At 37.0% G+C, this 58,416-nt stretch overlaps 1 protein-coding gene across 1 annotated transcript; it reads left to right on the top strand.

Annotated features, from left to right (window-relative positions):
- The first annotated feature begins 24,047 nt into the window (after nt 1-24,047).
- st8sia4 (ST8 alpha-N-acetyl-neuraminide alpha-2,8-sialyltransferase 4) lies at nt 24,048-55,001 on the top strand. Its single transcript, XM_041233192.1, has 5 exons — nt 24,048-24,273; nt 34,534-34,665; nt 47,095-47,352; nt 47,760-48,053; nt 52,946-55,001. Exons 1-5 carry the CDS (start codon nt 24,158-24,160, stop codon nt 53,226-53,228), a joined length of 1,083 nt encoding a protein of 360 aa, XP_041089126.1. The 5' UTR covers nt 24,048-24,157; the 3' UTR covers nt 53,229-55,001.
- The last annotated feature ends 3,415 nt before the right edge of the window (nt 55,002-58,416 follow it).

Here is a 58,416-nt window from a genome sequence, read left to right as displayed (position 1 = left end):
TTAGTCAAAACAGGTCACATGGGGTGTTGATATTACACCATATGGGTTGGCACTTCTTTTCAAAAAGGGACAAATCACTGATAAATATCCACACAGCAGTAAAATTTTGAAAAAAAAAATGGAATTTATAGCAACATGACTGATGAGATTTATGTAGATGTTGACTTTCTGGGAAACCGACGTGTACATGAGATATTGAAGGAGTCTGAATTGGACACCAATGATTACTTAAAGTAGTGGAAAAAGGCAAAAAATATTCAAATCAATTCAAAACTCGCCTTTCTGATCGCTGTGCTGCTTCTCCCTGAACAACAGAGACTTTGGTGGTTAAATGGATGTTTTTTTGCCGTTGCCCCCATCTATGTCCGTTCTTCTCTGGTCAGTTGCATCTCCTGTCCACTGCGACACACGGTGTGACCAGGTGGGGGATGCATCGATGTGTGACTGATGCAGTTAGTTAACCCAATTTATAAGTGCAGTAAGGCACTTCAGGGTGTGTGATGTACTTTAATATCACTACGCCCTGGGCGGTTGAAGCATGCATCTGGTCCGTGGTGATATTACAGTATATCACACACCATATTGTGCCTTATTGCTTAGATAGATAGCTAGATAGACAGATAGATAGATAGATAGATAGATAGATAGATAGATAGATAGATAGATAGACCTGCTGAAGCTTCACATATATATATATATATAATATATATAGATAATATAATATATATATATATATATATATATATATATATATACGTTCTATATATTAATAGCAAAATCTAAGATACAGGTTTCAGTTTACCTTACAAAGCATTACAAATAAAGTGGGATCCCTTCACTTACTGTTATGGGTATGGTAAATACAGCAAGACTTTTTTGTACTCTTTACTGTACACACAGGTTTGTTTATCACTTCTTATTTATTGTTTATTAATTTTCGAATTTCAAAAGGTGTTTGTTCCTATCAGAGAAAAATAGTGCTTATGGTAGTTGGAGTAATAGCACTGAAATCCCCCCACACACAAAGGGAACAGCATACAAACAATATGTCTTTCTATATAGTACAGTAATGTCAATTCATGAATCAATTAAGCCTTTTTCTATTTTAAAATATCCATTTATGTTCGGTTGTTCCATGAAAATGCCTGATATTTAACAACAGTTGTAGCAGAATGACTGCAATACTGACTATTGCACTGAATGTGAAGTCGAATCAGGTAAAAAAAGGTGGCTTGGAACAAAGAACTTTACAGGTCACTGGCTAGCTACATCTTTGTCAAGTCTTAACTCGGTGCAGCATATTTCACATGAACTGAACTCAACGTGAACACACTATTAGAACACATTCTCTCTGTAATCAAAATGAGTCCCATTTTGCATTTGAAATGCATAAAATGGGATACAAGAACCATCTGTGTGAGATCCTAAGTGGATGCACAAGTTGTGCTACCAAGAAAACAGCGGTGTATGTCACCTTTTTTTTCTGTTTTAGAGAGAGAGCTATTTGTAACCAAGACGCATTTCCCTGATTGATGGGAGCTTCGGTTCTATTTTATTGATCTGAGCAGCATCAGATCCTTAATACTGCAGCTCCTTATCTCTAATTTTAAATTACTTACTGTAATATTTGCTGAAGCCTGAACCTTAAAATGAGGCAGACACAAAAGAATATAAAAGTGTTCACCAAGGATGCAGTTACTGCTGAATTCAGAAGACCAAGTCATTAAAAATGAACAGAATGATTATAGCACATTATATTAGAGAAGCAGATGAAACACCTTTCTTAAATAAGATATTAAAGATAAATGCAATTTGCAGGGTGGCAAGAATCCCTTTAATAAATGCAGCAGACCAAAGCGTGAACATTTAGGGATGGGAGAATGCTTTGTTTACTGCAAATTATAAACTGTTGGCTACCTTGGTAATTGCTGGTTATTATTAAGTGCTCCTTGTGACTCAAGTAATTAACTTTTTATTAACAGGATTTAACCTAATGAATGAACATGATGAGGAAGGCAGAGGCGTATTGTTTCAAAAACACATGAAAGCTTCAAAGCCAATAAACTGATTGACCAATTTTATGCTTAACCATCTGTGAATGGAGGAGTAGTGGAAATGATTAGGTCACTGTGCTGAAGCAGTCAGGTCTTATTAGAGCATAGTTATTTCCTACTATAAATATAAAGCAGAATGTTTCTATGGCAATATAAAACAAATTTGCCAAAGGATGAGTGGCAGACAGTTGTTTGTTTTTTTACCATATATGAAAATTACATAAACATCAGTTGTATTTGCCTAATCAGCTTACCACCACACACATTTCAATAGAAATTAAACAACTGCCAACCAAGGGTTTTAAATCAATTTTCCTGGCTTCACTGGCAATATAACACTTAATGCAATCAGATAATTTCACCTACCACACAGGATATAATTAGGTATCAGTATATCCTTACAGTATAAAAAAAGAAAAGATAAATAGAAGATTTTAATACAAAAAAGGGTTCATGCTAATGAGGTATGAAAACTGATTTTAAACCTGATTAGGACTCCTTTATCGAACAAACAAACAAATAAAAATAAACAAATTCATGAACCTAGACCTGAATCATATAACCAGGAATGTGAGTCTCTTCAGTGCATTTCTGCCTGTAAAAATGTGTAAAACCTGAGGATGGGTCCTATTTTAAAGGAGGGTGATATCTGCCACTGTTAAGATTTGTTGGATTTACCCCAAGGTGGGACACCAATGGTGTTTGTTGAGCTGCATAGTAACAATTTCAACACGGCATAACAAGAAATTCCATATTTAAGTTTAAATAGAAATGTAAGCAGTAAGGCTGGTTGGTTGTGCTGATCAATTTCTATTTCAAAGCTGATAGTGAGGAGGAAAAAAGTTTTTCATATATACAGTACCAGTCAAAAGTTTGAGTACACCTGCTTGAAACCAGGTTTTCATGATTATCTATGCCTTTAACTGTATAAACTTGTCTATAAACACTTAATATTACATGATATGTGTACTTATATAAGTTGATAATCATTAGTGAATTGCATTCAAAAATTTTATTTTTAAATGAAAATATAAATCTTGTCAATTTCAATGAAATGGTCACCCAAAGCAAGGGGATTTCAGTCAGAAGCCTAAGTCAGTTACAAGTCTGAAATGTGTATAACACGGTGTTAGAACACTGGCCTAAGTATAAAAGTGACTTTGTTAGATGTTCTCTGAGTTAACTAGCATGTTACCTAATTAACCTTTTGTCACCAATTATTGTTAACAGGTGAGGGTCCGTGATTACTATAAATACTGGTAGCATAGGCACAAGTTTGTCATTCCTGAATGTAAGGGAGCAGAAAATGGCAAAATACGCTCAGTTAAGCAAAGAAAAAAGTCTGTAATTACTTTAAAAAATGAAGGTCAATCTTTAAGACAAATCGCAAGAACTTTGCAAGTGTCTGTAACTGCTGTGGCCAAGACCATCATACGATTTGAAGAAACTGGCACTCTTGAGGACCGAACAAGGTCAGACAGGCCAAGGGTGACCTCAGAATGAGAGAACACGTTCATTTGAGTCACAATTCTGAGAAACCGGCAATTAAATGCCCCTGAAATACAAGCTCAGCTAAATGCTACTAGAAGTGCAGATGTTTCAAAATCAACTGTTCAGAGGAGATTGCATGAAGCTGGCCTAACTGGAAGAATTGCTGCAAAGAAACCATTGTTAAGAGTGCAGAATAAGAGGAAGAGACTTGCCTGGGCCAAAAAACACAGAAACTGGAAGTTTGAGGAGTGGAAGTCGTTCTTATGGACCTGTGACAAAAACTTTGAAATATTTGGTCCAATCGTTGAGTATTTGTAAGATGCAGAGAGGGTGAGAGCATGAGTTCTGCATGTGTGGTTCCCACTGTAAAGCATGGAGGAGGCAGTGTCATGGTCTGGGGTTGCTTTGCTGGTGACAGAGTTGGTGATCTTTACCAAGTCCATGGCAAGCTCAACTAGCATGGCTATCATAGCACACTTCAGTGGCATGCCATTCCATCAGGATTACCCGAAACATAATGACCCAAAACATACCTCAAAGTTGTGCAAGAACTATCTGGCGAAGAAGGAAAGTGAAGGACAACTCAATCTAATGACCTGGCCTCCCCAGTCTCCAGACCTCAATCCCATAGAACTTGTATGGGACAAACTGGACAGAAGAATCAAAGCAAAACTACCCACAAGTGCCCTACATCTCTGGGAATTGCTGCAGAAGAGCTGGGAAGACATGTCGGATGATTTCCTGCTGAAACTTGTTAACCGAATGCCTTGTGTTTGTGAGGCTGTTATTAAGGCAAAGGGTGGCTATTTTGAGGAATCCAAGATTTAGAGACAATTTTCAACTTTCTTGAACATTATTTCGATACTCCTTATGTTTTGTTTTGTATATTGTAACATGTGTTTTCATTTTCAAGTATTTACAGAAATGTATATGACGTAAAACTTTGTCAGTTATGAAAAAAAACTAGTTTTCAGCAAGTATACGGGTAATTGGTACAGTGTGTATATATACAATACTGTGCAAAAGTTTTAGGCAGGTGTGAAAAAATGCTGTAAAGTAAGAATTCTTTCACAAATAGACATGTTAATAGATTAGATTTATCAATTAACTAAATGCAAAGTGACTGAACAGAAGAAAAATCTAAATCAAATCAATATTTGGTGTGACCACCCTTTGCCTTCAAAACAGCATCAATTCTTCTAGGTACACCTGCACAAAGTCAGGGATTTTGTAGGCATATAGTCAGGTCTATGATTAAACAATTATACCAAACAGGTACTAATGATCATCAATTCAATATGTAGGTTGAAACACAATCATTAACTGAAACAGAAACAGCTATGTAGGAGGAATAAAACTGGGCGAGGAACAGCCAAACTCAGCTAACAAGGTGAGGTTGCTGAAGACAGTTTACTGTCAAAAGTCATACACAATGGCAAGACTGAGCACAGCAACAAGACACAAGGTAGTTATACTGCATCAGCAAGGTCTCTCCCAGGCAGAAATTTCAAGGCAGACAGGGGTTTCCAGATGTGCTGTCCAAGCTCTTCTGAAGAAGCACAAAGAAACGGGAAACTTACTGCAGCAGATGAAAGACACATCATGTTTACTTCCCTTCGCAATCGGAAGATGTCCAGCAATGCCATCAGCTCAGAATTGGCAGAAAACAGTGGGACCACGGTACACCTATCTACTGTCCGGAGAAGTCTAGTCAGAAGTGGCCTTCATGGAAGACTTGCAGCCAAAAAGCCATACCTCCGACGTGGAAACAAGGCCAAGCGACTTAACTATGCACGAAAACACAGGAACTGGGGTAAGGAAAAATGGCAGTAGGTGCTCTGGACTGATGAGTCAAAATTTGAAATATTTGGCTGTAACAGAAGGCAGTTTGTTCACCGAAGGGCAGGACGGCAGTACACGAATGAGTGTCTGCAGGCAACAGTGAAGCATGGTGGAGGTTCCTTGCAAGTTTGGGGCTGCATTTCTGCAAATGGAGTTGGGGATTTGGTCAGAATTAATGGTCTCCTCAATGCTGAGAAGTACAGGCAGATACTTATCCATCATGAAATACCATCAGGGAGGCATCTGATTGGCCCCAAATTTATTCTGCAGCATGACAACGACCCCAAACTTACAGCGAAAGTCATTAAGAACTATCTTCAGCGTAAAGAAAAACAAGGAGTCCTGGAAGTGATGGTATGGCCCCCACAGAGCCCTGATCTCAACATCATCGAGTCTGTCTGGGATTACATGAAGAGAGAGAAGCAAGATGTTCTCCAAGATGTTTGGGCCAACCTACCTGCCGAGTTCCTTCATAAACTGTGTGCAAGTCTACCTAGAAGAACTGATACTGTTTTGAAGGCAAAGGGTGGTCACACCAAATATTGATTTGATTTAAATTTTTCTTCTGTTCACTCACTTTGCATTTTGTTAATTGATAAATATAAACTATTAACATATCTATGTTTGAAAGCATTCTTATTTTACAGCATTTTTTCACACCTGCCTAAAACTTTTGCACAGTACTGTGTGTGTGTATATATATATATATATATATACTAAATTATATATATATATATTATATATTTATATATATATATATATTATAATATATAATATTTGCACACACAACTTTCTAATCATAGAAACTGTAAATTTATAAATGTATGTGGTTCAAAGGCAGTACAAAACATTACAAGACCACCAAATGATTTAAACCCATTTAAATAACAGTGATTGTCTTTTATATCTTTCAGAGAGGATGCTGTTCCCCATGACAACATATGAATGGATTTAAACCAATTCATCTGATAGAGTGAATGAGCCATTCAGATGACAATCACTGCCAGCACCACTCAGTGACTGACAGACATTAAGCACATTTTACAGACCAGCTAAAAAACATCTGACAGGTCTAAGCACAATGTTCCTTTATTATACAGGCGGTCTAAATACAACTGTCATATCCTATTATTATCAAGACGGTGTGACAGCTTTGTACAGGTATAAAATCAATTACCAGTTTGTTAACCTTCCATCGGCAGAAAAATAACATTATACATACTGTAATGGGTGTATCTGCGATACTGCAGCTATGTGGTGTTAGGACCATGGTGAGTGGCTGCTGGTTGCCATTTTGGATCCATATGAGAGGTCGGGAGCCACAATGGACACCAGTTTCCAAACAATTGGACAGGTGCAGCTGGTTAAGCTGCTAGCACAGGTGTTTATAAACTGAGGGTGTGAAAGGTGATAAGGAGGAGAGTGGAGAGAGACTACCAGGAAAAGGACACAGAATAAAGAGTCTGTTTAAAGTCTGCTAAAAAAAGGAAAGCCCTGCTATTTTAAAGTGTGTTTATAGTTGGAGGATGAGCGTGGTGTCGTCCGCCACATTAATGTTTTGTTTTTATTTTGTATTTGTTTATTTTTAGAACAGGGTCTCCCCCTCTACCCCTGTGTTATTTTATGTGTGTTTATTTATTATTTATTGTATTTGTATATGTGACTGTGAACCACCGTGTGTTTTGTTTATTGTTTTTGTCTGTGTAAATATGATGGGGAATCATGCGGTTTTGTTTTGTTTTTGTGTTTTGTAGCGTGGATGGGAAGTCCCATCCACAATTAAAAACCTTGTGCAGAAGGTGGCCATCTCCCTATTAATTAATTGTTTAATTTATTGCTAATTGGCAGATGGCCACCTGTATTTAAACCCACAGCCCTCTGCACTTCATGAGAGAGAGAGAGAGAGAGAGAGAGAGAGAGAGAGAAAAAAAAAAAAAAAAAAAAAAAAATTAAATGTAACAGATCAGTGAAGGCTATTGCCCAGCATGATTGTATTATTTTGTATTCGTGTTTTTGTTTAAATATTTTATTTTGCTCTGTGAGCAGTGTTTGTTTTGTTAAAATATTTTATTTAATTTAATTTAATAAACAGCGTGCAGCGCGTTCTTTTGAACTGCAGTTACCTGTGCGTGCTTCCTCATTCTGGCCTGATGTCACCACCTGTAAAGTCATCCTGCCACAAACCCTTTTTGTAGATGCCAAGTAAACCAGGAATGACATTTTCTGAAAAAAAAAAAAAAAAAAAAAACATCAATTTGCCAGCTAATTTTCTTTACACAAAATGTCAGAAAACAAAATCCCGGTTCACGTAGGCCTAGTTCAGAGGAAAACTTTGAAAAAACAGCCCCTGGAGGTGCCTCCACGACCCATCTCTGTAGAGACGAACACGTTATATAATATATATATATATATATATATATATATATATATATATATATATATATATATATATAAAATTATTCAATGTGTAGACTACATACAACACTGTAGCAGGGTGGTAGGAAAGCTCTGCTTAAATATATTGTGTGTGGTTATTTTTAAAACGGGGTCTCCCCCTCCACCCCTGTATCGTGTTATTTTGTGTTTGATTATTATGATTTATTTATTGTATTTATTTATAAATGACGGCAAAGCATTAAGTTTTGTTATTGTTTTTGTTTAAGTGTGTTCTGGCAGAGGTGAGGGACCAGCTAGTCCTCTGCCAGGCGTAATTAAATAAACGCGTGCAGATTGTGGCCGAGGAGTAATAGAATAATTACGAACTAGTTAAACCGCTCAGCCATGGTATAAAAAGCCTGCTATGCTCTCGGTTCCGTGTGGGTGTTTGGAACTGGAAAACGCGAGAGCGAGAGCGAGAGCGAGAGCGAGAGCAGATTGATTGATTGATTGATTGATTGATTGATTGATTGATTGATTGATTGATTAATAATAGTATAGGATCAGTGAAGGCGATTGCCCAGCCTGACCTGTGTTTGTGATTTTGTTTTTATTTACATCTTTTGTTTCGCTCTGTGAGCAGTGTTTGTTTGTTTAAATATTGTGTTTATTTTTTGTTCCTGAAAATAAACAGTGCACCAAGAATCTCTTTTTCAACTGTAGTACTTGCCTTTGTTTTGCATCCTGCATTCTGGCTTGACGTAAACGCTTAGCCGTTTCCTGTCACAAACAACAAACAAGTTTGTCGGTGTTGCGGGGGGGGGGGGAGAGGTCTCATTTTGATTTTAAAAAAATAAGACGCAAGGGAATTATTGTTGGCGCATGTATTTGTTGTGCGTAAATATACCCGTCAAGTTTAAAACTTAATAATGAATAAATCTAAATAATAAAATAATTAAGATGTTTACGTTTCGTAAAAAAAAAAAAAAAAAAAAAAAAAACCTTTATGAAAAACCACACTTTAAAAATATAATTTGTACCGATCGCTCACATTTTGAGCTCCGGCCCTCTTCAGTTTCTGTTTGGAAGCACACTAAAACAAACCATAATCCTTAGTACCGTACTAAAGCTGGGGATCAGCTAGTTCCCAACTTTGTTCCGCTTTTTTTTTTTTTGTAATTGGTATTAAATTAGTAAGCAGCTAGGGATGATCCTGAGATAGTACTGTACTAGCTGATATGCAACTTAATACCCAGCTCCATACTAACTCTGCAAGTTCATTGCTATTGACCCAATAAGAACAAATACAAAACGCAGTATGATTTGATATCAGGGCAGTTCAAGAACAGATAACAGTGTTGATAGTTACATCAGGGTTAGATACCAGTGCACGTGAAATACAAAATACTACAGATTGGGTTAAATGCAGGATTAAATACAGTAAAACAGGGAGCAGTTAAAGTGCATTTAAATGTATCTAACCCAAACTCGGCCGACCCGCGGGTTGACCCGCACTTCACTAGTCTGCAATCATTGGGTGCTTTGTCCTGTGAAATAGCAGTGTCTGTAATACTCTTGGAGAGAATAAAATGTTTTCTGTGAACTTCTATATATGTAAACCGATTATATATTGTTATTTCCTCCACAGTTTTCACATAAGGCTTTACCAACCACAGTGACTGAGTTTCCCAGACGTGATGCAGCTGTGCCATCCACCTTCTCTAAATGCATTTCCAAATTGCAGAAGAACCAACTCTCACAATCCACCAGACGCCAGAGTTTGATACCTTATCTTGCTGGTTTCTTTGTCATGTATTGATGGAAACTGCACCTGCCACGCAAAGGGTACAGCTTCATTCACTGTAAGATGACACCCAGGCTCGTAGGCTGTGCAACATTTCTCTCTCACCCTTTCAAATACCTCTTGCATTTTTAAAAACTTGGGGTCAAAGGCATATCTTTCCAAGGTGCTGAATGACAGCAGATTGAAGCACACACTGTCGTGACATCCCCACAGTAGCCCAATTTACTGTGATCAGCACTGATTTCTTCTGACCAAATTTCTTTTACACAGAACTCCTAAAATCTGTAATATGCATAAACCTCATCCTCACTGATATATCTGAGACAAGAGAGCATCTCTGTCAAGCTGCTTGTTGGTACCATCAGCAGTGTCAATGAGAAATAACAAAAAAAAATGAAACAAAATAAGAGGTGTCTGCGAGTACTTGGGACCTGGACACTATTCAGAAACCTGCAAGCTGCTCCAAGTAGAGGATCAAAAAACATTCCAATCCACTGTTGGCTCACAGATCAGCAATCAGTTTTCCAAAAAATACTCAAATCCACTCCTGGCTCACAGATCAGCGATCAGAGACTTCCAAAAAACACTCCAATCTATTCTTGGATCACAAATCAGCAATCAAAAACTTACATTTTACTTCAAAGGAAAAGAATCTCGTAAACAGGTTTCATATCCATTTTTGATCATTTTAGGGGGAAAAATTAAATGAGGATTAACTTGTTTCCCAAAACTGTGTTTTTTATTAAAGTCATAACATTTACAACTGTACAGGAAATGTAGGAGTCTATTTTAATAATCTAAACAGAGGCAGGAATCTGACATAAAAACATGTTCCTTACTTCAGGGAAGCAAAGGAAGAGAATATTCTCCCTGACATAGGGTATTTGTGGGACAATGCGGATATCCCTCGTTTGCAAAGTGAGGATCAAAGTAAAACCAACCAATGAGGCATGTGTTTGGAAGCAATGAAGGGGATTTTTACATCTAGGAAAAACAGATTAACCGATAAAGAAAATGCATTTTTTTTGTCAACAGGAGGCAGTAATATACTGTACCAACAACTTTGATAAACCCTTGCATCACAGGCATTAGTTATGCTAATTTTAGCTGTACCAACTTTTTAAAGTAGACAGAACTTCAGTCAGCAAAAATTAAAGTATCGACTATGTTTTACATAGGTGCTTTTTTGATTACATGGTATCTTTTGTAGTGTTAATCAATAGCTTCCATATTATTTGTATATTCTTGCACTATATTTGCACTTTTGTGTCTGCAACATTCCAAATGTATTCAACACTATTAAATATATTATGGTAGGCCATTGACTAGACAGTTATAAACATTTGTACCAAACCACTTAAGCAAGCAAAGTGTATCAATTAAAATATTTGAAGTGCTATGACTAAGCTTGTTATACAAAGCACTTTTATGGTTGACTCGTATATTATCATTAAAAATACACAATAAAAAAAACTACTAGAAAAAAAAAAAAAAATGTGACCATGGCTTCAACCTGAACCCAAATCGTCAACCAAATCCTATTTCATGGTCATAAGAACATAAGAACATAAGAAAGTTTACAAACGAGAGGAGGCCATTCGGTCCATCTTGCTCGTTTGGTTGTTAGTAGCTTACTGATCCCAAAAATCTCATCAAGCAGCTTCTTGAAGGATCCCAGGGTGTCAGCTTCAACAACATTACTGGGGAGTTGATTACAGACCCTCACAATTCTCTGTGTACAAAAGTGCCTCCTATTTTCTGTTCTGAATGCCCCTTTGTCTAATCTCCATTTGTGACCCCTGGTCCTTGTTTCTTTTTTCAGGCTGAAAAAGTCCCTTGGTTCGACACTGTCAGTACCTTTTACCTTTTAGTGGCCACCACTATCCTGTTGTGATAACAGCATTTACTAAAATTAATGCCTTCTAATTAATCAGTGCAAGTGCAGAAGCAAGACTGCTGATCAGGAAATCAGAAATAGAGGCTTAGTCACCCAGAGCTGGCAAATCTCCAATATTCTGTAAATCAAACACAACACTGTCTCGTGCCTGATGCAAGCATGTCTGTTCCTGTAATTGTGAGCAGCAAACCCAAGGAAATCCTGTTACTGTGTCATTAAATGTATCCCACTGCCAAAGCAACTGTGACAGCCTAAAATAAACTACAATAATTTGCATTTTATGATGTTATGTTTCGGCTTCATTTTTAAGTGCTTATGCCTGCATTGTTACTCAGTTGAAAGCTATGTGCACTTACCCTTGACTGTATACAGTAAAATTTCACAAAAGTCACTTTACCAGTTCACATGGCAAGTAGCAACTTTACACATGTTAGTAACAACATTAGAAGTAAGGAGGTATGATTGATTGCTTGAAGTGTTGTCATAGCACAATTTGCATAGAAAATCCAAATTGTCATTCATGCTGTCAATCAAATAGTATTTGCACTTATCCATCCTTATATAAATGCTGAGGCCACTCCTAAGGCTGGTAACCCCCCTACAGGTGCAGAGTTTTCTGCATGATCCCCTGATAAGACCACATGCAAATTACTTATGGTTCTTTAAGGTAAGCATCGAATAACAAAGCTGATAGATGCCAGTCACCATGAGGTGCTTGTGTTCTGGGTAATTTTATCATAATGATGCAAACTACTGTGGAAACAAAATACAGTCACCTTGATGCAGGATATATCTATTGGAACATTTTCATGATTTGTATTTATCAATTTCCTATATTGGTAACATTCAATGTCCATAAATAGCCAATTTAGGCATTAACATGCTGGTAAATATATTGAAATACTTTGATAATGTGAAAAGGAATCAACACTGTCCTGGTGTAACATATAAGAAGGGTCTGTGGAGTCATGTGGGTTATAAGATCTCATAAACTGGTTTCAAATCCACTTTGATCATTTTGGGGAAACAAACCAAGATGAGGATTAACTTGTTTAACTTTAGGGTTGTGCAATTAAGGTTGCCACTATATAAATCATTAAACGAGACCCCATCAGCTTAAAAGATAACCGCATTTCGATTAAAAAAAAATAACCTATTTATGTTTAGGCACTATGCTAGTATGACCAGTGATTATTCTCATCTGGAGCATTGGTATGGTTCAGGATGCAGATGAATAAAGTAGCTCACCTATTTTTAAACCCTGTGCTGAGTCATACCTTTGGCTTGTGTTTCTTTCCTTCACCTTCCCTCTGCCACCTGTGCCACAGTGTCTTCCCTTTGGGGCCAGTGACTCTCACCACCTCCTTAGAGGTGTTGCTTTACACTTTATTATTCTTCACTCAGCATTAACACAAATTACAGTGCCATACTGTGAACTGAAAGTCTCAGCACAGAGTTCCCACCCACACATTTACCCACTTACTGTGTTTTTCTTACTCTTAGACCCTAATGTAATGAAGCCAAATACAAACTGATAAATTACAAATCAGTGCAATTTGGCAACCAGCTGGGAGATAGAGTGACTGTCTATAGAGCTCTAGTGTAAAATGAAAGTGTCAACATTTTAACATGTTTTTCTTTCTCAGTTTTACCTTACATTTTTTCCCAGATTTAAACAAAAAATGTCTATCTTTTTTTCAGATATCTTGTGAAAAACATTTAAATAATTGTTTAAATGTGTACTTTCAGATATAATTTATGAATCTGAAACTATTTAGCAAAGTTTCAAGATTTAAATCCAGGATGTGAAATAAACCAGAGAAAAAAGCTCCAATTTTTTAATTGTTTTTTTACAGTCGAGATTTACCTGACAAATGAAATCTTTGCCCTTCGCAAATAAATTTGTTTTTTGTTAAATAAATGTTTAGTTTCAAATAAATATATAAATTGACTGCTAAATCCAGACATACAGTTTTTCAGATTTATAACTCTCACTTTACAGCTGTAAAGTGTGACATACAGATAATAAGAGCCAACAGGCTTTTTGTTACATTAAAAACATAAAGGAACTTACCATATTCACTCCTTCATGGGTTACAGTGGAATTAATGTCAAATCAAAATGGCACAGTGGCCAAAACAAACAGACAAAATAATCAACAAACAAGTACCATGCTGGAGATAATTCGGCACAGGTAGCAACTGTATTTTATATACTTTGAGTTCTTTGTACGTTCCTCCTCTGAACAACCCAACTCCGGTCAACAAAAGCTGCTGGTTTTTATATCGTGGTCGAGGATTAACCTGCTATTAATTACCTTGTTTATCCCACTGCCATATGCTACACAGTATTTCTCATACACATGGTCGACAGCCAATTTGTCAATAAATCATTAGCTGCCAACCACGTATTCTCACGACTTTAGCTGGATTGGGAATTATTTATTTTTATTTTTATTTTTATTCAGTAGTTGCCAATTTTTTTATTTTATTCGTTTCTCCCAATTTATTATGATTTAGACTCAGCACACCGCTACCACCCCTGCACTGACTCGGAGGCGGTGAAGATGAACACACGCTGTCCTCCAAAGTGTCTGCCGTCAGCCGACCGCTTCTTTACATACTGCAGCGTTGCAGGACAATGCAGCTCTGGGCAGCTTACAAGCAAGCCCACAGACACCCGGTAGACTACAGAGGTCACTGGTGCTTGGTGAGCCGAGGACACCCTGGCCAACCTAAGCTCCCCCCCCCCACCCCCCCCCCCCCCCCCCCCCCCCCCGGGCTGCATAAAACGCATCTGCACCGAGAATCAATTGCTAATCAGTCATTCACTTGAATCTTGGCACTTGAACGAATTGTGCACTCCCTGTTCCCCCATACAAATACCAACTTTAATCTGCATGTGAAGTGATTGTGCAATCACCGTGCCTAAATACAAAAATACATTTAACAGCACCTGTGCTACAAAACCCACACTCCGTGCACCACAACAATAATACATATAACAGACAACATAAAATATGCACAGGAGCGGAGTATCCCGCCACACCTTATAGTTAGACTTCACATTTGTGCGAGACATTTTTTTTTTGTTGTTGTTTAACATTTTTTTATTTTTATTTTTCGTCTATTGTCTGAAGGATGCATTTTTTCATAATATCACTCTGTTCCTTGAACAGCACAATTCCTGTTAGCTCAGTCAACACCAACTTGCTCTGATGGGAGGGTTGGCTTTGAAGAAGATTGGCAGTTGATATAATGGCTTCCACAGATTCCTTACAGATGGATGACTTAGACCAGCCCTGAGAAATAAACAAATGCTTAAGATAAAAATAACTGAGTTATGTTTATTCCATGGTGAAATAGCCAAAAGAAAAAAGGCTAGCAGCTGGCATTTCTGCTGCACATCTTTCTTTAAGAAGTAAGAGTGTTAGAATTCAATATTCAATGGTGGAAAAAAAAACATCTCACCCAATCCAGTTTTTTGTAACTACATCATCCTGCAGATGATATCGGCATCATTTTCCATTACATTCATTTTAGGTCTGTGAATGACATCCTTCAAAATTACTTTCCTACAAGGTTCCTACAAGATGGAAAACCAATAAGGGGCAAAATATTATATAGGGAGGAGCTGAGAAAAAAATGGTGTAAAAAGTTTTGTTTTTACAGTAATTTGTATTGTTTTACAAATGCTGTATTCATAATAGATGCAAAAGTCAGTCATGACAATGGCTCTTTGCATCTTTTCCTTGAACTTATCTCAGTGCTTAAAGGAAAGCGTTATGAAGACTGGTTTAACAAACTGAATTTATTTAGCTTAGAACAAAGAATAATTGGGGGGGGCTTGACTGAAGTCTTTTAAATCTTTAAAGTTTGTTAAGGGGTTATTAAAAGGAGTCAAAAGTACATTTTCTAATTTTTATAATTTTCTAAACTGAGTAAATTTATACAGTACTTTAGTCAATTTGAGTACATTTAAAGTTACTAACTGATTTTCCGAGATTTAAGTAACTTTAATGAGTAAAGGTTAGCTTCTCCACTTGTTTCCCTTGATCTTCCTTACTGAGCACCGACTAACTGATTCACTGATACATTTAAGCACCTAACTGAATAGCCTGTGTTTTTACAAATGGGGTGGCCATCCTGGGGTTTGTGTTTTGCCTGTCTGTCTGTCTGTCTGTCTGTCGGCCTGTCTGTGCAGGAGTGGGAACTTGGAGCTTGGAACGATGAGGAAAACAGAGTGAAACAGAACAGTAAATGGAGTTTCCCGACAATAAGTATTGGGCTGATTGTGTGCCAGTGTTGGATAATGAATGTGAGAGGCTTAAGACATAGGCTATATTGTGATGCTGGTTTCTCTCTCTCTTTCTGTGTTCCCACCCCTGTATGGGCATGGTGTGTGTATTAGATTTTTAGACTGCTGTATTTTATTTTTATTACTGTTTCTACTATTTTATGAACATGTATATTCCCTCTATTCACTGGGTAACAGCGCTATTGCACTTACACTTTGTTAAATTCATGACTTGAATTAATATGAATCTTGTTGTTACCCATTCACAGTCTCACTACCTACTTACAGGTGAATAGATATCTTAAGTACCTTTAAAACAATGTGTTGCTGCTATTGGATTTCTTACAATAAACAAACTTTTACTGAATTTATGTGATTTTCTTGGCGACCTTGTTGCTGCAAATTTAGATCTGTTCTCTGAATTAAAAGAACCTGAAGGTATCCTAATTTGTTCTGTGCCTTATCACACTGAACTGGCACAGTCGCGCTGTGATCATTTATAATTTAAGTGTGCTATTTCTTACGCCCCCATTCTGGGGAGGCGTTACAAAGGCATAGCTTCAAATTTAAACATTTAGAACCGAATTTTAAGGAAATGTGTTAAAATGCAAATAGAATGGCAAAGTGCTTCCCGTTTGCACTGGATTGTGCCATCCGCATTATGTTGTGATTTTGAAGGTAGATGGAGCTGACCAATTAAGAAAAGAGTGGTGCTGCAGGATCACATTACCTGTGAGAGAGATGGCAGCCTAGAATTTTTTCTCCTCGACTCCCCTTCCACTTTTAGCTCTATGAGAAGGGTTTAATCCCTTGTTATATCTTTCTTTTATATACATATTGACACCTGAACTGTCTAAGAATGTCGACTCTAGGTTAGGGTTAGGGTTTAAAAAAGATGAAAAAAAGACTTCTGAATCTTCTCCCTCTAAGGGGGGGATAAAATAAGATTGATCCGGTCCTGTCCGCCATTAGTGAGGCCTGCAAGTCGTACACTCGCCAATATGTGAAACATGTGTTATCTCGGATTGAAAAAACGTCATCTGAGACTGTTGCTGTAATGGCCGCTTTGCGTACTGATTTCTCAGTTTTTCTCAGAAATTTAAGTCCCTTCAATCTGATTTTGCTACTCTTCGCAACCAAGTAGATAGAAACAAGAGGGCTAAAGTGATTCATGAGACCAAGATCGACTGGTTTGAAGCTAAGATGGAGGATCTGAAAGAAAGAAATTGACGCAATAACCTTCACCTGATTGGTTTGAAAGAGGGACCTGAGGGCACTGACCAGATCACTTCCATTGAGGTTCCCAACCCTGACTAGGATGGGCATTCAAATAATGCAGGCTCACTGTATTTACTCTGACCACGCCAAAACAAAAGACAGGCCCTGCACACTTCTATTCAATCTTTTAAGATACTCAGACCACCAAGCTATCCTTCAAGCAGCCAAGAAGGACACCTCTCATTCTGCGGCTAAGGAAGTCACGGCTCAGTGCCGCAAGGCTTTCTCTCGGTCTATCACTTTTGCCCATTCCCGTGTCCTACAGACGTTTCTAACCACAACTCTGAGGTTTACCGATTCCAGTACTCCAGTAGATTCCAGTAGATGATGCCAAAGCCTTCCTGGATTCTATCGGTCTCCTGGAACCATCTCAGGCCTCCGGTTTTCTCCCTCTCCTGCTGGTGATTTACAACCTGATGCGATGAAAAAGGTTGGCTATGCTGCGTAACGTCTCGGTCTCGGCTGATCATCCCACTGGTCCTCGGATCCTTTCACTCGGCTGAAATCTGCTGACAACATCGGAGGGCATCTATTGCTGTTATCAGATCGTCACTACTAATTTGGACAGTTCTGGACTTCAATCATTATTATTTTGATTATTTTTTATTTCTTATTTTTATTTTTGATTATTAAATGAAGAGGAAAGGAAAAAGTTACATTGGCTGTGCTTTATTGAGCTCATAAACGTGGACGTTTAATTTTCACGACACAACGCTGGGGTAAATATATTGTTTCTTTGAATATTTTGCTCTAAATTATATGGGCTACTTGTTCCATGGGATTTCTACAGTTTGTTTTGTGAAGGGAGGACGGGAACAGAGCTTTGTTTGCTCTGTCTACCAGAGTCACGGATAGATACTGTTTGAGATGCGGAGTTCTGGGTTTTTTATTTTCCAGTGCTATATATTTGTTTTTGTGGAGTGGTTCTTTTCTGTGGGAGGAGAATGTTGCTACTGGGAGCTACCTTATTGGGTGGGAAGGGAATGACCTCGAGAGGGTTAACACTGTACCAATTGTTTATATTCTTAAAGCCTTTTCTGTAACTGTTTTTTCACACGGTATTGTGTTCGTATTTTTCCGATTGTCAAGATTGTGTTCGATTCCCATGACTAGTATATCTGTCCTGTCCTGGAATGTGCAAGGCTTAAATTCTCCTATCAAACATTCAGCCTGTTTGGATATATTACTTAGAAAGAAAATAGATGTCGCCATGATACAGGAGTCTCACCTTAAGCAACAAGACGTCCCCAGATTTGCTAATAAGTATTTTTATGCAGTGGCCTCCTCTTCCTCTGATAATAAGACCAAGGGTACACTGGTAGTTTTGCATGGTAATCTGGTAAATCACAGCTCTAGGTTCTGGGGGGGATGAGACTGGGAGGATATCTTACCTGAAAGCTATTATTTTGTGGCAAAAAGGTGGCTTCTGTTTCAGTATACACCCCTACTATTTTTGACTCAGGCTTTTTTAATGCGCTGACCAATTAGTTATCTGAATTTTCTTTGGTTCTTGGTGCGGATGTGAATGCTGTCATGAACCACAGTTTAGATAGATCGACTACACAGCAAGGTAGCTCGCAGCGACTAGCATCATCTACACTACAGAAGTTTATCTCGGATTTGGGTATTGTTGATATTTGACATGTGATTAACCCATCAGCTAGAGGATACACATTTTTTCATCAATATATTTTCTAGGATTGACTTTCTTTTTTGCAATGAATTCTCTCTTTTCTATAGTATATAATGCTGAGATACTGCCCATGTCTCTGTCTGATGATAATGCAAATTATTGCAAATTTGTGCACTATATAATAATTTTCAAATAGCAGGGACAATACAAGCAGGCAAACAGTTTAACACCTACATTCATTACATAAATATTTAAAGTTACAGCTGTTATTATAAAAATAGCTTTGCTTATGACCGGTTGTTATAAGAACCACAAAGGGCATGTTAATGTCTTTCTCAAATGTGTTGTGATAATACTTTAATTCTTGTTTTTTTCTTTTCTTTTTTTTAAGCAGGGATACCAAGGAAGAGGAAAGATAGCATTGTGAATTATCTTCAAGAAAGTGAGCCCACATTTTGCATTCAGAGAATGAATGTGAACGAGGTGAAAAGAGAGGAAAAGGACAGAGACGCTAATTTGCAGTGCAAGCAAATGCTGTGCGGTGTTATGCAGGAAATTGCTTCTGCAATGTCCAGACAAACCACTCAGAAATTTTAATGTACCAAAGAACAGGATTTTTTTTTTATATTTATTTGTTTGTACTATTAAAAGCTTTGCTTTTATTGTACAATACTACATAAAATGCACAATGGTTTTGAAGAGTCAACCATTGCTTCGCATCAAATTATTTCCTTTTCAACATCAATTGCACTTTTTTGTTGAGATTTTCACCCCTGCCTTTTTGTATATTCATATACACATGTATATATGTCCTTCCACACTAGGGATACCATTGTTGGTACCCATGGTAATGGCAGCCACCAACCACTGCAACTGCCTGCGTGATTTAATTAAAAATGGACGCCTGAGTGGCGTTTTTAACCCACACAGTAACAAAACACCTCTGTTACAAGCATAACAAATATCTCCTTTTTTACAGATGACCAGTGAGATTTTGCCAGATATTTTTTTTATCAACAGGAATCAACCAGTGTCTTGAAATATAAGCACCCAGACTTAAAGCCCTAATTTATGTAATTATTTTCAACAAGAACACATAGTATTTAATTAATAGAGGGTTATCTGTGTACTAATCTCTGCTCCTTTTTACTATGAAAGTGTTACAAATTACAACAATGTTAGTATTTCACCTGTGTCACAAATGAGGTTTCCCTAGATCAATCAGGAGTTTAATTGAACATACAGACTTGTATAATACATTGAAACCTTGTTTTCATCGATTAAACATCGGAGAGCTGGAATGTTATTGTGAGGTTAGGATGAGTGCCCTCGCCAGGCTACCAGGCAGAGAAAGAAAACAGCAACCCAGTGCAAAATCAATAAGCACTTTATTCTTCCCACGATGGACATATCTGCAAGTGCTTACAAACAACAGAGAAAACTTGCTTCAGTGCAGCAGTTTCCACACAGAATGGATGCCCAATCGTGACTACCCTTATCCCACTGAAACTGCCACCCTCACTAAATGCAAAGTAAAAGCACAAACAATGAAAACACACTTTTGGCAACGTGCCATTTATCCCCCATGCTGATCTACATATCACTGGCATGCATAATTAATAAGAAACTAATAACTGATCCTCCGCACAAACCTGCAGTGTCTTTTTTCAACAGCAGAGGCTTCTAAGAGCATCCCCTGTTGGGTCAATGGGACAATTCCTGTATACTCCAGCATTTTCTGTTTTAAAAATGAATTGAAAGGGTGTTGATATAAAGAGTCACACCAGAAAGTGATGGGCAGAATGTCTACCTGCTTTTCAAACACAAGGAAGCTTACACTTCAGTAATTTGAGATAATAGGCCATATATAACATATGAATACACAAGATTCTGGTACTGTCATTTGTAGTTGCTGTCATAGAGGAGTGAATGGGTTGACCACCAACTGGGCAGAAAAGCTCAGTGGTAGAACAATTGCAGGGATTGCATTTGTGGCAAGGCGCTATGCTATATTTTCTATACGCATTTTCTAATTTTGAAACGGCTCTAAGGATCCAAGGGTAAAGTGTTTTCCTTACTTCCCAGCTACATTTCTTGTTTACTAAGTAACACACTTTGAAAAATACAGCAGCTGCGACTGAACTGGATATTAATATACAAAATGAGTACAGCAGTAAGATAAAATACATACATGAATATTTACGTAAAGTTTGACAGATGAATCTACTGTATTTTTGTCCTTGTCATTGTGCACTAAAAATGTTTTTCAATCTTACCACAAAAACACTGTGTGTTATATCCACATGCTATGGCTTGTCTAGATGATGTAGAGTGATCCATTTTCTGAACAAGTGAAAAACAAGCATGGATATGAATAAACCAGCTGAGGCCTCAAACAAAGCTTTGTATCTGCTCATAGTTAATTAACCATGCAATATGGGTTTCTAAAGCCAAGCCTTATTGCTTCATTGTGTTCCCCGTGTTCTATTCGTGGACTAGCATGTGTGGTTATACCTCAAGCCAAGCAACTAGTACGGCCTAATAACACAAGTGTGTGTGGGCCTGTGATTTTCCAGTTTGCATGCCACTGACAGGGAAAGGGAAGTACCAGCTGCTGCTACAGATAATGACAAATGCATGAAAAAATATAAGCATTTCATTTTTATGAACAGCAGATTCTCAAAATGTTATGCTCTGGTGATGAAATGAGAAATGAGTCCCTGTCTAGTACACACAAAAATGAATTTTGTTATGGAAATGCTACAACCATTTCATCAGCATGATATTTCTCCATATAACTTGATGTATGAAATGTCATTTTAGGTTCAAATGTATTTTCCTCGTTTCAAACAGGCTTGGGTGTGTTTTAAAACAATGTATCAATGCGCCACAAACTTGGTATTAAAATAAGCCTCTTTTTTATTCCCACAGTGCAGCACGGCACAGCATTGGTATACCTGTAAGCCACCAACAATACTGCAGAATGTAGGCTCCATTGGTGGACTGGTGACCCCAGTCCCAACCTTGCTTGGCTTCTGGGATCTGGTGTCAATGCTGCTGGTTTATTTTCAGAAGCTTGAAGGCTCTTCAAACTGGGGAAGTTATACAATTCGCAAAACAATTATTGCATTTTAAAATGCATTGTTGGCCAACATCTTAGAAAGTAAAATTAAAATGTTATATTTTCTAAGATGTTTAATAAGCAATATTAACTAGGATTCTCGACATTTTCAGATGTCAACCCTTGAGTAGCCAAAACAAACTGGTAATGAGTTTTCTCACAACAGCTGTGTGGGAAATATCTGGCTTATTCATAACTTTTATGGGAACACTATTTGAAATACAGGATTACCTGTTAGGAAATTTATCCCCCAGTGTTATATTTCCTGTTATTGTAAATCCACTGAATTGTTTTCAGCTCCCAGCCGCAGCCCCGGATTAAGTAACAGCACAGGCCTGTCTATAAGTTTGTCAGAGATCAATATAATCACTATTTTAATATAATGATGAAAAGGGTTAGTCAATTGAACTTAATTGGATTTAAAAAAACTGCTGAACAGTGGCACCATGTCTTAGTACTGTGAATATTCCTGCAGGAACCAAATGCACTGCATTCCTTCAGGCTATTTTTCAAATGGTTCAACTTTGTTTTCCAAAAGTATCAGCCCACACCTGTCAGTTATTTAGTTTATTTTAGGTTATTTATTATCTTAGTATGTTAAGAGAGCATTTGAGAATTGACAGGACTACTTGGGGCAGTTTAATTTATAGAAGGGGAGGGGGGTGTCTATCCCTCATGAAAGTCAATTTAAAATAAAATATGCATTTTAAACTGCTTAATGGTTTTAAATTGCGCAGGATAATGATCCAATGCTACAGTTACAAGATAAATAATATGGGTGGCCAAGGGTAGAGTGGGTGACACCATACAAATAATCATTATATATTTATTACAAAAACTATGTGACTGCAATATTCCTGATTTTATGACAAACTGCTCATTGCAATTATTGCTGAATCTGATGTCTCCATGCACTACTAATTCAATTGAACTGTAAACATTTCTGTTTAATATTTTGTGCTACTGCAATTTCATGGTCATAAATTATACGTGTGTGTGTTTTTGAAGGTATAACTGCAGTATACGAAAACGAAAATGAAATGTTTATATACACACAACTTTATATATTCCCTGTGACAAACAACATTTGCTATTATTTTTCTATTTTATACAAGGGCAATACTGATAGCATTGTGGCTAAATGTATATATGACAGGATCTCTAAGCAGTTCTGCTGTAGGAACAATAAGTGCATTAACCAAGGCCATAACGAAAGCTGTCAATCTATTGGGACTGTTGCGCTATTTCGGGTCTTGTTAAGAAATGTGAATTCAAACATGCAAATAAAACCTGGAATTCCCTGCTGAAAACTGGTGAAAACAGATGGACAGACATACAGCGATGGGATGATATGCTGTAAAAGATAACAAAAACACAGTGGGGTAACTTATTTAAACATCAACGTGCCAGTAAAACATCTCATCAGCTCATTGCTTTTGGATGGCAGGGTGGCACCTGCTTTTACATGAATTGAAATCAAAATGCTTTAACACCTTGTTAATATTCATTCCAACCTGTAAAATAAACAAATAAACTCCAGGACTTTTTAAATGTAATCTAAAACAGAAGTTAAGCTTTACATTAGAGAAAGATACAAGAATTAACAAATTATATGATTAATGACGAATCTTGTTCAAGCCTATCTAAAAATCCTATTTGATTTCGTGACTGTTTTTAGTTTTAGCGTGTGGCTGCGTGTAATCAGCAAGTACAGCACACGTCAACAGAAACCAAAAGAAAATATTTAGTCACGCTCGGTACTTTTCAACAGCGTGGCTCTGGTTTTCAATGCCATACGAATCACGATCACAAAACACACAGCCATGGTTTTCAAATTTTGTCCTGTGTCTGCACTTTACAATGAGGCTGCATTAATATCTTCTATTAAACGCCCCTCTTCCTCCTGAATATCGCTTCCCTCTGTATGTGTTTGGAGCCAATAATCTCGTTTTTATCAATTTATCAATTATTTATCAATTTCTCAATTGTAGCCCCGAAGGCTACCATGGGTGTCTCCTGCTTGTTACAGTAGCTTTTTGTTTTCTATTTCTGATATCTTCGGCAGCGTGTTGTCTCAAACGACTGAGCGGGGACAAAACTTCAAATGATAAGCCACGCCCCTTTGCCTTCTTATTGCTCCTATCTTTAGACTTCTTACCATGGCTCTAATCTTAACCGTTTCATTGGACCGTGTAGTTTTCCATCACAGAGCGGGGTTACTGTTTCAGGGTAAAGTAAATGTGCAGGCACTGGCAGCTAGGACTGATTGCAGTTAGCAGGGTGGAATCTGGCTAATTATTTTGAATTTGAAATTAAGGAAAACAAGGAAAAGCAGTCTAAGGATTTAACTGAATACTGTTCAAAAATGCGTCCTGCACGGAAATGGTGGACTATTTGCACGATAAGCATCCTTCTGATTGTCTATAATAAGACAAAAGAAATATCAAGAACTGAAGAGCACCAGGAAGCGCAACTCATAGGGTATGATCTATTTTGTTCTATTTGAATAACACTCAAACAATAAGACACAGTCATGCAAAATCTTTGAAATTTTGCATACTCACTAGGAGTTTTATCATTTTTTCACCCTCTAAATGATTAAACATTTTAACATTAAGGAGCCAAACATTTAATATATATATATATATATATATATATATATATATATATATATATATATATATATATATATATATATATATATATGGTGTGTGTGTGTGTGTGTGTGTGTGTGTGTGTGTTATTTAGCTGAGATTTAAATCAAATGTTTTCTTTCCAAAAGCTGCATTTGCTATACAAGGCATAGACTTTTCAAAAATTGAATAAATAAATAAAAAAAAAATGACTAAAACACGTTGAATCGTGTTATTGTTGTGCCAGTGTTACACAGATATATTGATCATTGAGCATTTTCATTTAGGTTATGCACATGCCTTTGTTTGCCGAGCATTTGCGTTACAATGCCTACGAGAGTTTGAGCATTTCAATTGTAATGGATATTTGAGACAGCTGGGCTCAGTTTATTTGTTTACGGATGTATTTGCTCATAAGGTATATTTAACTTAAGTGTTTAACTCTTGAACAATATATCTTTATAACGCAGATGTCTATTTTGTAACCCTCCCTACTTTTTATATATATAATATATTATCTATTCTATAGATATATATATTATATATATTATATAATATATATATATATATATTATCGTCAGTGGCAGATGGTGGCCAAAAAAAAAAGGCAGAGGGCTTGGGGTCCAGTAGTATCATAACATTAATTGTATTGCGACTGACTTCTTATTCTCTATTATTATTATTATTATTATTATTATTATTATTATTATTATTATTATTATTATTATTATTATTCATAATAATAATAATTCATTTACTTGGCCGACACCTTTACCCAAGATGACTTATAGGTGTTACAGGGCAGAACTGTACAGGTTTACAATGCAAGATTAATATCTAAATGCAGTGTAGTTTATAGTGTGCAAATAATAATACTAAAATACAATATGAGCTAGGATTCAACAAGCTATATCAACAGTGTCATATTAATAGTGCAAGGACAGTGCATCGGCGGAGGATCCTGTAACGTGGTGCGTAGGTCAGGTGAAGTCCAGTGCATAGGGGTAGATCAAGAGATCTACAAGAGCAGTCTAATCAAGTTTTACCCCAATTCAGCTGTTAACCGCATTTTCTTCACTAGCCAATAGAGAAAACAGTAGCCCAACATAGTTTATTCTAATATAGTTAACTGTTACACACTGCCAGCGTATGTGTAAAAAGGCAATGTATACATATGTAAACATAAATATATAGAATTTAGATTTCAAGGCCACGTCACTAACTATTTTCTAAACAAAGTTGCTCAGGGAGGAGAAAGGCAGAAACAAAAAATCAAACACATCCTATCGACTTAATTTTCGAAACTCAAATAAATGACCAACAAAATAATTACAGTGGAGCGTCTCACACACGACAGTCACAATTTAAAACGCGTTATATATCTTAATAGTTGCTGCCCTGTGCGTTCTCATTTACTGAAGAAATTTGGCATCTTGTTCGTGAGACAAGAGTCAATATCAGGATTCATGTTTTGTGCTGAAACGATCTTTAGCACGGAGTGTAGTTGCTTGTCATTCAGGCGAGATCTTTGAGTGGATTTATTAATCTTCATCAGTAAAAATAGCTGTTCACAGAAGTACGTACCGCCAAACATTGACTTGACCTGTGCAGCCTGAATGCGGAGCTGGAGGAATGTGGCTGGAAGGAACGGGTAAAACTGCTCAGCCGAGACAGAATCAAACTTAGCCTTCAGTGCGCTATTGCACTGCAATTCAATAAATTCCACCTGGATGTCTTCTGGCGCAGTTTCCACATCTACGCCAAATGTCTTTGAAAAAAGCTACAACTGGAACTGCTACTACGAAAATCTGAAAAACGGTGCTCAAATTCCACACGCAAAAATGTTTAATTTTGCAGCAAACGCACCTCCAGGAAAAGTAAAATCCGCCGTAGAATCACATACAGTTTGGCACGTTAGGGAATGGGAAAGGTTCCCTTGCTGCTTGTGTTTTTCCCACACGTGTAACTTTAGCTGAAGTGCATTAACACCGTCATACATTTCAGTTATGACTTGTTTACAGCCTTGCTGTTTCACATTTAAATTGTTGAGCTCTTCGGTTATATCGCAGATAAATCCCAAATCACACAACCACTTTGCATCTGAAAGCTGTCTAATTCCTTTCCCTTTATTATGCATGAAAATTTATATTTATTGACGCAATTCAAAGAGCCTTGTAAGGAACTTCGGTATGGTGCGGCAAATCACTATATTGAGCATTAAGCTCGTCAAGTAACTTTTGGAATTGCCGATGATTCACACCTTTACAAATTGATCGTTTTCACAACTGTCACCATTATGTGATCCATTTTCAGCACCTTCCCACACAGCGCTTGCTGGTGTAGAATACAGTGGTACGTTATAAGTGTCGTTGGACAATTCACGCCCTGTAGTTTTTTTTTTCTCTCCAAAGCAGCAAGCCAATTTCTTTCATAACACATTGGAGGCGCTCCGTCTTTTCTTGTGACTCCAACTAATTTCACCCACTGTAATTTCATGTTGGTCGCACACTTCTCAACTGTTGAAATATATCGTTTGCTGTGGTAGTGAGGCGCATAGTTGCAACATCCAAAAGCTCTTGGGTAATACTGAAGTCTGCATAAACACCTAACCCGGATAAAAATAGATAACACACCGATATCAGTAATATCTGTGTTCTCTTCAACAACAAGAGAAAAGGCTACGAAATCGCTTGCATTTCAGTGAGCTTTCTTGAAGATCGGTAGCCAGGTCATCCACCCTTTCATCCACGGTATTTCTTGAAAGACTGACAATGGAAAACACACGCTTTTTCTCAGGACATACTATTTCTGTGACTTTGCACATGCAGTTTTACAAAAGCACCTTCAGAAAGGTGCTTTGACAGCTTTGCGATTAGCTCACCGCAATACTTCCCTTACATACCAAGCAAATGGGGTTTTCTTGCTGCGCTACAAATAAATATTCAAACTCCCACCATTTCTGAAACAATCTGCCTTCCTTATCGATCTTTCTTTTCTTGGACATTTTGAGAGTTATATTGTCGTTCTTGACGGTCAGTAGGCTACAGTGTCTAACGGAAAATACGCCTTAAGCACCAAGTACGAGATATGATTGGCTGTCTCTCGCTGTCTTCTGTTTGTTTAGCTCTGAGCTTCCCGCTACTTTTCTGATGTCTGATGGGATTTGGGGTTCTTACATGTAATAACCCAATAGACTCAAACTGAGTATTTTACCCAACCCTGGTCCCACCATTATAATGGATTTCTTCTTGTGGTCAAAATCTCATTCCACTACTCATAATCGCACATACTCAGTAAAGCAGCAATTCAGCAGTGAGCAGGAGCCATGGTTTGAGTTGCTCCTCCAATTAAAACCAGGAATCAGACTACATTATCTGCCGTTGGTAGTACTGTAGTTATAGCATCAAGTTTGTTACGAAGGTTTGTCTCTGTTGAAAAAAAAAAAAAAAACTTCTCGTGAGGCGGTAAATAAGTGCAAGGTATTTCTGTCATTTCTAGCAAATACGAACGTCAGATTTTTGTATATGACTACACGTCGTTCGAATTTTTGGTATTTTTATTTTTCACTGAAATGTTCAGTAGGCACTGCCTCCCTTGCATCCTATATGGAGCATCCACTGATATATAATATCCTAACGGCAAATATATATATATATATATATATATATATATATATATATATATATATATATATATATATATATATATATATTTGCCGTATATATATATATATATATATATATATATATATATATATATATATATATATATATATATATATATATATATATATAATATATTTTAAAGAAAAACAAATTAAGATGCTGCGAGGAAACTACAAGAGTGCAGAATAGATGTCTACTATGGAATCATGACTATAAATACATTTACCTATTCATTGTGTAATGGCTTTATTGCGTTTTCTTGTCTGAGATGCTTTAACCACTGTCCTGTGGCTCAGCCTGATCACATTTTTTTTTTAACCATAATCTCAGTCGCAGGTGTTACACTTAGGTTCTTGGGTGTCCAGAGGATCAACATTAGATTTAAAGGTCATTATTTGTGTTTGATTCCAAATGTCAAAGAATGCATCATTATACTGTAATATTTGAAAAGTAACTACTACATATTAGAATATTAATGACATGTAGTATATATTTATTACTTAAAGAAGACATGCTATCTTCTTTTAAAACATAAACATAAAAATAAGAGTTACCGTGAGTGCAGATTTATGTTTTTTTTTTTTTTTTTTGTCTCAGATTTTTTAACCTACACTAAATAACTTTAAAATATTGTAATAGAAAAGCCTTTGGATATGATTTTAACACAGAGCTAATTAGTATTACGATAAATGTGTTTTCCAGCCTGTGACTTAAGCAGCGTATCCCCTTCTTTAGTTTCACTGTAACCTATATTCATAATAAAACCATGCTTGACAGGAAGAGGTACTATGAAACACAGGTATCAGTACGCAACATGAAAGGTAAATATATTTGGTCAACATCCTTATTTTTGTTTCCAAAAAGGAAGTTACATACTGACACACAAAACCACCATAGAACACAAAACACAAAATAGCCTTTTACAGAAGCATCTGGGTAGCCTTCTAAAAGTTTACCACTAAATTTTGCACAGTGATTTTGCAGTTTCTCCATGTTTTTCCAGTGGCTATACTATGCATTTTCCATACATTGCCATGGTCTGTAATGTTTTTGTAGTATGCTTTACCATACCCCTCAGGGTTTTACCATGCTTTCACTGTGTTTTAATACACTTGTATTAGAGGAAAAAAGTCTGCATCTCTAAATTGGAAACCTAATTTTCTTCAGTACAATATATCTAAAAACTGCACAAAGCGTGTACTTTTCAGTTTGCAGCTGCCACACATTGCTGTGAAAGGAATATACTTTGTGTTTTTAGGTTTAGTATCAACATGCTTGAACTGGCTCTTGCTGTAGTTACCAAAATATATCAGTGTAACTTGTCATTCACATTCACATAATGAGAGGCAGATAAAAAAATTGGTTGGTAAAAATGTGTCTGAGAGTTACTGAAGAAGTTGTTTTTCTGACTAGGGTGTGTTGTTGTTTTCATATGTATTAAAAGACACACACACACACACATCTATCTATCTATCTATCTATCTATCTATCTATCTCTCTCTCTCTCTCTCTCTCTCTCTCTCTCTCTCTCTCTCTCTCTCTCTATATATATATATATATATATATATATATATATATATAGATAGATAGATAGATAGATAGATAGATAGATAGATAGATAGATAGATAGATAGATAGATAGATAGATAGAATATACACACACAGTATATATGCACAGTAGGGGAGAGAAGAAGAAAGTGTAGTCCTGGTGAGTGGAGGGACTACATTCCCCAGAAGGCCACTGGGCTGAACAGCCTATAATTTCTAATTGTTTATTCAGTGTTGATTGTTATGACCAGCTGGCAATCATTGAAAATTAGAGCTAGCTACAGAGAATAAAAAGATAGCAGCCAGTCTGTTCTGGGCTGTTGCAGAGAGAGAAGTCTGGTTGTGTAAAGACTGTGCTTGTGAAGTGTATGTTTGAAACAGGTAAGCAGAGTAGCTGCCAGTTTGAGTGGAAGGTTCCAGAAAGAAAAAAAAAAGTTTAATTAGTTCTCTGAACGGAGTTAAGTTTGTTTTTGCTGTGTTTTGTAAAAAAAATAGTGCAATCGCGCTGTTAAAACAATTCTTGTGTGTAGGGTCAGTGTTTATATGCTGGAAAAGAAACCGAGAGAGTGTAAATCTCTCTCTCTCTCTCTCTCTCTCTCTCTCTCTCTAGAGATAGATTATTTTAAAGTGTGCTAAAAATGGGGCATTACTAGAAGTTGTGTACACATCTGGTAATTGACTGACGTACAGGAAGATGTGAGCTTGGGTGATGTATTAGTTGTGCTGATGGTGGTGCTGTGTGGTCAGAAGCAAGCCACACAGACGCAGTAGTTTCAGTCTTTTTTGTGTGTATTGCAAGCAGTATGTATACACAGGAAAGCACATGCATAGTATTGCCTTGAAAAATTCTTGAGGGTGTCTTTAGTTTGCAAAGAGATGTTTATTAAATATAAATAAAATGAACACTTGCTGCATGCAATTCACCATTTAAACTATAGCCACAATTCCTGCAGAAATTCATATTTGCATATTTATACCACACTTTATTATTCACATTACAAATTCTGGATTGAAAATGTTAAACTCAAAACTGAATTACATTTGACAAGATAACAATTTCAATTCATGCTATTTATTCAATTGCACAGTACTCTTTTTATTAACTGAATGAGCTATTTGAGGACTGTTTGGTCAGATTATATTTGAATACTGCAGTTAGATAACATGTTCCATGAGGTTTCAGAGCTAATCGTACATATAAGGTATCTGCACTTAGACCTGCTTAAGTTTGCACAAAAAAATAAGTGAAGTTTGGTTTCAGAATTTTTTTTTTTTTTTTTTTTTTTTTTAAAAAAGGCATCCTTTAATTGAAGAGTGAAACTGAGATTCACTATTCAAGCACATCCCTGTTCTATAATACACAGCAGTGGGAACAATATTTCTCCAGCCTGCCAATCACTTTGTCAGTTGCTATCAAGTGACAATACAAAGCTGCCTGTTTTCTTCACTCACAATCTAGGCTTTCCCGTATGATTACAAATTTACAACTACCCAGTGCTATTACATTCCCATCACTGCTCTCAAAAAGCAGCACAGAAAATTGATTCATCTTGATTTAGGAAGTGAAAAGACTGTTTTGCCCACAGTTGACTCCAACCAAATTGTAGTGGACAACATTGTCAGCAAGTTTTACTAATGGACATTTGTTAAGGTTTTTAAAATGAGCATCAACAATAGACAAAGATACAGATGTTCAAGTAAAATAAGCAGATGGTTCTCATCAGAACCATCTCAAGGTACATCACACTGTAATGGGCATTATGTTACCGGGGTGGTATCTGCTGAGAGACGAGAAGGATGCAGAGGGTTGGAAGTCAAAACTCCACTCAGGTGTCCAGGTTTTATTTGTTTACAAGGGGTTGCAGTGGTTGGTGGCTGCCACTAGAGTACCAGCAATGGTACCCCTACTATAGGGGGATATATACCCATAGCTACATGGGGGGGGGGGACAAAACAAACACTACAAAAACAACTAGAAAATAAAGTGTCCAAGCTTGGGTTGTGTGCTACTCCCACTATACAGGGAGGTCCTGCACCGTGAATATTCTCCCTAGCACAAGCTAAATAAATGCTCCTGGGATTAAACCACACAGGGGCGAAGTTCTTCTCCTTTAGGCTTGCAGATGAAACCACCAAACATAGAACCAGGGGCTGGCTTTCCAGACCCTTTTTAAAGGCAGGTGGCCAGTGTTAAATGAACATCAATTATGCAATTGACACCTGGCCACCTGCTGCATGTTTCATTTCAATTTGTCAAGGGAGGGAAGTCTAACTTCCCAGCCCTGTCATATCTAGTCACACTTTGTTTTTCTCAAAATTCTGATACAAATTAAACACATTTTTAAACACAAGAAATGCTGCTCACAAAGGTAATATTTGCAAGATAGAACAACTGTTAAAATAGAAATACAGTAGTACAGGGGCTAGGATTGGCAAACACTAGATTAGCCCATGGGTTGTCGCTGACTGCTTTTATTTATTTATTTTTATTAATGTACATGTGCTATACAGCTGACAAAAGGAAGCACATATGACACCACATAAGTGAGCAAAAATATTGGTTTAGCAATAGCGTTTCACGAATAAAGTGTCCAGGGATTTAGGGAGACAGCAATGTCCATTATTAAATCAGCATTTTTTCAGACCTATTTGAATCCCTGAGGATGATAGAGACCATGATTATATGATATCAAACAATTTAGAAATGAAATACTAAGACAATGTAAACAGAACAGGTTCCAAGTCCTGTCTGGGCACATCTATACATAGCTATCTATACATTTCATTATTTTAAATAGTGATTATTATTGCTGGTGTAAAGTGGGAGAACTTGACAAAGAGATATTTAAAACAAGCTGAATCAACAAAGAAAAAAGATAAGTATGTGATTTTAAAGAGAATAGATTTTGGGTGTAGGGTGAAATGTACAATAAGACCATGTACATTGCACACTTGTGTTTGGCAGAACAACCACATAAATTCTATATTACCAATTGAAAAAAGGGTGAGTGCGTCAAATGCTATGTACAGTACACGGATCTACTGCGTTTAATAGAGTGTAAGTAGGAGGCTGTGTTATTCCAGGCCTTTTCTTTGTTCTAGATTGGTTAGGGGAATTCTCTCCAGAAAGACAGTGGTGTGTAATGAAATTCATAGTGCCACACAGATTACACTGAAAATTGTTTTAAAAAAAAAAAAAAATGCATAGAGCCCTGATGACAAAACAATCTGAATGAGATTAGTGTTAATTATGAAAAATTAGACTGAAAAAGAGAGGCGGTGGCAGTGATGAAGGTTGACTAAAAAAAACACCATACCTTAAAAGTACCTGGATATATATATTTTTTAGCCAATAGGATTAACACACAAGCAGTGCGCTTCATTAAACAATAATTTCAGCCTTGATATTATTTTATTTATAAAATCGAATTGGCATAAATGTTACATTTTTTAAAGCCTGGGGACCTCTATGTGTCTGTTAGACAGCATGTTTTGATTACACTGATAGCCATTTTAAATCATATTGTATAGGTTTCTTTGGGAAACCCTGCAGGAAAACAATTTATTTGATGCTGTTTGATAGAAAGGGGCTCCTGAAAGAAGCAAAGGGATAATGAATACAGTTTAGTTTCCAAAGCAACAAAGACTCCATTTTCATTTATACAATTTCAACACCACCTGCGAATAACAGGAGCATAGAGTAGCATACAACATTTACCCAGGGTTGCTATTGATAGGACAGGAGAACCTTACAGAATAAAAACTGTTCACACAGTCAGGGGAGCGCAGGTTCACATCCTGGCTGTGCAACGCAGTTGGCCTATGCTTTGGGAATTCAGGAGGGAGCGTTGCATTGGCTCTGGCACTCCCGTGGGTTAGGAATGCAAACCCGGCAGGCTGTTTCTCCCCATCCCGCTACAGAGGACCCTACCAGCCAGCGGGAAAATTTGTGGCTTGACTTGAAGATTGCTGTCCATCAATGCTCCCCAAGGAACTTGACAGAGCTTGAACAGTTTTGTAAAGAAGAATGGTCAAATATTGTCAAATCTAGGTGTGCAAAGTTTGTAGAGACCTATCCCAACAGACTCACAGCTGTAATTGCTGCCAAAGGTATTTCCACCAAGTATTAACTCAGGGGGGTGGAGACTTATTCATTTATGATCTTTCAGTTTTGTATTTTTAATATATAATTTTTTTCTCAACAAAAACTTTTTTTCCCCTTAACAGTGTAGAGTATGGTGTGTAGATAAGTGGGGAAAAAAATATCCTCATTTAAATGCATGAAACTCTGAGGCACTGACACAACAAAATGTGAAAAAAGTTCAAGGGGGTGTAGACTTATATATAATCTATTTGTGGAGGTAAAAAGGAAAATGGAGAACATACAGTACAGACAAGTACAAAAATGAAATGCAACAGCATACAAGATGCTGCATATTTCATATCGATTTTGTTAAGAAATGGGAGGACATTAATAGTAGTTAAAGTATGCCGGGCAGCTCATGAAGTCTGATTTTTAATCAGTAGCTGCTATATTGCAAAACCTTTTATATAGTACTTGTGACAGATGGTGCAAGTGATGGCACAGCTGGGAACACCTCGTGTCATTAAAGATTGGTTCACAGAACGTTGAAAACAAGATTGAGAGCAGTAATGTATTTATATGTCTGAAAAATATTAGTACATAAAAACAATTTGGCCTTTCTGTGTCCCAATTTATAGACCACTTATTGTTTTTTTGTGACTGTTGTTTGTCTGGAGGAAGAACATAATACAATTCCAGATTGGGTGTTTTGTTTTATAACATTGGAAAAGTGAAACATTCATTGCTGTTTAATATATAGGCTTACCGCATGTATTCCTTTTAATTTATTTTTCTTTTTTCTGCATTTCAGTAATGGCGACCTCAGTTCAACTAGACTAATGGTCAATAGTTCTGATAAAATCAGTGGGAGGGGAAGACCTGCACTCTTCCAGCATTCAGCTGAAGGCTGGAAAATTAATTCTTCCTTGGTATTGGAGATAAGGTAAGCTTTATTTTTTTTAATTGATGAGAATTGTAACAAAAGACTCACATTTCCTTTAATAAAGTGCATACAATATTGGTACAGAATTACTCTAAAACTAATTAACACATACAAAAAAGTCCTCTCTAGCCTAATTAGATGAGACAAAACATGTGTTAAAGTATGTCCCAAAACAGGAATCTGTTCTTACTGTGTTTGTGCTATGCTGTACATTGGTATCATGACTGGAATTCAGGCCCCTAAAAATTAAGAGATTTCTAAACAACACTACCATACTTAAGTGCATATTTATTGGTTTGTTTTTCATCTGTCACAGGTGTACTCAAACAGCATTTCTGGTGTAAATGAGTGGAGCTCTCTTTTCACTCATATCACTTCAGTAGGGTATAGTTAAACCACTACATAACTGTAGCTTAAACTTTCCTTTTACTGTGCTTTAGGCCGTGGTCTGACAGTGCTTTATAAAAGCATGCTGCGCACATTTTATAAACACAAGCCTTTTATTTCGTGTTCACTAGAGAGCTTGGCCCCGCACTTTAACACTTCTTGTGCATTTGCACTCCTCCAGAGTTAGGGAGGAAAGTAAGCTGAGGGATGTTTTCCTCCTTGCTTTTCAGTTACAAATATAAGCCAGGTGCTCGACCAATCCAGGCAGGAACACTCCTTACTTTAAGCTAGGCACTTATGTCCAGGGTTCAATTGCTTGGTAACATTGGTTGTTTACTGTAAGTTGATGGGTTTCAAAAGATAACATTTGAATTAGGAATTTCTTACTGGTATAAAAATTGAGAAAAGAAGTATCAAAGAAAAAACATTAGTGTTTTTGTGTGTTATTAAGTGCGGGACTGAGAAAAGACAATTATTACTATTTCATTTGCTGTAATTCTCTCATTCAAAGAAATGTAGACAGTGTTTTGAAAAGAAATTAAAGGCTTTTTAGGAATGTGAGCAGAGTGTTGTGCAAATCTGTGTGTGCGTGCATAAGCTGGAATGACACAACTGTTATACTGTCCTTCCTGTTGTATGTGATGTGCAGATATGAAAGGTCAAAATTGGGTTTCTCGTTTCTAATGACAATTGATGTAAAATACCTTTAAAATGTTGCCTGTAATGTCATGATGACAAATACAAAATGGAATACAAGATCCATATATTACTGGAAGGGACATACTTTTGGCCTTGTTCCTATGGAAACATAAATGAATGAATTTATCTTCAGAAAATGAATTGCTTAACTCCAGCCTGCCAAGTTTGTTGGGCAGTGTGTATAGATGGCAGTAAAGTGGTGGTAAAATAATAGAAATTCTGCCAGCTGTAGCTTCAACTGCAAGCAAACTCAATGCTCTAACTTCTGCTTGTTCAAAAGTATAATCATAAACTATGTATTTAGACAAAGATTTTACACTTGAATATATACTATACAGGGATATTTCAATATTAATTAATGCATTTTTCCATTCAGTTGGTAGTGCAAATCCTATCAGTGACATACCAAGGAATTGGATTATTGGTTAGAAAGATATGGTAAGGGTTTACACTTCCCACTCCACCGACCCCTTTGAAAATGCTGTACGTTACTGACTGATTTTCAGTTGGAATTACAGCAGCATCGGTTGTATTCTTTTTTTTTTAATAAACCAGTATAAGAGTATATTGATTTTGATGCATCACAATTGTTCAGCTGAAGTACTGCTTTAGGGAAAAGATCCAGATAATGTGCTGCTTGAATTTAGAAATCAACCCGAAGAAGTTTTAAAGCATTGTCCCTCATCACAGTGAAAGCACTGGTTACAGCAACTGAAAATACTGCCGCCTTTTGTCTAACATAACTGCAGAGTGCAGGAAACAAATTCGAACTCAACAGAGAACATAATACTTTTGAGAGAGAATCTGTTTGCCTGGAAGTAACTGGTGGAATCTTTTGATGCCAAAGCTTTAAACTGATTGTGACAGAAAGACAATGATTCTTGGTGGTAAATTTCCCTCCCGACTTGTGAGGGCACTAAATAACAGGAACAGAATACTCTGGACTACTTGACCTGACACTTCGTTCCGAGGGTTAAAAGGAAGTTGGTCTTGTAGAAAAGACAGAGCTTTGGTACACTAACTCATTGACCCAGAGGGCAAATGATGTGGCAGCTGCAGATCATAAAAAGCAGCTGCAATCATTTATCAAGGGATCATGATTGACAGTATGAATAGGGGTCAAAGCGATGTATCTGTTCCTTTGCTTTGGTTGTGTTATTGACCTGGAAGGAGCTGTACTGTTGGTGAAATAACTAGTAAGTGTTTGTTTGTACTGTCTATTGTTGTGTGTGTTCACTAGATGGCTAAGATGTTCCGGAGCTGTCGCCAGAGGCCGGAACAGCACTTCACTTGTACCACTGTAAAACTGTATTGCACCACAATCAGTAATTCATGCACTAACCGGACTTGTGTATGTGTGTTGTGTTTAATGTGAGGATACAAGAACGGGACTATTATTTCGGGGACCAGCTTGGGGGATTATAAATGTAAGTAATACACGCTGCTGTATTACTTACCATCATTATTATTTCCTGTTTGTTTTGTCGTCAGGCACTGGACAAAAACAACTAATAAAAACAAACCTTTCCAACTGGATTACAATTGTCTGTCTGTTCTTTAATCACCTGCACCTGTAGACTATTAACCACTTTGCCACACTGATCCACTAAAATTGTAGGCAGCATTTAACTGTTTAACCTTCTATTTCAAAATGCTGTTTCCAAGCAACATTCAATTTTGTTGTTTATTTATTTTTATTTGATATGTTTTATATTGCAACCATTTTGAAAGAGTGAAAGTTCATTTTACAATTAATGTAAAGCTGTGTGATTAGGAGACTGTTGAAACTGTGGGAAAAAAAGGAAAATGTTTTGCTTCAATAACAACAAAAGGATAAAACTAAATAAAGCCTTACAAATATCTTAATTGTTGTTCAACAGACTTCACTGCCCAGGGCTGGTTAAAAATAATTTTTACCACAAAGCCTCTCAAGCACTTAAATTAACAAAAGTCTCCCTCCTCTACATCTGAATTGAAAATGAAAATCTTTCAGCACAGATGAGAGGCATGGTTAATGACTGCTGTTCTAAAGCCTACTTCGATTTGCAGACCATGAACACTTTTTCAACTGTTTGTGAAAAGGATTATTTACATTTTTGCGTTATTAGGCCAAAAAAGAGTTTGATGGAAAATGATGATCAGGAGAAAGCTGCCAAAAACAAAATGTCTCCTGTTTGGTGGGTAGAAATAACAAGTCCCTGGGGAGCCAGAGTACTGAGAGCACATACCAGAAAGTGTTTACTAATTGTTGCATGTTCCAGTGTTCTGCAAAGCAATAAGGAAGCGTGTCTGTTTGACACCATAGATGTCTGACAGTGAAGTAGTTTCAGAAGAGAGGAGGAATTTCCCTCGTGGCTCACATTACCACAGCCCTTGAATTTCTGTAAAGTTATTGCAATGTTTTTTTTTTTTTTTATATTAAAGTGGAAACCTTTGCTTGACCTATTTCATTACAGCAGTACTTCTCTAAATTCTATGAGTTCCTCTATGCTACTGTATATGGGTCGCTTCATGAAAAGGGGTTACCAAGGTATGGTTAGTAAACACAACAGGACTGCAGTTAGAATTCTAAATCAGTAACGGGTGTTTGTATAGATAAATAAGATAAAGTGAAAGTCAGAGGATGTGTCATATCTGAATTCTTATCTCTATCAAAACACACAATGTGACATACTAAAATGCCTGTTTTACCTATAAATAACATATATTGTCATAAAAAAAACATCTGCTTACATTGTTTCTGTGTTTATTTTTTTCTTTTTGAGCAATTGCCATGGTGTGTGCCATTTATTTTCCCGACTGAGGTGGCTTTAAAAGTGGTAACAAATAAAATGTTGTATCCAAATCTGTTCCATTCAAAAACATTGTAAAAAAAGATCTAAAAGTCCATAGTTAAACCTGCATTTTCAATAGTTCAGGGTATTCTTGTTAGCACCATCTACCTAGTGTTACAACTGTTACTAGGGCAGTGAAGCAAATAATGTAAACTGTATCTAAATGCCCATACCATATTTACAGCAATCCTATCGTTGAAAACATCTTTAGAAAGTGGCAGCAGTTTAGGAAGAATTGCGGGATGCTGATAACTTTTTTTGTGTTCTGGTACACAAGCAACTCCAGAAACATTGTACCCATTTTCCTCAGTCTCCAGGAAGTAGATTATCTTGCAGCATACACCATGATTCTTCTTAAGGCTAAAGTGTTGTAATTAACATTTGTTTGATTTAGCATTTAAAAAATAGGTCATAATGTCACACATTGGTAATCCCTTTTCATGAATCGACCCATATGAAAGCTGTTTTGTATTGTATGGAGTTCTGCTTGAACTACAAATTCCAAAAACATTGCATCTGTGTTGCTAAATTTCAAAAGAACTTTCTTTCAGCACTAGAACTACAATAAAGTCAAGGAGCTTTCAGAAGCTTTTAGGGTTCTCAGTGAAAATACTGACCCTTGATCTGCCTGTGCCCACCTCTTTGTCTTTTATCACAGGCCTCTAGCCTCCCACAGCTCTTTTTGTATTGCATTTGGTTATAATCCAAGAATATATGGATTCTGTTATGGAAACTGCAATATTATTTTGAACTCTATGCTGCACTGCACTTGTTAAAAAGAAGCTGTAGGCTACTGCAAATTGTACTGTGTATGTTGCCTTTGCGTGGAAAGGCTGCCAGTTTAACTTTGAAAATTATAATCAATTAAGCTGTCTTGTGCAGTCAAAAGTTCTAGTTGTGAGTTATGCTGCTACTATCTATAGTATATAACCTAAACTGTTTTTAACAATAAACATATAGTAAAAACAAACAGACAACCAATTCATATAAAATGGGAAGTAATCTAGACTAGTGGTTTTCAACCCTTTTTTTTAAAAATTGTATCCCTTCTGTTTGGAGGTTTCAGCTCAAGCACCCATTTAAAATGGAATGGTGCAAATATGGTACTGAATGGTACCACAGTGGCAATAAAAGGCTACATTACATTATTAACATATTTGTCTCCCCATTTAATAAATAATTTATGTCATAACAGTTTGCACACATATTAATTTTCTATTTGGCAAAGTATAAATAATCCAAAATACTGTGCACTGTAAATGTTTATCACATTACCATTTACTTCCCATCTCAGAATAATGGTGTGCCTTTAAAAATGTTTATCATATCAAAAACATTAACCTCAAGGTAAAACCATAATAACTAACAATGAACAACTTTTTATTAAAACCACCATAAAAATGATCCAAAGGGACTCTGTATCTGTCACTTTGCACCTTTTGCTTTTGTGTTTTCTTCCTTCGTTTTTCTTTTGCAATTAAGAAGTGTATCCATTTTTGACAGGATAGTCTAGATGAACTCTTATCAGACACTGTAAACAAATTCAAGCAGCCACTGTTGCTGTTACTAAAATGCAGCCGCGCCTAATAAACAAAACAAAAACCATTAAAGTATGAGTATTGTGATTATTTATGGTTACCTGAGCATTTATATTTCTTAAAAATGGAGAAAGACTGATTTTAATATGTGGACGGCACGGTAGTGTTGTGGTCAGTGCTGCTGCCTTACAGCTCCAGAGTCCAGGGTTTGATTCCAGCCTCAGTCTGTCTGTGTGGAGTTTGCATGTTCTCACCGTGTTTGCGAGGGTTTTCTCCAGGTACTCCGGTTTCCTCCCACAGTCAAAAGACCTGCTGGCTGGGTGGATTGGCCTCTGTAAATTGCCCCTTAGTTGCCCTGGGATAGACTGGCGTCCCATCCAGGGTGTAGTCCTGCCTTGCGGCCTGTGTCTGCCGGGTTAGGCTCCGTCTCATCGCGACCCTCTATAGGATTAAGCGGTTACAGATGATGGATGGATGATTTTAGTACTCAATTATACGACGAGTTCATGAGCAGCACAGAGCGCTCTCAATAGCCACATGTTAATTTTAGAGCTGTACTATACCAACCCTTGAGCTGATAAACAGAAATGAAATATTTATGCACAGTGGTTTAGAGAGAATAGAAAACACAATTTAAAAAATACATTCAAGATCATTAGTTTCTTTTACTTTGAAAAGAAGTACTTCGTCTAGACCTTTTTAAGTTAAATAAAAATATTACCCAGATTTAAATTAACTTTTTTTTCCCCCCAATGTGAACATCTGCTCTGTTCTGACGTTTTAGTACAACAAATTACACCCTGTATGATGTGCAAATGAAACTGGCACAGTAAATTGCAGTCTATTAATATGTGTTGAATTAACTGTACATACCGGGGCAGTTCTGCTGTGTTCTTTTCTTTTTCATTTACATCTCATTGTTTATGAAATACACAAAACATTGACATGTCAGGGGCAAGCCTTTTGTCTACTGCAGGGCCTAAATTAAAGGTGTGTTGCGCTTCACATAATTGTCATGTCTGACACCAAGTTCTGCTTTACAATGTTAATGCTTTCTATCACATTTAATAAGAGCATTCGGAAAGACCTAAACCGTCATACAGTGAAATAAATCATTTGGGGGAGTGTTTTATTCTGATATGGCCAGTATTTCAAGAGCTTTGGATAATGGCTTTATAGTAGGCTTGCTCACAGGAGTAGTTTGCCTATTTCACAAAACCAACAGATTATTTTGCTCTCACTTTCTTGCCTTTGTAGCACAGAAACAATTTATGTCAATCTTTGTTGTGCAGGACCCAGAAGTCCTCAAGGCCTTGAAGGGAAGGGTAAATAAACATTAGGGTTTTTAATTCTGATTGTCTTCCTGTGATGAATAGTATCCCCAGATGGGCATGTAAATCTTTCTCTGAGACAAATGGAATGCTTATTACACCTGTGTCCACACATTCAACCCCAGAGACGGGTTATATTTATAGCTGACCAGAGGGATCCTATTTATTGACTGCACTAAATCACTTGTTAGTTCTTGCGTTCCTCCACCCACAAGCATTTATAAAAGCTATTTGCTTACAACTTGGATGGATGTTCACCCCCACTCTGTGGAGATCAGCTATAATGGTCCCCTCTTTCAGGAAGTGGTGGTGTTATAATTAGTTGTGTCAATACTTTGCAAGCAGCATGTTGTATCTTACAAGCTATTTCAAAATACCTCATGCTCAAGTACTCTTTTACAATAAACACACAGCTCTATGTGCTGTAATAGCAATTACTGTAGTGTTAGACAGAACTCTCATTTAAATATAAGCTGATATATGAATATCCACAACTGCACAAATATTTGAAAAAACATTTTTTGAAATGACAATAATTGCCATGTTCAGAGATATCTCGTAGATATTACCATGTAAAAGATATCTTGCTAAGGAAACCAATGCGTAAATAACATCTTACACATTCTACTGTGTTTAACGCTCTTGTTTAGGTCATTAGGTGGGATGCCACTGGGTTTATTTTAGTCCAAAGAATATTAGAAGATAAAAAAATAGCAAAATAATAGCATGCAGAAAAATAGTACTGAACTCATAGTAACCCACTGTGGCAGTGAATTGTCTGGGTGTTTTGGTGGTGGTTGGCAGGGACAGGGTTAATTCCTGACCCTGCCAAAACCACGTGAGAATTGGAATAATTGGTGCTAAGTGGGAGAAGCCACATCATAACAAAAAAAAAAAGGAGCTGGAAACTCCATTAGTCAGACCACCAGGCAGCTGGTAAGAGTGTGTGCGGTGTGCTGTGTAGAGAAAGTAAAGAAAGGTTTTGTTGGAGAAACGGCTTAGCCGTCCCGAAACTGTAGCTAGGAAAACTGAAAAGTTTAGCACCGTGTGGAGTGAGATTTTTGTTTTGTTTGTTTGTAAAAATAAATAAATAAATAAACGTCTGCAACCGCGCTAAAATTGCAGTTTCTGTACCTGGGTCCGTCCTTTTAAAGGGTGCAATGAGCTGGAGGCGAGGACTTTGTCAAACCACCAAAAAAATAAATAGATAATAAAAATAATTAATATTGCTGCACAGGGTGTTTTTTTTTTTTTTTTTTTTTTTTTTTTTTTTTTTTTTTTTAATTACTTTTCGCTGGACATGTGGCAAAAACTTAATAATGACATCCATCAAGTGTTCTGGTTTCCTGCAAACATGATGCTTCTGTTGTTTCTAGCATTATCGCTTTGCTCAGGTGGTGATAGCACCTGAGGTATACATATGTTGCTGCCAGACTTCTAAAAACATCTTCTGCTCCATGTTTTCTATGAATGTAAATGAGAGTATTAATATGCAATAGCAAAACCTATCGCATCAATAACACCATCCATCTTTGTGTATTAATATGTAAGGCTGTGTTTTTTTTTTTTTTTTTTTTTACGGTTATCACAGAGTTCACGATTTCTGTTAAATGTACCCATTGCTGTGATGTATGTAGTTTCCTGTGAAAATTCCCATTTCTGAAAGAATAGTGTAAATATATTTTTTATCACTTAAAATAAACTCAGCAAACATTTGCTTTATTGATGCACTACTTGTTAGCTGCATTTAGGAACCTGGCAGCAGGTTTAGTTTGCTTCCGGTAAACGATTGAATACACTGCATAGATCTAAGCATTCCTTTAAAATGTCTTCAACGAAAAAGATACCAGCTGCATCAAAGATCGAAAATATTTCTGATAAAGAACGTTCTGTGTTCAGTGGTAGTAGGGGACATTTCACCTGTCTGTCATTATTTTTACATGTATTTATGTTTTCATTTAGTTTGATAATTCACTGATGGTGAAAATAGAATGTCTTTAAAAGGTGGACATACGAAATTAAATATTCTACAATTTAGCATTTACTGTTTTTTCAGGTAAGCATGTAAATATTTAAGAACATTTGTTGTATAATAAGTCTAGAGAAAATGATAAATTTTCAATGTAACAGCGCTATTTTATTTATTTATTTTTGCTTTTAATAAATATTATGTTTAATTGTGAAATACCTATTTTTCGACCGTGAAATGCTGTGAAATGAGCCATTTTTTACAGTGGAAAAACTAGAGCCCTCGTAATATGGTCTCAAAAACAACATCTAATATCTTATATATTAGGAACCAGAGAATGTGAGTTACGCTCACTGCTCATAATATCCTCGCTCCGCTCCACTGCTTGAAATTCCCGTTCCACTCCCTCGCTCCCGGCCAAACAGGCACACTCCTCACACATGGTATTACATTTTTTTTTTTTTAAATAAATAAATTAGCTCTCCCACTGGGTTGCTGATTGCAGAAGAAAAGCTGTAATGTACATTCAGATAGGAATACTGTTTAATCGTCCTTATTATAATCGCATTGCTTGAGCCAAGTAAAAAAAGAAAACCCCAGCTATAATCAGCAAAGAAAAAAGCCAACATGAAGTGCTTATAGAAGTTATCTAATTCTTTTCGAAGATGCTTTCTCATTATTATTGACTGGTACTGAAAAAAAGTGTACATTGAAAATAAAGTAAAAGTTAGGAATTATCATCTTGCAATGAACAGGTTTTTAACAGGTTCATACGATGTTGTGTAAAGTGTACTCACCTATTGCAAACTTTGCATATGATTCATATCAAATTAGCTTTATATTGGGCTAGTTTGTATCTGAATTTCTCATAGGCATCTCAAAGCAACCCAAACCAATATGAACACATATGAGTGAGACTCAACAGGGCTAATGGATCACCCTTGTATGAACTATCCTTAAGAGTGCAGAAAATATAAACCGTGTCATGGTGCTGTATTGGGGCATAACTGTATAAGAACAATAAGACTATGTAGTAACTGCAGATAGATGGACACACTGCTGACGTTTCTCACATTTTATACGGCACAAATGCAGCTCCACAATCGAGAAAATATATATTTTTGCCTTCATAATGAATTAAAGTGTAACGGCAATCACATTGAATATAATTTTTAAAAAAGCACTTTTAAAAAAAAAAAAAAAAAATACAATTCTGAAGTCTGCAAAATGTAAAAGTGCCTAATTTTTGGTTTGAAACTGCAAACTGTATGGTTAACATGCATAGGAATGATGGGAAATACTATGAAGTGACTGCATCTGTATTTGTCACCTTTTTTAAAAAAAACTTTTGTGCAAACTCCATGGCCGAACATGTGTTTAAGAAAAATATAACCATGCTCAGTTCTTCTCAGTGCTGTAAAGGTGCAGGCCGGAAATGTCCGCTCAAGCAACCACACCACTCCGCTTCTCTGCTCCTTATACAATTGCCGCACCCACTCAAACTCTCTGTTAGGAACATAAGTACTTTCCATGTTTGTTTAACATTGTAAACATTGATAAGCATTTGCGTCACAATATATTTAAAAGCCTTGATCAGTAAGTCCTTTTTCACATTGAGTCCTATGGTATTATTACTCACTCTTTGATTACTTGCTTTGTTATTATATCTGAAAACAAATTTCCCCCAAAAATCTCAGTACCCAGGTAAAAATGCACAACAAAGCATTTCATTGAGTTTAACCTTCCTTTTCAGCCTTAAACAACTAATGTAACTGTAGATTAGGAAACATAATCATGATCTCCTGTACTAAAAAGCAGTGTTTATTATTATTATTATTATTATTATTATTATTATTATTATTATTATTATAGTCTCAGCCTACTCTACAAGTCTCCAAAAATAGTTTTCAACAAATGAGGACTATAGATCATGTCTGAGCTGATAACTACTTAATATAAGGTGTATTTGCAGATCATGACTGAATGACCATATTGGAACACTTTTTAGCATGTTATGATGCGTCTGATGATGGCCACAGACTACACATACAATATGCTAATTCATTTAGCAAACAAGGACATTAACATACATTTCCCATAACGGCAGTAAAATCAACAATATCAGTATGATGTACATATATTAATTGTGTATTTTCTTTAGGTCTTTCTTGTGATCTTTATTGTACTTTCAGTCAAAATATGTTTGTGTGCATGCTGATTCACTCACATCATTATTATTTTGTGTCCAGGGGCTGAATCGGTATTATCTTCCCACCTCAATGTTGATTTCTCTCTCACTCATTGAATATTGCCTTGACAACCACTTGCATACATTTTATACCGAGCATCAAAGGAAACATCACTATTATAACACATTTATTAAAAATAAATAAATAAATAAGGGATATAAATGATGGACATTGACAATGTTTTTGATTTCTTTTCAATCACTCGATCATTCATCCTTGACATGACATGCTTGAGTGACTATGACTGAAGCATATGCACTTAATCACCTATTTAGTGAGATAATTGATTGGACACTGGATATGGAGTAGTTTCAGCTGTTGAATTGCAAGCTTGAATAAAAGCAATAAAAAATCACAGAAAAAATTTCATATGTCGAGAGCAGCGCCTTCGTGCAATCGGCATGTTGGAGGCTGGACTAGGACAGCGTACTGTGGCTCGCCGTATTGGGTGCTCTCAGCCAGCAATTTCAACCTGGCGAGACGCTCTAACCAGACACAATCTGTCAATGACAGGCCACAAACTGGGAGGCATATCATATATCCAAGAAAAACAAGTAATCGCAAAACACATTGTAGGGGGCTGCAAATATCAAATTACAATAGTGCCTCTGTCTGACGTTCATGTATTGGGCAAAAACAGGAGGGGTGAAAAGCGTTTCTTTTCATTTTCATTTGAAATACTAACAAATAATGGTCTCTCTTAGATTTAAGGCAAAAGGGATAATCATTTTAGGTACCATACCTACGTTGGATGTAATGCTGCTAATTGATGTTGGTGTGTGTTTTATAAATGTGATTATGTGTTTTTTGTTACCCCTTGTGTTGTCATGTTTCTTGACTCTGTTTTTAACATTTTTAGAAGCTTGTTAAAGTTCCAGAAAGAGCTGGCCCCCCCCCCCCCCCCCCCCCCCCCCCCGCCTTCTGAAGTACATTTTCCTAATATTGTTCTGCATGATTCCCTGTCGTTGTTTATGCTTAGATCACTATTTGCTATGCTTACTAACTATTCCAACACAAATTGCTCATGAAAATACCAAGCGGATATCAGTGTTACACTGCTTCAGCTATGGGCTTCTCTGCACAGCGGAACACTAATGCACTTTCCTATCTCACATCCCTCCAATCAGCATTGAAGGAATTTCGCTGGACCATGTAGTAGGAAATGATCTAAGCAGAAAGAACAGATAAACTTACAGGTCAAATTTAGATAACAAAGTATCCATTTAAGATCACTTTTTTACCTGTATTGTCACTCATTCTGCAAGAAGTGCAAAAAGGGTACTTTTTTTTGTGAAATCTGATTCATCCACTTGTTTGGTGTCTTACAATAATTCTTTTTTTTTTTAATTATCAAAAAACAAAACTTAAACTTGATCATGCTGTATGCAATAGAATTGAATCATGCTGTTTGTTCACACACAGGAAAGATATTCTTCGATTTCTTGATGCAGAGAAGGATGTCTCAGTTGTCAAAAGCAGCTTTAAGCCCGGTGATGTAATCCACTATGTACTAGAGAGACGTCGAACACTCAACATTTCACATAGTTTACACAGTCTACTGCCAGAGGTGTCGCCAATGAAGAACAGGAGATTCAAAACCTGTGCTGTGGTTGGCAACTCAGGGATTCTTCTTGACAGTGGATGTGGAAATGAAATTGACAGCCATGACTTTGTAATAAGGTGGGTTTTTGTAAGCTGTTGGAATGGATCAGCTGGTTCAGTTTGTTGTGTGAACACATTGTTTGGTTACAGTACCATATATCATCTTTACCCTTTAGTTACGTTCATTAGAACTCCAAATATAAAACAGGTGTCATTCTATTCTATTGTGCATATTTAGAATAATATGCACATGTATGTTTTCATGTTGTGTTGACTGAAGAGTCGACACATTTTTTTTCTGAATGCTAAAGTGTTCATGCATGGATTATTGATGATTATTACCTGTCTAATATTTGATCAGGAAATTGGTTGCTGATTGCACCTATACTACAGATTAATATTTTATCTAAACCCAGGCTTTATATGCAGTCCATTTAGTATACTAAATTAAACTAAAACTTTACTGTTTTGTCTGTCTTATCCAGATGTAATTTGGCACCCCTCTCGGAGTTTGCAGAAGATGTGGGAATGAGCTCCGATTTCATTACCATGAATCCCTCTGTTATACAGCGAGTGTATGGAGGATTTAAGAATGAATCAGACAGAGAGAAATTTGTCCAGAGGCTGGCCATGCTGAACGGTAGTGTCCTCTGGATCCCTGCCTTCATGGTGAAAGGTGGAGAAAAACATGTGGAGTGGGTTAATGAGCTGATCCTGAAGAATAAATTAAAAGTGAGAACCGCCTATCCATCGCTAAGACTCGTCCATGCAGTGAGAGGGTAAGTGGCTGAATAACAAAGATGTGTCCTTGGAAAACTGTGTACTTTCATTGGATTCTGAGTGTGCTGAGTGGTACTGTCACCAAACCTATATGGTCCCTTTGTGTGCTGAGTTTCGTGCCTACAGTTAGTAACAGAAAATACCAAGGCACTACAGTTAACTCTGAAAAGATGGAGGAGACTGAAAATCAATGGCTTTGCTAACAGACTTTCTTTTGGCAATACCTGTGGGTTGCTAGATTGTGGAATACTGTACCCTACAGAACATGAAAGACACACCTTTTTTCAACTCCTGGAAGATGGGAAAAACAAAAATCATACTTTCTCAATGCTGTGCTACATTGGATAAGAAGGATACTGTAAAGAATGCAGTTACAAAATACAGGGCTGGAAACAAAGGTATTATACACGCATAGATGCAAAGTTTCATGAAAATGACCGTTGGCTAAAAAAAAAAAAAATACACATTTAGGGATAAATCAATGTCCCTCAGGTCTCGCGACTTTTGCCCCATCCTAGACCTGAGACAGTAACAAACAATCTAGCGAGACTGGCTCTCATTCTCAACGAGGCCAAGAGTCAATAAATACCGGTGCAGTGTACAGTCTTCTTGGGTCTCCGGTGGATTCCCTCACCATGTGAGCATATCTGACAACAGAGTAGAGGATTTTCAAAACTGTCTGGCTCTGTTTTAATAGCGGTTTACAGTGCAGCTGCTGTTGTGACAGACTCCTGAAAGAGAAGATGCCTAACAAACCTTGCGAGGTCGCGTCACTCGCATTCGCGGGTTTGATGCAAGAGAGGAAGTGAGCTCCGCGGAGCGACTACTTATTCCCTCAGCAGGCAGGACCGAGGCAGTCACTCCATGGAGGAGCCTGTCGGCAGCTGTGACATAAAATGCTCAGCAAATACCTACCTTCGTAAGGCACGCATATCCCAATAGTATTGGTCCCCTTTAAAAAGAGATTTTAATCTCACTGGGACTTTCCTGGTTAAATAAAGGTTATATAAAAAAATAAAATTCAGATACAGGGTGACTCACAATTTATATTGGAATTGCATATGCACACAATCACTATTAATAATTATTTTTGAATACACAGAGTTCATATTGCTTTCTTGTACCAGAGCTAAAAAGATGATATGCTCAATTTCCTAAACTATTCATAATGAACTTTGTATATTTTTTACTCCCTTTTGTTGTATAACGATGCAACTGTTATATACAAAAGACCTGATCTAAATAAGTTTTAAAAAAACCTTGCAAATTAAATCTAAAACACTATTTGTATCCTAGTTCAGTTAGTCAGATAGATTACAAACAGTTTGAGAATCTGTTCCTATACTGTATCTTCGAATGGCTAACTGTAAAAGGCAAGGATGATACCTACAGTACATTTTCACACAATGAGCCTTATGCCCAAAAGATCTGGATCCTCACATAAGCTGGTTGAGTGAACTGAACAACCAGGTCTTTGGAAAACCTCAAGGCTAACTAACATAAAGCATGGTCCTGAAAACACACCAGCTGAAGGTTAACTTAAATATTGTTTGCAAAAATGGGCTTTCTTAAATATTATGAGTGATCCTATTGGAGGTTGGTTATGTATCATCATTTGAAACAGCTCTTAATTGAACTTCGCCTGCCTTTTTCCTATACTGTTTTTTCTCTTCTGAGTAGAGAAGAATAGTTATTTTAAAATGTTGACACTGACTCTATCATGATATAAAGCAAGATCATTTCCAGGAGTGCAAATCGTTTTGAAAACTGGTGCTAAACTGTTTTGAAAGTTTTGCACCAGAGAGCTTACTGGTGCTAAATTACTAATCGAGCCTCCTCACCACTTCCAACACAACACAACCTTTTTCTCCTGTGTGTGTGGATGAATGTGGGTGGATCATGTGAGCAGTCCAGACTGACTGTCATCATCTGTGGTTGCTAAGAAATTAAAACATAAAAAAATAAGTCAATGTAACATGGTGGCAGAATGTAATGCACCCCTGGTTTACACTCCACAGGTAAGCCTCTGAGTATTCATTTGGCAGGAAGTCAGGTCAGGTGCCTTGCACAGGAGCTTGCATATGCAGGTAAAAAAAAAAAAAAAAAAAAAGTTTAATAATGAACCGAGTTGACATTGAGTCAGTATGCGACTCCAACATAATACAAAAATATATCAGAGATTAGTGACACAGACTTATCAGCTGCTTAGTGTTAGTTTATAGTTTTATATATTTTCTAAATGTTTTATTACCAGTAAACTCAATGTTTACGTGTTTAAAGTTGGCAGCCTTACTGACAACAGCCACGTTTTTTTTTTTTTTTTTTTTTTTTTTTATAAATGCAGCCCCACCTTTTTCTGAGTGTAATGTTCAGGTTGAAGTGAAATATAATTTATTGAACTACATCCTTCACTAGTTTAGCTTTAGCTAAACCATGCCCTAGAGCTAGTCATATGAGTAGGTAAACAAGCTTCCCCACCCCTATCCACCTTGACTTTCTTACTGCTTTGCTCTTGCTGCTACTTGAATGCATGTTTTTGTTATACTAACAAACATGTCAGCTGCATTGATCCCCACCATGAATGTACAGTAGGGTATTAAAAAATGTGAATGGTGTTCTTTTCAAAACAAATTAACTTGTGTAGCACGGCTTGTTTACCAAAAATGTGTGCCAATTTTTGTTCAGCCCTTGTACTGTGTTTGCACAGAAGTAATTACTAAGAAATCAATGCACACATATACAGTAATGATAAAAGAGCGCATTATCATACAAAGCCTAAGGTTTCACATGCTGACAAGTAAAATTAAAATAATCCCGGATTCAAATAATTGAGCAAACAGAATACCATAGCAGAGCCCAATACCCAAAGCACCAGTTGGCTACCCTAAATCAGCTAATCACAGTTATTGTTTCATCATCAGTAATGTCAATGTATGTGTCTAAGAGGCAAAAATAGTAATAATAATAAATCAATTAAAGCAGCCAGACAGAAAATAGGCCAGTTAAATTGCCATGTGCTGCAAGGGATTTGTTAATGTGTTAGGTTTTGAAAACTACCATTAGGATACTATTATAATACCAGTCTACCGTATTACCCTGAAGACATCCTAGTAGAGCTATTAGTAAAGCTGGTTTGCAAAGTTCAGTTGACAATATTTTTTTTAAAAAGGAATGTTGTATCACAGTATAATGTTGAATTAATATAATTTTGTTATATTTTTTAATAAAAAGTCCACCCCCCATCTCGGAAATTGATTATATTCCCTTTTAAGATGTCCTTGTGATTGAAATATTTGCCTATTAATATATACTATAAATATTTTGCTCTATCTAACAATGCCAAGATATTTAGTCAGTAAGGGGGTTATGTGGGGTAAAATGGTCAATAAAGGCCTCAACCCCATTAACTCCAGTAGGATAGAAATGCCAGGCAGTGCATCTCCTAATGCTTTACTGTGTTTACACTTTAAAAAAAAAAAAAAGAGTACAGGCCTCTACACACCAGGCGCAAAGCGACAAGCAAATGTGTCGCACCACAGCAAAAAAAAATGAAAAAATAAAAAAATATTCTTTTCCGTGTGCCAAGAGGACTTTTGCTGTCCTTCCTCTGACAGATGGTAACCAGTGGAGTACCACAGGGATCACTATTAGTTCCTGTGCTATTCCTAATCTACGTTAATGACTTAGATTCTAGAACAGTAAAAAAAAAGAAAAAAAAAAACTTGTTAAATTTGCAGATGATACAAAAATAGGAGTGGCAAACACCATTGTAGCAGCAAAGGTCATTCAAAATTATCTAGAAAGCATTCAGAACTGGAAAGATATGGCAGATGACATTTAATACAGAAAAGTGTAAGGTACTGCACACAGCCAATAAAAATGTGCATTATAAATACCATATGGGAGATACTGAAATCAAAGAAGGAAACTACAAAAAAAGATCTAGGAGTTTATGTTGACTCAGAAATGTCTTCATCTAGACAATGTGGGGAAGCTATAAAAAAAGGCCAACAAAATGCTCGGATATATAGTGAAAAGTGTTGAATTTACATCAAGGGAAGTAATGTTAAAACTGTACAATGCATTAGTAAGACCTCATCTAGAATACTGTGTTCTGTTCTGGTCACCTCGCTACAAAAAGGATATTGTTGCTCTAGAAAGAGTGCAAAGAGCAACCAGAATTATTCCAGGTTTAAAAGGCATGTCATATGCAGACAGGCTAAAAGAATTGAATCTATCCAGTCTTGAACAAAGAAGACTATGCGGCGATCTGATTCAAGCATTCAGAATTCTAAAAGGTATTGACAATGTCGACCCAAGGGACTACTTTGACCTGAAAAAAGAAACAAGGACCAGGGATCACAAATGGAGATTAGATAAAGCGGCATTCAGAACAGAAAATAGGAGGCACTTTTTTTACACACAGAACTGTGGGAACCAACTCCCCAGTATTGCTGCTGAAGATGACACCCTGGGATCCTTCAAGAAACTGCTTGATGAGATCCTGGGATCAATAAGCTATTAACAACCAAACGAGCAAGATGGAACAAATGCCTCCTCTTGTTTGTAAACTTTCTTATGTATATTTCTGTTTGGTTTGATTTTCATGCTTCACAAATCTCATACAGAACCTACTGGTCTCTCCTAACTCACCTCACCTCTGGGCTAAAAGCATCTGCTAAATAAGTAATTAATACTAGACCTTGGTTTTATGTCTCATCCGAAGGACAGAGCAGAAAGAGGTTAAGTGACTTGCTCAGCGAGTCAGTGGTTGAGCTCGGATTGAACTGAGAACCTCCTGGTAACAAGCACCTTTCTTTAACCACTGGACCACACCATGCCTCCTATAGTGACCCTGTATATTGATTTATGTTTTATCTTTGTTTTACAGATACTGGTTGACAAATAAAATCAACATCAAGCGACCCAGTACTGGACTTCTGATGTACACCATGGCCACCCGCTTTTGTGATGAGATTCATCTTTATGGCTTCTGGCCATTTCCAAAGGATTCCCATGGAAAACCGGTTAAATACCATTACTATGATGAACTCAAGTACCGCTATTTCTCAAATGCAAGCCCCCATAGGATGCCACTGGAATTTAAAACCTTAAAGATGTTACACAATAAAGGTGCACTGAAATTGACAACTTCCAAGTGTGCACAGCCTTGAAGTGTATTTTTGGGATCTGTGCTCAGCCCCAGTGGTGGAAGTCTTAACCAGCCATTACTAGGCAATAGAAGGCTTAGCTTATTAACTGTGATGCTGTTGTTGGAAGGAGGTTTTTGAGAAGTGCTGACAGCTAAAATGAAGATAAAAAAACATAAGTGAATGTAAAAATAAAAGTGCCAAGATGTCGTGGAACACAATTGAGTGTTTAGCTGTTTAGGTATCTGAATTTTAAAAATAAAAGTGCTTATGGACCGATTGAAGTGAAGTGGTTGTCAAAATGAAACACAAACTTAAAAAGGCTGCTTGTCAGCTGTCTGTTTGAGGAAAGCGTATGGAAAAATAATGCCTGACAATCTTCAGAAGGTCAAAACGATATGCTGTCAGCTAGCTATCAATTGCAGTACACAGTCTTCTTGTTATGAATGGTGGCAGACTCAGAACCTCTGGCGGGCTGAACATATGTGATGCCAGCAAGAGCTTTGTGGCAGTGGCCCTAAGCAACTGTTCAAGAGTGAGCGTGATTTGTGTGGCAAACCTTTCACTGGATAAAACAAAGTCACACAAGTCCCTTTGTGTGCTTCATGCACCATGGCTATACACATCCATACACCTGTCAAAGAGTGTATCAGGTGTGCTGGCATGGTGCAATAAAACCACTGAAGAAGTCACAGGTCACAAACTATTTAGACATATTGCAAAATCAGTTTAGGATGTTTTAAATCAAAACAGGTGCCCTTAATGTTGGTACCAAAGATTCTACTGGTTGTTATAGACATCAAAACTATATACTGTGTGAAAAAGTTTAATACTGTAATGTTGTGATACTTAGCAGCCTCAGGGCTAAATTATTTTTCTACTTGTATTTATGGGGGTGAAATGATTACCAGTAATCTAATGATGCTGCTTATCTCTCAACAAACCTCTTTTGACTGAAGTCATTGTTACTTTAGAAATGTAGACAGTAAAATGGTATTATAGAAATGTAATTTTATATGAATATAGCATTTCCCACTACCAGTAGAATGTTCCAGTTGGCTCATGCAACCACAGCAGTGAGAAATACAGTGAAATGTGATATGAGAGTGCCTCACAATTAAAGCTCTTGTATAATTTCTCTGTCAATGAAATGGTTTCTAAGCCCAGGACAAAGCTGTCCAAGTAAAACACAAGTACTGTGGGTTTGTTCACAGCACTTTTATTTATTTATTTAATTTATTTATGTAAGCCTGTTTTCACATGCTAAAAAGTTTTTTTTTTTTTTTTTTCCATGGTTACCAATATGTTGATTGCACAGAGGTTTCTACAAATGTCTATACCACCTTGAACTGTTTTATTATTATTATTATTATTATTATTATTATTATTATTATTATTATTAGTAGTATTAAAAATGAAGGTGCGGTGCAGTATTGTATATACAGAACTCACACAGCAACTTAAAAACATATGAGTCTTTGTTCTGGGCTCTGGGCATTCTTACACTGGCTTATTGAACCCGTCTTTTATTTTTGTCACAGAGACAAGAAATTATTAATTTCATGTCAGGTTGTGTTATTGTTTTTTGTGATACAGATGTATATACATCTGTGATGTATATGGCTAGAGTAATTTGTAATATTTGGACAAATACCGACTTTAAGGTACTGAATGTTGTTTGTTTGTATTGTTTTGAAAAACATTTGATACTGATTGTTTTAATACATGTACAGTTATGAATTTTATGAGTTTAGCTTTCTTTTGTAAATTATATGTTAAAGTAATATTTCTATGTGACAGTGGAAAAAAATACAATTTAAGAAAGACTATTAAATGTGATTCTCTTTATTATCATTAAAGGAAAGTAGAGTTAGAAAGTCTTGTGTAGGGCAGAAATAAGTTATTTTCTGAACCAAATGTGGTCTAAAAACAAACAAACAAAAAATATGGATATTCATGAAGTTATCATCAAGTAGCCTAGGTTAAGTAGAGTAAATGGCGTAAATATAAAATATTTTGACCTATATATTTGGCTGGCACTTCTGACATGACTCAAAGTATTTTAATTTTAAAACATAAAATCTGGTAATACATTAGGTTAAAGTTCTTAGTTTCCATGTTCCATTTTCCAGGTCACTTCACATCAGCAGCAAAACATGTTACTGAATGTAAGCTCGTCAGTCAGTAGGGCAACCAGCTGGTTGGTTGATGACTGAAAAGAAGCAATTGAAGGGGTGAGAACAATTGCACCCTCAACATGAAATAACTAAGGAAGTGCAATTCTGTCTGAAAGCATAGCTTGCTACTCCAATACCAGATACCATGTTTTAAATTACCAATACAGGTTAAGTGAAAATGTCTGGAATTACTTCTTTAGCTACAATTACTTTAAGGCTCATATATGATGCATTGCTGTAATAGAAAGGCTTGCAGTAATTAGAGTACTGCTTGCAGGTTGTGGAATGTAGAAAGATGTAATTTCCGACATAACGAAGCAGGACAACGACACAAATGTAGAAACAGTGCTTTTGATGCTCAGCAACAAACAATAGAATATTTTTTTGTCCTAAGGATGTAAATGAAAACCAACCTGTCAATGGGCATTAAAAAACAGTCCAGGGACATCTCCCCCTTTGTGATAACTAAGGGGTTAAAGTTGTGTGTGTGTATGTGCGTGTGAGCAGGTGTGTGCGCGTGCCTGTGTGCGTGCGTGGATAGATAAAGCGGTGTTGGAATAATAATAAACAGTTCAGTTACCTGCAGCCTAGCCTGTTCGTGTCTTCTGTGACACATACTGGCGATGGGACAAGCAAACGGATAGCAAAAAAAAAAAAAGAAAGAAAACTCAGCACTCAAGCAAGCACTGTGAGATTGTTTCCCAATTTAGAACCAGACCGGCGACCGACAGCATTAACCCTATTCTACATCCTCCATTCACTACAGGTCAGTGCCACATAGGCCTTGCTACACGCAACAATAATGTGCCAGAGAGCCGAGAGTGAAACAGAATAGCCGCTGCCCCCTCGCATTCAAGGAAGAATATGGCAACAACCCACAAATAATTTTTATTTATTTATTTATTTATTTATTTTTTAATTAAAAAGCTCTGCAAATGTCCGTGATATTCTTTGAATGCTGGATGCAGAAGCAGCTGTCTCCTTTGTTTATGTCTGTGTTATCTCTGTAGTGCATGGGGCTATGAGATATGCTCTTTTTTTCAGCTCCTATCAGTCTCACTCGGCCATTAAAAGGTTTTCTCGGCTGGGAATGGCCCGGGCGGCTATGGACTTGAATTCACATTGACTATGCAGTCCCATTTATGGGGGATACTTTCCTGGTTGTGGTAGACGCCCACTCCAAGTGGCTGGATGTGTTACCAGTAAAGTCAGCCACTTCAGCTGCTACCATAGAGCACTTGCGACAGCTGTTCAGCATTCATGGCTTGCCACACACTGTTGTCTTGGCCAACGCTGCCATCTTCACAAATACAGAGTCTGAAGGCTTTCTGTCAGCTAATGGGATGCGTCACATCACCTCTGCACCTTACCACCCGGCCATGAATAGTTTGGTGGAGAGAGCAGTACAGACCATGAAGTCTTTGTTTAAAAAAATTAAGGAAGGCACACTGAAGACACACTTGTCCAGGTTTTTGGCTTCTTATCGCACAATGCCCCACTCGACAACTGGACTATCCCCAGCCGAAATGATGTTCGGCAGGCAAGTGAGAACCAGATGGGATCTACTTAAACCAGACATAAATGGTAGAGTCCTCCCTGGTCAAGAGTGGATGAAGCAGAGTCAGAGAGTCCAGAGGCCGGCTCGGGTGCTAGCCTCAGGGTCAGCTGTTTGGGTTAAGGACCTCACCAGGAAGGCAAAATGGTTACCTGGTTCCATTATCGACCCAACAGGACCTCTTTCTTATAAGGTTGATGTGGCCATGTCACTGTGTTCCATCTCTTGTTCAGGCAGGTGTCCAGTGTTGTTTCTAAGTTCGACCCAGCATCTAACAGCTTGCCTACAAAGTTGGTCCCAGTACTGCTGGAAGGTCCCAGCAACAGCCCAGTCACTTGTCGTGTTCAGCCTAGTCCAGCAACAGCTGGGTCTAACAGTTCTGTAATGGCCACAACATTGAACCCTGCACTAGTGATGCCAGAGCTTGCAGCAACACCCTTGCGCCATTCAGCAAGGGTTCGGAGAGTGCCCTTGCGCTACACATGCATGGGGGAAGGCAGCAGCAGGGCTGGTAGGTGACATAATCACATTCAAAGATACAAGCCCAATATACGCTCTTTGCAAAGGAGGTGGCTCTTTTTGTACAGCGGTATCAGCATTATGCTTTAGTGTGAGTGGTCCCGGGTTCGCGCCCGCCCTCCGTCTGCGTGCGGATTGCCTCGCCCTGTGTGAGGCGCCTCCCTGCGTTAACCTAGATCACTGCAATATGTTATTTTACAATGACTTTGATTTTATTACAAAGCCCAGACTAAAATGTCGGCTATATTGCATTGATTTCAATTTGCTGCATAAACTGCGTGTCTGGCTGTTGAAGAAGTAAGTGCTTGTAACTTATTCATTTTTACGATTCTGCAGCTGAAACAGCGTATGGGTATTTAATTCAAATATTTAGCAATATCTAAGAACCGACATGCACAAGATAGGCCTGTTCACATAAACGGAGATATTTAAATTTGAATTGCAAAAACAATTCAAAAAGTGGTTATGGTGGTGCTAGTGTTAAACCTGCTCTTAAGTATGGTTAGCCATGTCCCAGCTACAACTTGTAGCATTGTGCTATAAATAACATCAAGCTAAGGGAGCAGAGCAGAAACATACAGGATTTATTCAACTGGCGTTTTTGTTGTTAGGTAGATGACATTTTCGTCACTGGGCCAAAACAACATTTCCAAGTTAAAATAAGTAAAGACTAGCATGTCTTTGAAACCATATGTGGCACTACACTTAAGTTTCAAGATCAGCAGTGCAGAACTGTTTAAAGAAACAGACTGACACACTGAAAGAGTAGTGCTGCTGGTTGCAGTATAATTTAGTTTGACTGTCATTAGAGACTGCTGAACACTGTTGAAGAAGAATAAAGGCAATATTGCCTAGAATGAATACAGGCTGAATCGAAAGATATTTTTTTCCAGACAGTAGTTGTTTTAGATAGCACCAAAAAATACAGTTGTAAAATGATTTGATGATAGAAAAGCTACAA

The sequence above is a fragment of the Polyodon spathula genome, chromosome 2 (genome assembly GCF_017654505.1).
Source record: "Polyodon spathula isolate WHYD16114869_AA chromosome 2, ASM1765450v1, whole genome shotgun sequence".
Taxonomy (NCBI): domain Eukaryota; kingdom Metazoa; phylum Chordata; class Actinopteri; order Acipenseriformes; family Polyodontidae; genus Polyodon; species Polyodon spathula.
Note: the sequence above shows the minus strand (reverse complement) of the source record. Positions and strands in the feature narration are given on the sequence as shown.

What these genes read in the sequence shown, in the direction of transcription:
- st8sia4 (XM_041233192.1), top strand. Translation starts at nt 24,158, where the DNA reads ATGCGTCCTGCACGGAAATGGTGGACTATTTGCACGATAAGCATCCTT. An exon ending in CAGGAAGCGCAACTCATAGG is followed by an intron (nt 24,274 to 34,533) that starts GTATGATCTATT and finishes TCTGCATTTCAG; the next exon opens with TAATGGCGACCTCAGTTCAA. An exon ending in CTCGTCCATGCAGTGAGAGG is followed by an intron (nt 48,054 to 52,945) that starts GTAAGTGGCTGA and finishes TTTGTTTTACAG; the next exon opens with ATACTGGTTGACAAATAAAA.